Source organism: Tauraco erythrolophus, unplaced genomic scaffold (genome assembly GCF_009769465.1).
Source record: "Tauraco erythrolophus isolate bTauEry1 unplaced genomic scaffold, bTauEry1.pri scaffold_101_arrow_ctg1, whole genome shotgun sequence".
Taxonomy (NCBI): Eukaryota; Metazoa; Chordata; class Aves; order Musophagiformes; family Musophagidae; genus Tauraco; species Tauraco erythrolophus.
The window spans coordinates 1-53,399 of NW_028238563.1; the positions used below are offsets into that span (position 1 = coordinate 1).

The 53,399-nt window shown below is 61.0% G+C and overlaps 5 protein-coding genes across 12 annotated transcripts; 3 read left to right on the forward strand and 2 right to left on the reverse strand.

Moving 5' to 3' along the window:
* Positions 1-4: 4 nt before the first annotated feature.
* Positions 5-4,755, forward strand: QTRT1 (queuine tRNA-ribosyltransferase catalytic subunit 1; the record flags this gene model as incomplete). Its single annotated transcript, XM_086630491.1, has 8 exons — positions 5-116; positions 196-274; positions 1,128-1,246; positions 2,844-2,982; positions 3,081-3,156; positions 3,249-3,358; positions 3,442-3,526; positions 4,603-4,755. Coding segments are annotated over 8 exons (873 nt in total), but the record flags the coding sequence as incomplete, so codon positions are not given.
* Positions 4,756-7,737: 2,982 nt separating this feature from the next.
* On the forward strand, positions 7,738-8,733 carry LOC147526100 (beta-1,3-galactosyltransferase 2-like). Its single transcript, XM_086630489.1, has one exon. It carries the CDS (start codon positions 7,738-7,740, stop codon positions 8,731-8,733), a length of 996 nt encoding a protein of 331 aa, XP_086486615.1.
* Positions 8,734-10,709: 1,976 nt separating this feature from the next.
* ILF3 (interleukin enhancer binding factor 3) lies at positions 10,710-31,427 on the reverse strand. 4 transcript variants are annotated; one of them, XM_086630487.1, is made up of 20 exons: positions 31,408-31,427; positions 27,898-27,981; positions 27,594-27,820; positions 27,179-27,359; positions 26,180-26,327; positions 24,655-24,746; positions 24,113-24,208; positions 23,168-23,279; positions 22,627-22,724; positions 22,145-22,256; positions 21,923-22,033; positions 21,440-21,639; positions 20,888-21,058; positions 20,235-20,372; positions 19,745-19,921; positions 18,065-18,218; positions 17,865-17,918; positions 12,387-12,743; positions 11,486-11,611; positions 10,710-11,300 (listed from the first exon to the last, which is right to left on the reverse strand). In XM_086630487.1, the coding sequence occupies exons 2-20, from the start codon at positions 27,898-27,900 to the stop codon at positions 11,167-11,169; spliced, it is 2,691 nt and encodes an 896-aa protein (XP_086486613.1). In that variant the 5' UTR covers positions 27,901-27,981; positions 31,408-31,427; the 3' UTR covers positions 10,710-11,166. The 4 variants fall into 4 exon arrangements, with proteins under 4 accessions (XP_086486613.1, XP_086486612.1, XP_086486611.1 ...); XM_086630486.1 differs by having other exon boundaries at positions 11,495-11,611; positions 21,905-22,033; XM_086630485.1 differs by having other exon boundaries at positions 21,905-22,033.
* Positions 31,428-35,614: 4,187 nt separating this feature from the next.
* Positions 35,615-49,249, reverse strand: SLC44A2 (solute carrier family 44 member 2 (CTL2 blood group)). Of its 5 annotated transcripts, none has more exons than XM_086630494.1 (22): positions 49,192-49,249; positions 46,133-46,181; positions 45,974-46,047; positions 45,719-45,803; positions 45,298-45,382; positions 45,090-45,206; positions 44,935-44,995; positions 44,618-44,741; positions 44,081-44,164; positions 43,704-43,816; positions 43,383-43,514; positions 42,957-43,056; positions 42,756-42,848; positions 41,971-42,055; positions 41,409-41,671; positions 41,239-41,333; positions 40,471-40,574; positions 39,988-40,061; positions 39,722-39,792; positions 39,511-39,599; positions 39,063-39,147; positions 35,615-36,741 (listed from the first exon to the last, which is right to left on the reverse strand). In XM_086630494.1, exons 1-22 carry the CDS (start codon positions 49,235-49,237, stop codon positions 36,635-36,637), a joined length of 2,136 nt encoding a protein of 711 aa, XP_086486620.1. In that variant the 5' UTR covers positions 49,238-49,249; the 3' UTR covers positions 35,615-36,634. The 5 variants fall into 5 exon arrangements, with proteins under 5 accessions (XP_086486620.1, XP_086486621.1, XP_086486618.1 ...); XM_086630495.1 differs by lacking the exon at positions 49,192-49,249 and adding an exon at positions 47,496-47,569; XM_086630492.1 differs by lacking the exon at positions 35,615-36,741 and adding an exon at positions 38,521-38,677.
* A 980-nt stretch (positions 49,250-50,229) lies between these two features.
* AP1M2 (adaptor related protein complex 1 subunit mu 2) lies at positions 50,230-53,298 on the forward strand (the record flags this gene model as incomplete). Its single annotated transcript, XM_086630490.1, has 6 exons — positions 50,230-50,271; positions 50,504-50,663; positions 50,752-50,819; positions 50,906-51,036; positions 52,152-52,299; positions 53,172-53,298. Coding segments are annotated over exons 1-6 (676 nt in total), but the record flags the coding sequence as incomplete, so codon positions are not given.
* Positions 53,299-53,399: the final 101 nt, after the last annotated feature.

The window sequence follows — 53,399 nt, forward strand, 5'->3', positions numbered from 1 at the left end:
GTCGCTGGCGGCGCTGGCGGAGGTGACGGAGGAGGGGGTCCGCTTCCGCCCCCCCCACGGCGGCGCCGACATGCTGCTGAGCCCCGAGCGCTCCATGGAGATCCAGGACGCGCTGGGTGAGGGTGGGGGGGTCCCAAAATGGGGAGGGGGGGGGTGATTAGGAGACTCCCCCCCTCACATCACCCCCCCCCGCAGGCGCTGATATCGTGATGCAGTTGGACGACGTCGTGAGCAGCACCACGACGGGGCCGCGCGTGGCTGAGGCCATGCACAGGTGTGGGACCCCCCCGGGACCCCCGGGACCCCCCTGGGACCCCCCTCGGACCTCCCCCGGGACCCCCACCCCGGCACTGACACCCCCCCCACCTCCAGGTCCGATGGGGCTGCGCGTGGCCGGGGCCATGCACAGGTGCGGGACCCCCCGGGACCCCGCCAGGCCCCCGGAGACCCCCCCTGGGACCCCCCCCGGACCCCCCCGGGACCCCCACCCCGGCACTGACACCCCCCCCCCCTCCAGGTCCGACAGGGCTGCGCGTGGCCGAGGCCATGCACAGGTGCGAGACCCCCCCGGGACCCCCCCAGGACCCCCCTGGGACCACTCCAGACCACCCTTGAGACCCCCCCCCCGGGACCCCCCAGGCCCCTCTGGGACCCCCTCAGGACCCCCCCCAGACCTCCCCTGGAACCACCCTGGACCCCCCCAGGTGGGGATCTCCCTTCCCCAGGGAGGGGTCCTGGGGGTCCCCCAGACACCCCCGGACACCCCCGGGACCACCCCGGGACCCCCCGTACCCCCTACCCAGACATTCCCCTGGGAACCCCCCTGGGAACCCCTGGGACCCCCGCCCGGACCCCCCCAGGAACCCCCAGACACCCCCTGGACACCCTATCCTGGACCGCCCCAGGGACCCCCCCCCCCCCCGCCAGACCCCCCTGGACCCCCCCCGGACTTCCCCCACCCCCAGCCCCCCAGGGACCCCCCCAGATCCCCCACACACCCCCCTGGACCCCACCAGACGCCCCCCGAGACCCCTCCTGGGGACCCCCCTGAACCTCCCCAGATTCCCCCCACCCTGGACCCCCCCGGGACCCCCCCCGGCACTGACACCCCCCCCCCCCCCCCCCAGGTCCGTCCGTTGGCTCGACCGCTGCATCGCCGCCAGGCGGCACGGCCAGGGGCACGGGCACCTCTTCGCCATCGTCCAGGGGGGGCTGGACCCCGCCCTGCGCACCCGCTGCCTGCAGGGTACCCCCGGCCTTCCTCCCGCCCCTCATCATCATCCTCATCCCACTGCCCCCCCCCGGCCTTCCTCCCGCCCCTCATCATCATCCTCATCCCGCTGCCCCCCCTGGCCTTCCTCCCACCCCTCATCATCATCCTCATCCCACTCCCCCCCCCGGCCTTCCTCCCGCCCCTCATCATCATCCTCATCCCGCTGCCCCCCCCGGCCTTCCTCCCGCCCCTCATCATCATCCTCATCCCGCTGCCCCCCCCGGCCTTCCTCCCGCCCCTCATCATCATCCTCATCCTGCTCCCCTGCCCCGGCCTTCCTCCCGCCCCTCATCATCATCCTCATCCCGTCCCCCCCCCGGCCTTCCTCCCACTCCTCAGCCTCCTCCAACTTTCTCAGCTGCCACCCTCCTCATCCTCCTCATCTTCCTCCTGCTCCTCAGCCTCCACCTGCTCCCCACTCCCTGCCTTCCTCCCGCTCCCCTCCTTCCTCCCCCTCCTCATCCTCCCCCCCCTCCACCTTCCTCCCCCTCCTCAGCCTCCTCCTTCTCATCTTCCTCCCCCTCCCCACCTTCCTCTCCCTCCTCCTCCTCCTCTCCCTCCCCACCTTCCTCCCACTCCTCATCCTGCTCCTGCTCTTCATCCTCCTCCCCCTCCCCACCTTCCTTTCCTTCCTCATCCTCATCCTCCTCCCCCTTCTCCTCATTCTCCCCCTCCCCACTTTCCTCCCCCTCCTCATCCTCCTCCTACTCTTCATCTTCCTCCCCCCTGCTCATCCTCCTCCCCCTCCCCACCTTCCTCCCCCTCCTCATCCTCCTCCTGCTCTTCATCCTCCTCCCTCTCCTCATCTTCCTGCCCTTCCCCACCTTCCTCCCCTTCCTCCCCCTCCTCCCACTCCCCCCATTCCCCCCCCGCCCCCCGAGACCCCTGGGTGGGTGATGGTGGGTGGGGGGCAGTGGGTGGGGGTCGGGGGGTGGGGGTGCCACCCCCCGGGTCATTCAACCCCCCCCGGGGCACTTCACACCCCCCGGGGTGCTCCCCCCCCCATTCCCCCCCCCCACCCCCCGAGGCCCCTGGGTGGGTGATGGTGGGTGGGGGGCAGTGGGTGGGGGTCGGGGGGGTGGGGATGCCACCCCCCCCGGGTCATTCAACCCCCCCCGGGGCACTTCACACCCCCCGGGGTGCTCCCCCCCCCATTCCCCCCCCCCACCCCCCGAGGCCCCTGGGTGGGTGATGGTGGGTGGGGGGCAGTGGGTGGGGGTCGGGGGGGTGGGGGTGCCACCCCCCCCGGGTCATTCAACCCCCCTGGGGCACTTCACCCCCCCCCGGGGTGCTCCCCCCCCATTCCCCCCCCTCGCCCCCCGAGGCCCCTGGGTGGGTGATGGTGGGTGGGGGGCAGTGGGTGGGGGTCGGGGGGTGGGGGTGGGGGTGCCGCCCCCCCCCGGGTCACTCACCGCCCCCCCCCCGGGGTGCTCACCCCCCCCAGGGTGCTCCCCCCCCATTCCCCCCCCTCACCCCCCGAGACCCCTGGGTGGGTGGCGGTGGGTGGGGGGTCGGGGGGTCGGTGGGTGGGGGGTGGGGGGCACTGACCCCCCCCCGGGCGCCCCCCCAGCCATGACCCAGCGGGCCGTGCCCGGCTTCGCCATCGGGGGGCTGAGCGGGGGGGAGGCGAAGGACCGATTCTGGCGCATGGTGAAGCTCAGCACCGACCTGCTGCCGCGGGACAAGCCCCGCTACCTCATGGGCGTGGGGTAGGTGGGTTTTTTTTTGGGGGGGGGGGGGGCACTGCTGACCCCCCCCCCGAGCCCGCGGGGGGGCCAGGATATGGGGCTCACATCCCCCTCCCCAGTTACGCCACCGACCTGGTGGTCTGCGTCGCGCTGGGCTGTGACATGTTCGACTGCGTCTTCCCCACGCGGACGGCGGTAAGAGGGGCTGGGGGGTGGGTTTTTTTTTGGGGGGGGGGGCACACAAGACCCCCCCCCCCCCCCCAGCTATAACCCCCCCCTCCCTGCAGCGTTTCGGCTCGGCGCTGGTGCCGTGGGGTTCGCTGCAACTGAAGAACAAACAATTCGCCAAAGATTTCCGCCCCATCGACGCCGACTGCGGCTGCCCCACGTGCCGGCGGTGAGGATTTTTTTGGGGGGGGGGTTTAAAACGAGGGGGGAGGGGCTGACACCCCCTTATCCGTTTAAACCCCCCCCCCCCAGACACAGCCGCGCGTATCTGCACGCGCTGCTCCGCAGCGAGACGGCGGCTCTGCACCATCTCACCGTCCACAACATCGCCTACCAGGTGGGTTTTTTTTTGGGGGGGGGTGTCAAATTGGGTCTGGGGGGATCCTAAATGGGTCTGGGGGGGGTCCCAAGTGAGTCTGGGGGGGTCAAATTGGGTCTGGGGGTTGTCCCATGTGGATCTGAGGGGGTCTTAAATGGGTCTAGGGGGGTCCCAAGTGGGTCTGGTGGGGTCTCAAATGGGTCTGAGGGGTCTCAAATGGGTCTGGGGGGATCAAAGTGGATCGGGGAGGTCCTAATTGGGTCGGGGGGTCTCCAGTGGGTCTGGGGGGGCGTCCCAAGTGGGTCTGGGGGGGGTCTCAAATGGGTCTGGGGGGGTCCCAAGTGGGTCTGGGGGGGTCCTAACTGGGTCTGGGGGGGTCCCAAGTGAGTCTGGGGGGGTCACATTGGGTCTGGGGGATGTCCCATGTGGGTCTGAGGGGGTCCCAAATGGGTCTGGGGGGGTCTCAAGTGGGTCTGGGGGGATCAAAGTGGGTCTGGGGGGTTCCTAATTGGGTCTGGGGGGGTCTCAAATGGGTCTGGGGGTCCCAAGTGGGTGGGGGGGTCTCAAGTGGGTCTGGGGGTGTCTCAAGTGGGTCTGGGGCATCTCAAATGGGTCTGGGAAGTCCTAAATGGGTCTAGGGGGGTCCCAAGTGAGTCTGGGGGGTCACATTGGGTCTGGGGGATGTCCCATGTGGGTCTGAGGGGGTCCCAAATGGGTCTGGGGGGGTCTCAAGTGGGTCTGGGGGATCAAAGTGGGTCTGGGGGTCCCAAGTGGGTGGGGGGGTCTCAAGTGGGTCTGGGGGGGGTGTCAAATGGGTCTGGGGGGTCTTAAATGGGTCTGGGGGGTCCTAAATGGGTCTGGGTGGTCCTGAGTGAGTCTGGGGGGGTCAAAGTGGGTCTGGGGGGGGTCCTAACTGGGTCTGGGGGGTCTCAAATGGGTCTGGGGTTCCCAAGTGGGGGGGGGTTCTCAAGTGGGGCTGGGGGGTCTTAAATGGGTCTCGGGGGGTCTCAAGTGGGGCTGGGGGGTCTTAAATGGGTCTGGGGGATCCTAAATGGGTCTGGGGGGTCCCACCCTCCCCTTTAACCCCCCCCCAGCTCAATCTCATGAGCTCCATCCGGGAGAGCATCCTGGCCCAGCGCTTCCCCGAATTCGTCCGGGGCTTCCTCGACACCATGTACGGGGGGCGCGGGGGGGTCCCCACCTGGGTGGTGGAGGCTCTGGGTGCCGTCGGCATCACCCTGGACTGACGGAGACCCCCCCCCACCCTGCAACCCCCCCCCCCATCCGCGCCGCGGGTGGTTTTAGTCGTTCTGGTTTTATACTTTTTTTGTCTTTTTTTTTACTGGTTTGGTGTTTTTTTTGGGGGGGGGGTGGTTGAGGCTGCGTCTGAATAAAGTTTCTTGGGGGGGGCGGCGGGTTGTGTGGCTCTGAAGGGGTCTGGGGGGGTCCCAAATGGGTCTGGGGGGGTCTCAAGGGGGTCCGGAAAGTCCTAAATTGGTCGGGGGGGGGGTCCCAAATGGGTCTAGGGGGTCTTAAATGGGTCTGGGGGGTCCTAAATGGGTCTAGGGGTCTTAAATGGGTCTGGGGGGTCCTAAATGGGTCTGGGGGGTCTCAAATGGGTCTGGGGGTTCTAAATGGGTCTGGGGGGGTCTCAAGTGGGTCTGGGGGTCTCAAATGGGTCTGGGGGGTCCTAAATGGGTCTGGGGGTCTCAAATGGGTCTGGGGGGTCCTAAATGGGTCTGGGGGGGTCTCAAGTGGGTCTGGGGGTCTCAAATGGGTCTGGGGGGTCCTAAATGGGTCTGGGGGTCTTAAATGGGTCTGGGGGGTCCTAAATGGGTGTGAGGGTTCCCAAGTGGGTCTGGGGGTGTCAGAGTGGGTCTGGGGGGGGGGTCCTAATTGGGTCTGAGAAGTCTCAAATGGGTCTGGGGTTCCCAAGTGGGTGGGGGGGTCTCAAGTGGATCTAGGGGAGACCTAAATGGGTCGGGGGGGGGGGGGGGTCCTAAGTGGGTCTGGGGGGGCTGTCAGCCCACGGCAGGGGCTCGGTGCCAGGGTAGGGTGAGACGGGGGGCAGGGGGGGTGTCTGGGGGTGCAGGGGGGGTCCGGGAACGCAGATGGGGCTCAGGGGACGCTCGGGGGTCCCAGGAGGGGATGGGGGGGGGGCGATGGGGGTCTGGGGGTGGGTGGGGGCACCGGGCCCACCCCCCCACCACCACCCCATGGCGAAGGTGGCCGAGGCTGCACCCGCTTCCGGCCAGTTCCGCAGCCACCGGCCGCTCCGGTCCCACTGGCAACGCCCACGGCCAGACCCAGGGGCGGGTGAGGGCTCCTGGGGACACTGGGAGAGACTGGGAGCAGCGCCTGGGGTGAGCTGGGAGCCACTGGGAACCGCACCTGGAGGGAATTGGGAGCCACTGGGAGAGGCTGGGAGACACTGGGAGACACTGGGAGCAGCACCTGGAGTGAACTGGGAGCAATTGGGAGTGACTGGGAGCAACTGGGAGCAGCACCGAGAGTGACTGGGAGCAACTGGGAGCAGCACCTGGAGTGAGCTGGGAGTGACTGGGAGCAACGGGGATTCACTGGAAGCAGCAGCACTTGGGGTGGACTGGGAAGGGCTGGGAGCAAGTGGGATCTGCTGGGAGCAATTGGGGTGGGCTGGGATCCACTGGGAGCAGCACCTGGGATAGACTGGGGAAGGACTGGGATCCACTGGGAAGGGCTGGGAGCTGCAGTGAGAGGAGCTGGGGGAGAAATGGGGAGAAGGGGGGCAGAGGGAGCAGTGCCCAGGAAAACTGGGATGAACTGGGATGAACTGGGCAGAGCCAGCGAGGGGCGAACGGTTTTGGGTGCCAAGGGAGCAGCTGGGTGGGCGCCGAGCGAGCGGCTGGGTGGGCACCAAGTGGTTTTTGGGTGCCAAGTGGTTTTGGGTGCCAAGCGAGTGGCCAGGTGGGTGCTGAGCAAGCGGGTGGGTGGGTGCCAAGCGGTTTTTGGGTGCCAAGCGAGTGGTTGGGTGGGTGCCAAGCAGTTTTTGGGTGCCAAGTGAGCAGCTGGGTGGGTGGGTGGGTGCCAAGTGAACAGTTTTTGGGTGCCAAGTGAGTGGCCAGATGGGTGCTGAGTGAACGGCTGGTGGGTGCCAAGCAAGCGGCTGGGTGGGTGAGTGGGCACCAAGAGGTTTTTGGGTGCCAAGCGAGTGGCTGGTGGGTGCTGAGTGAGTGGCTGGGTGGGTGGGTGCCAGCCAAGCAGTTTTTGGGTGCCAAGCGAGTGGCTGGTGGGTGCCAAGCAGTTTTTGGGCGCTGAGCGAGTGGCTGCTGGGTGCCAAGCAGTTTTTGGGTGCCAAGAGAGTGGCTGGTGGGTGCCAAGCAGTTTTTGGGTGCCAAGCAAGCGGATGGGTGGGTGGGTGGGCGCCAAGTGGTTTTGGGTGCCAAGTGAACAGTTTCTGGGTGCCAAGTGAGTGGCCAGGTGGGTGCTGAGAGGGTGGTTTTTGGGTGCCGAGCGAGCGGCTAGGGGGTAGATGGGTGCCAAGCAGTTTTTGGGTGCCAAGAGAGTGGCTGGTGGGTGCCAAGCAGTTTTTGGGTGCCAAGCAAGCAGCTGGGTGGGTGGGTGGGTGCCAAGTGGTTTTGGGTGCCAAGTGAAAAGTTTTTGGGTGCCAAGTGAGTGGCTGGTGGGTGTCGAGTGAGCGGCTGGGTGGGTGGGTGCCAAGCCGTTTTTGGGTGCCAAGTGAATGGCCAGGTGGGCACTGAGCAAGTGGCTGGGTGAGTGGGTGGGCACCAAGCGTTTTTTGGGTGCCAAGTGGTTTTGGGTGTCAAGTGAACAGTTCTTGGGTGCCAAGTGCACGTTTTTGGGTGCCAAGTGGTTTTGGGTGTCAAGTGAACAGTTCTTGGGTGCCAAGTGCACGTTTTTGGGTGCCAAGTGAATGGCCAGGTGGGTGCTGAGCAAGTGGCTGGGTGGGTGGGTGGGCACCAAGCGTTTTTTGGGTGCCAAGTGCACAGTTTTTGGGTGCCAAGTGAGCGGCCAGGTGGGTGCTGAGAGGGCAGTTTTCGGGTGCTGAGCGAGCGGCTGGGTGGGCGCCAAGCAGTTTTTGGGCGCCGAGCGAGTGGCTGGTGGGTGCCAAGCGGTTTTCGGGTGCCAAGCGAGTGGCCAGGTGGGCACCGAGCGAGCGGCTGGGTGGGTGGATGGGTACCAAGCGTGGCTCAGAGGTGCCACATCTCCCCCAGGTCGCAGCCGGAGCCATGAAGTGCGCCCCGCGCCGGCGCCTGCTGCTGCCACCCATCCTGCTGGCGCTGGCGCTGCTGGCGCTGCGGCACTTCACCGAGGCCCCCGGTGCCACCACCGCCCAGCAGCGCCCACCCGGGGTGGCAACGCCCCGCCGCAACGCCACGTCCCCCCCGCGGCACCCGCTGCGGCCCCCCTACCCCCACCCCTACCGCTTCCTCCTCAACCAGCCCCACAAGTGCCGCCACCGGGCGCCCTTCCTGGTGCTGCTGGTGGCGACGGAGCCGGCGGACTTCGCCGGCAGAGACGCCATCCGGCGAACGTGGGGCAACGAGAGCGCGGTGCCAGGGGTCTCCGTCCTCCGGCTCTTCCTCCTCGGCGTCCACCCGGCGTTCGGGCGCGAGCTGCAGCGGGCGCTGGAGGAGGAGAACCTCCTGCACCACGACCTCCTCCAGCAGGACTTCGCCGACACCTACAACAACCTGACGCTGAAGACGCTGATGGGGGTGGAGTGGGTGAGCCGGCACTGCCCCGGCGCCGGCTACGTGGTGAAGGCCGACGCCGACGTCTTCCTCAACTTGGACTACCTGGTCCGCCGCTTCCTGCTGCCCCCCAAGAAGAACTTCGTGACGGGGCACGTCTACCGCAACACGGGGCCGCTGCGCGGCAAAGGCTACAAGTGGTACGTGCCCCCCGAGGTCTACCCCAACGCCACGTACCCGCCGTACTGCGCCGGACCCGCCTACGTCTTCTCCGGGGATTTAGCCGGCAAAATCTACGGCGTCGCCCAAACTTTGCCCATCATCAACATGGAGGATTCCTTCGTGGGCATCTGCCTGCAGGCGCTGGGCGTCGGCGTCACCGACAGCCCGCGCGGCGTCTTCAACATGTACCGCCTCGAGTACGACAAGTGCCGCTTCTCCCGGTTGGTGATGGTGCACCATTACCGGCACCGGGAGCTGCTCCGGCTCTGGCCCCACTTCCAGGGGGCAAACGTGACGTGTCCCGGGTAGCCGCCACGCCGGGCACCGCGGCGGGCACTAACGCCGGGACCCGCCGCCTTCACCGACCTTCCGGTCATCTCCGGCTCTCGAGCAGCCGCTCGGGGCCGTCTCCAAACCTCAGGGACCCCCCACTCCGCCGGCACCGGCGCCACCGGTGCCGGTTTTTCCCCTGCGTTGAGCCACCAGCCGGTGCCGAGGGCTTTGCCCGCGGGACCGGTGACTCCGCTTTATCACTTTATTTAATCTTATTATTATAATTAACATGATTATTGATTTTTTTTGGCACCGAGCCTGCCGGGCTCGGCCGTTGGGGACCTGCCGGCGGTAAAGCCGCGCCCGCAATAAAGTTATAACTGATGGTTGTAATAAAAGGGCTGGAAGCAGCCGGATCGAGCCTGTAACTGCCTCTTTTCCCGGTGCCGGCACCGTGCCGCGGCTGCCCTTCGGCAAGAACCCCCCACCGTCCCCCCCCGTCCGGGAAGGAGCCGCCGTCACCAAAACACCGGCTCCCGCCAGGCTTTGGCTGCTGGTTTGGAGGAAAAAAAGCACCGTTGGGGCGTTAAGGGGTTGCACCGGGGTCCGGCTGTGCCGCCGGCGCGGCAAGAAGCAGAAACGCCGGCGCAGGCTGCGTTCACCTTACGCCAAATCGCACGCGGCAGAGCGGCACCGGGGCGATAACCGACAAGGCTCCGGCGCGTTTCGGTGCCGTTTCGTAGCTCGGACACCGGTTGCCCTGCGGGGCTTCGGTGCGCGCCGTAACCCGGCAGCTGCCAGTGCCGGAATATTTGGGTGTGGGAGCACCGGAGCAAATGTTTGGGGGCAGGAGCCTGGCAAACACCGCTCCCCTTTCCCTGGAAAGGCGAGTCAACGTTGGCATTCTTGGTGTATTGTTACGGTTTGGAGGAGTGCCAGAAGCGGCGCAGCCGGGAAGCCAGTGAAGAACCACCAGGATTATCGACACCAGGAAGTCCTCGCCGGCGCTTGCCGTAAAATACCACCTAAACCCCAAACCCTCACCGCGTCGGTTCAAGGGTCCTTCCCTCCAACACCCCACCCCGCGCCGAAAATCCGGCGCTTCTGCCCGACGAGGCGCTGCGGCGCGGGACGGCGCGCAGCCCCCTGGCGCGGTGAGCCGCCGCCGCGCTCCGATCGCCGGCAAAGGCGCCGGTTCCGGCCTCCCGAGGCTCGAGGCGGCCTGGAAATCCGTCAAATCCCCCGGAGTGGGGGGGGTTTAGCCTCAAAATCCAGAGTTTTGGGTGATAAAAGCGGAAAATATTCTGGAATTTGGGGGGTTTTAGGGGAGGGGGGAGGCTGCGGCGCCGGCACGTGCCGCCCAACGCAGCATCCGGAGCCCGAGGCGGCCTGGAAATCCATCAAATCCCGCCGGGGGGGGGTTTAGCCTCAAAATCCAGAGTTTTGGGTGATAAAAGCGGAAAATATTCTGGAATTTGGGGGGTTTTAGGGGAGGGGGGAGGCTGCGGCGCCGGCGCGCGCCGCCCAACGAGGCATCCGGAGCCCGAGGCAGCCTGGAAATCCATCAAATCCCCCCGGGGCGGGGGGTTTAGCCTCAAAATCCAGAGTTTTGGGTGATAAAAGCGGAAAATATTCTGGAATTTGGGGGGTTTTAGGGGAGGGGGGAGGCTGCGGCGCCGGCGCGCGCCGCCCAACGAGGCATCCGGAGCCCGAGGGGGCCTGGAAATCCATCAAATCCCCCCGGGGGGGGGGGTTTAGCCTCAAAATCCAGAGTTTTGGGTGATAAAAGCGGAAAATATTCTGGAATTTGGGGGGTTTTAGGGGAGGGGGGAGGCTGCGGCGCCGGCGTGCGCCGCCCAACGAGGCATCCGGAGCCCGAGGCGTCGAGTTTCGTGTTTATTCGTCTACATTCAGCGAACTCCGGCGGCGCTGCCCGCGGCATCCGGGCAGGCGACCCCCGCTCTTTTCCCACCGCTTTTTGGAAAATAAAATTTTCACTTATAAAACCGAAAACACTAAAGCCTTAAAATACAGAAAAAGCTCCTCGAACTCACTTCACGAAAGCATCAACAAGGATGACGGAGCCCTTCCCCATCCAAAGCGTCCGCGTTCCCACGGCAACTTGGGAAGAGGGAAAGGGGACCGGAATCGTCTCAACTCCCCCCAAAAAAAAAAAACCCCAAAAAATTCCCAAAAAATAAGAATATTCCTATTTAGACAAAGTCGTAATGGCAACTAACAACCCATTAAATACGGAGATGCCCAAAATACAGCTAGTTATGGAATTACAGGTACTCAACCAGTAGTGACTGGGATCACAAAGAGCACTGGAACATGGAAACGGGGCGGGATGGAGGGGGCTGGGGGGATAGGACAAGGGGGGGGTTCCGTGTTTACCGTGATGCCGTAAAACCGACCACCGGGAGGCGGGAGGTGGGGAAGCTCCGCGCCGGCGGGGAAGGGGCGGCTTTATCTGTACTGGTAGTTCATGCTGTGGTCGTTTCTGCCGTAACCGCCTTGGGAAGCCTGGTAGGAACTGGGAGGGCCGCTGTAATTCTGCCCGGAACCGGGAGAGTTGTAGTTGGATTGAGAGGAATATCCACCTGTGGAAGGAAGTTTGGGGGGAAAAATGGGAAAGAAGCTCCATTACCACCGCGGGGATGAAACTGGGGGGGTTTGGCACAATCCAGGGGGTTTTACTGCCATCCCTGCCGCGGTACCGTGGCGGGTGGGTGGAAAAATGGGGAAACTATGGAAAAATATCCCGAGGGAAGCGTGGCGTACTGACCTTGCTTACCTTGGTACGAGGACCCTCCGCCCCCAGAGCCTCCCCCATAGCCCCCGTGCGAGCCGGCGTTGTAGGAGGTGCCTCCCGAGTAGTTGTTTCCTCCGCGGCCGCTGTTGCCACCGTAACCTGGAAGGGAGAACGCGGTGAGCGCCGCGGTGCCGGGAGCCGGCGGAAAAGGAGGGTTATTATTCCAGGGGTGAGGTGAGGCAAAGCTTTGCCTCTTCCCGGATTCCTCGGGATGCTGGGAGGGTCCCGGAGGGGTCGGGGCTGGGGGTGGCGGTGGGATCTCCGACCGGCGGCAGAGGCAAAGATTCCATCGCAAAATGGTAACCGGAGGGAGAGCGGGCGATGCCGGCGTCTCCTCGGGGAGGAGTTGGGATGGATCCCGGCGGGTTTCCCGGCTGCTCCGTGATCTCATCCAATTAAATCCACGTTTTAAGCCCCCTCCTCCCAAGTTCACAGACCTCCCCGGATGGTTTGGGGGCAGAAAGGCTGTTTTACGGGACGGCTCCACCGGGATCCGGTTGCTCGGAGCCCCGTCCGACCCCACCTCCGGCATTCCCGGGGATTGGGCAGCACCCACCTTGCCGGGCAACCGGGGCCGGCGTAAGGAATTTCCTCCTTGGAGCTGCTGGGAATCGCCCCTTTTTGGTTAAAACCACAATCAGGCCATTCCCTACATCCCAGCGCTTGGAAAAAATCCATCCCCACTTTGCCATCGGCACTGACGGGGTCTCACGGTGACCCGGTCGGAATTCCGTGCCGCCGGCTCATCCCGTTGCCATAGACCCAACTAAAAGTCACCCCATGGCGCAGAACCCGGCACCTACACACTGACCATTCCCCGTTTTCCACCGTTTTCCACGTTTTCCCCCCCAAATCCGGCACGCTCCGCACTCACTGAATTTGCTCTCGTAGCTGTAATCGGAGCCGCCGCCGCCGGGCGAGTTGTAGGAGTTGGAGTAGGAGGAGTAGTTGCCACCCTGGCCGTGGTTGTAGCCCTTCTGCTTGCCCTGCGGCGGGCCGTAGTTGCCGTACTGGTTCTGGTTGTAGGACTGCTGCTGCTGGCCCTGGTGGGACTGGTATCCCGATCCGTAGGATGGTTTCTGCTGCCCTCCGTGCTGCTGCTTCTTCCCGCCGTGTTTGGGAGGAACCGGCGAGTTGTAGTTATCGCCGCCCTGGTAGTAGGAACCGTAACCGGAGCTGCCGCCGCCGCCGCCGCCGGAGTTGGAGTGGCCGCCGTTGCTGTAGAACTGGCCTGAACGGGGAGAAAAAGAGTCAGCCTGGAGGAGTGGGAATGTTTTTTGGGAAAAGGTGGGGGGGGGGGGGGGGGTGAGCGCACACGGCGCCGTCGGAAGGGTTACGGCTCGGAGGAGGCGGTTTTACCGTCGCCGCCGCCGCGGTTTGGGAGCGGTTCGCTCTCGGGATGGGGAAAAGAGTAAAAAAAACCACGGAGATGAGGCCGAGGGGGGAAGCCAGGGAAGGGTGGAATGTGTCGTGACGTCATCATGACGTCATCGTGACGTCATCTGGGCCCCCCCCCGCAGGTTTAATCCAGGACGGAGCTCCGGGCTGCGACGGAGTCTTCAATCCATGTTACAAAATCCAACGGTTTTCACTCCGGAGGTTTAAAATCCGACGGCGGGTCGGCCCTCGGCGCCTCCGGAACGAGGGAAGAGGCTCGTTCCCGGAACGCGGAACGACACCGGCACCCCACGGCACGCTGGAGCCAATCCCGTACGGCGAGTGAGCGGCGTCGATCCGGCGGAAATGAGAGTTTATCACTTTTTACCCCCGAATTCCGGTGCTCCATGTGGGATCTAAAAACCTTTACAGGGATGGAACGGCTCCGGAGAGCCGCGGCCGCGCGCGGATGAGCCGGTCGGCGTTTGATTTTATTTTTCCAGAGTGTTATCAGACTCCTTGTGTTAAAAACTTGAATTTTCAAGGAATAAAAGTCTTTCCTGGCGTCCGTAGCGGCGTGTACGCTCCGGGAATGGAGCTGCACCTCTAGAAGAGGGAAAGATGCACCAGAACCTCCTCCAAAATGGGAGAGGTGGGGGAAAATCCAGTTAAAAAGGAGACAAAGGGGAGAATCTCGTATCCCTTGTTTCCACAGTTCCATGGAAAACTGCCGGGACGGCTCCCGGGGAAGGCGAATCCCATCTCGGCTCCTAAATCCAGGGGGTGGGGGAGGATGTTGTAAAAAGCCGCCGGCTCTTCCCGGCGCCTCGTTTTTCGTTTTCCCATCGTTTCCTTGATTCTCATCCACGCTCCGGCTCTCCACGGAAAACATCTTCCCCTCTCCGGCGGAAAATCAAGGATTTCGTTGTGCAGAAACGAGGTTTTAACACCAATTTCTCTCCAGCCCGGAACGCCGTACGGAGAATATTTCGGCAGAGCAGGAGCCGCCACGATCCGTCACCTCTGGATGATGGATCCAAATTCCAAATCCAAATTCCCCGGATTTGGCTCGAGCGCGTCGGGAAGGAGCGCGGGGGCTTCTCCGGAGCGGCGTAGATTCCAGCTGCAGACTGGAAACGGGTCTCTCCGGAGTCGGTATTTCTGGAATTCCCATTTCCCGGCACCATTTTGCGTTGCACGAGGAAGTTTTCACGCTCTTTGACACCGGATCGTTCTCCACTCGCCCCAAATCCAAGCCAAGGAATAAAAACATCACTCTCCAACACGGATTCACTTAAAAACCGGCATTTTTCCCACCTCGTTCAGGTCCCTTCTCTAAAAAAAAAATCATTACCTCGAACAATCCCTTTCCAAAAAAACCAGGACATGGATTATTATTATTTTTTAAGTATCCACTAAACATCTCCGGCTTTTTTTTTCATGGTGCTCCATAATCAGAGGGTTTTTTGGGTTGATTTCTTCCCGGTCCGTTCGTTTAACCACCGGAGTTCGCTCCGGCCTCACGAGTAACAAACCAAATACAGAGTTTTTTGGGAAAAAAAAAAAAACAAACTGTAGCAAGAACAAAGGACCAGAAACTTGGAACTCAGAGACTCAGGACTTGACTGAAATTGTGGAATTGAAGCTCAGAGATTGAAGTCTTGGCTGAAATTGTGGAATTGGAGCTCAAAGACTCAGGTCTTGGCCAAAATTGTGGAATTGGAGCTCAGAGATTGAGGTCTTGGCCAAAATTGTGGAATTGGAGCTCAGAGATTGAGGTCTTGGCTGAAATTGTGGAATTGGAGCTCAGAGACTCAGGACTTGACCAAAATTGTGGAATTAGAGCTCAGAGACTCAGGTCTTGACCGAAATTGTGGAATTGGAGCTCAAAGACTTAGGTCTTGGCCAAAATTGTGGAATTGGAGCTCAGAGATTGAGGTCTTGGCTGAAATTGTGGAATTGGAGCTCAGAGACTCAGGTCTTGGCTGAAATTGTGGAATTGGAGCTCAAAGACTCACAACTTGATCGAAATCGTGGAATTGGAGCTCAGAGATTCAGGTCTTGACCAAAATTGTGGAATTGGAGCTCAGAGACTCAGGTCTTGGCTGAAATTGTGGAATTGGAGCTCAAAGACTCACAACTTGATCGAAATCGTGGAATTGGAGCTCAGAGACTCAGGTCTTGACCAAAATTGTGGAATTGGAGCTCAAAGACTCAGGTCTTGACCAAAATTGTGGAATTGGAGCTCAGAGATTGAGGTCTTGGCTGAAATTGCGGAACTGGAGCTCAAAGACTCAGGTCTTGGCCAAAATTGTGGAATTGGAGCTCAGAGATTGAGGTCTTGGCCAAAATTGTGGAATTGGAGCTCAGAGATTGAGGTCTTGGCTGAAATTGTGGAATTGGAGCTCAGAGACTCAGGACTTGACCAAAATTGTGGAATTAGAGCTCAGAGACTCAGGTCTTGACCGAAATTGTGGAATTGGAGCTCAAAGACTTAGGTCTTGGCCAAAATTGTGGAATTGGAGCTCAGAGACTCAGGTCTTGGCTGAAATTGTGGAATTGGAGCTCAAAGACTCACAACTTGATCGAAATCGTGGAATTGGAGCTCAGAGATTCAGGTCTTGACCAAAATTGTGGAATTGGAGCTCAGAGACTCAGGTCTTGGCTGAAATTGTGGAATTGGAGCTCAAAGACTCACAACTTGATCGAAATCGTGGAATTGGAGCTCAGAGATTCAGGTCTTGACCAAAATTGTGGAATTGGAGCTCAGAGACTCAGGTCTTGGCTGAAATTATGGAATTTCCTTCAATTCCCCATTCTGGTGAAATTTAATTCTCCGGACAACGACGTACTTCTAGGGCGCCGTGCGGGATGTTTCATTTTTCCAGCGTGGCTGCTCGGCCGTCAGGTCGGATGAGGCTTGGAGCGACGTGGTGTGGTGGAGGGTGTCCCTGCCCATGGCAGGGGGGTGGAACTGGGTGGTCTTTGAGGCCCCTCCCAACCCAAACCATTCCACGATTCCATGTGTTTTAGGCCCTTTATTCTTGGCTGGAGAAAGTCCATTCCCACCCCTTTCCGCGCGTTTTCAGCCGCCACCAACGCGCCGCCCTAATTCCTGGATATTTATTGGATCAGCACCGGCCGCGCGGTTACACCACCTTTGGAACGACACCAACCACACACAAAAAAAATAAAATACAAGGAAAAAAAAGTCACGTCCCTCCGCGTCAAACCCGCTCCGCGCGTTACAAAGGAACGTGGGATTAAAATTTCCGCGGACACGGCAACGTTTCGCACGCGTCCGGCGTCGGGCTGTGCCAGGAGGGCGGAAAGTTTTCCGGACCCGGTGCCGGACCGCCGGGGTTTCATTAAAAGGCTCGACCCGCGCGCGAAACCGGCTGTAAATTAAGACAAAAGTGGGTTAAAAACGCTTCGGCTCCTTAAAAACAAAGCAATGCTTTCCATAAAAAAAAAAAAAAAAGCAAAAATCGGGTTCTTTTCGCCTTCGCGCCGAGCGCACCGGAAAAAAAAAACCAAAAACACCAAAAAAACGTCTCGGATTAATCGTTTCCCCCCCCGTCGTGGACATCGATACGACCAAGTTCAACGGCAAAGGACAATAAAAAGTGCCAAGTCCTGCAGGATAAGAGAGTTTCGGCCAAGCCGCGGTGAAAAGCCACTGTTGAGAACCCCAGTGAAGCACAGGGACACAGCACGGACACTTTGGATTTTTGGAGTTGGAGGAAATTGGAGTGAAAAGCCGTATTTTTTGGGTGTGGGCAAGAGTTTGAGACGATCTAGGAAGCCCCAAAATCATGATAGCCGTAGGAGTCTGTGAAAAAGTCACCTACAGAAGGGGGAGACAGAGCAGAGAAGAAAAAAATTAGAATTCCTTGGAAGAGGGCAGAAGGCGCCGCATGTGAGAGTCACGTTTTAGATTTCTCTGCTCCTGTCGCCCCCCAAAGAAGGCTCCTTCTCCAGACCAACCGCCGGGTGTTTTCGGGGAAAAAAATCACATTCCAAAGTGTGGCCGAGAGCTTCACGTGGCTTAAAGCAGAGAAATTTAAAATATTTTAGAGGAGACGTGAAGTCACCTGGATGCGCGTTTTAACTTTCTAAATGTGGACATGAGCCGTTTTGCCATTAATTCTCATTAAAAAAATTAAAAAGGAGAAGCCCCTAAGAACGTTGGGAGCTCTAGAACGTGCCAGGTACCCATGGAGGAACTGGGAGCTCTAGAACGTGCCAGGTACCAACAGAGGGATGTTGGGAGCTCTAGAACGTGCCAGGTACCAATGGAGGAATGTTGGGAGCTCTAGAACATGCCAGGTACCAATGGAGGAACTGGGAGCTCTAGAAAACACAACAGGGACCAACAGAGGAATGTTGGGAGCTCTAGAACGTGCCAGGTACCAATGGAGGAACTGGGAGCTCTAGAACGTGCCAGGTACCAACGGAGGAATGTTGGGAGCTCTAGAACGTGCCAGGTACCAATGGAGGAACTGGGAGCTCTAGAAAACACAACAGGGACCAACAGAGGAATGTTGGGAGCTCTAGAACGTGCCAGGTACCAACGGAGGAATGTTGGGAGCTCTAGAACGTGCCAGGTACCAACGGAGGAATGTTGGGAGCTCTAGAACGTGCCAGGTACCAACAGAGGGATGTTGGGAGCTCTAGAACGTGCCAGGTACCAACAGAGGAATGCTGGGAGCTCTAGAATGTGCCAGGTACCAACAGAGGGATGTTGGGAGCTCTAGAACGTGCCAGGTACCAATGGAGGAACTGGGAGCTCTAGAACGTGCCAGGTACCAACAGAGGGATGTTGGGAGCTCTAGAACACTCCAGGTACCAAAGGAGGAACATTGGGAGCTCTAGAACCCTTCAGAGTGGCTTCTGCAGGAGTGTGTGACCCGGTCCGAGTTCCACACCCTCAACGGATCCACGTGTTTGGAAATTTAAGATGAAAAACACTTACTGTAGCCGGCTGTGGCGGAATTTCCTCCGTAGCCGTAGCTTCCGTACCCAGCGCCTGGATGAGAAGGAAAACGTTTCAATAAAAAAAAAAGGAAATGGAAGCGCACGAAGACCTCGTGCCACCGCCTCAACGATGGAGCGCCGGGCTTTGGTCGCGTTTGGCATGGAAAGAGTCGGGCCGAGGCGCCGGGATGGTCTCACCTGCGTTCATGTAGCCCCCGTGGTTGCCACCGAATCCGCCCCGGCCTCTCCCTCGGCCTCGGATGTTGCCGCCTCTTCCGCGACCGCGCATGTTGGGCGGAGGCGGCACCTCGTTGTGCATCGGGCCGCCCATTCCGAAACCCGGGTTGTGCTGCTGAAGGAGAGAGAGGCAGATGTGTTTATCCGACCGCCTCCCAGAGGAAAACGTTGGGAGCTCTAGAACGTGCCAGGTACCAAAGGAGGAATGTTGGAAGCTCTAGAACATGCCAGGTACCAAAGGAGGAACACTGGGAGCTCTAGAACATGCCAGGTACCAAAGGAGGAACATTGGGAGCTCTAGAACTGCCAGGTACCAAAGGAACCAGGTTGAGAGCTCTAGAAGCTCCAGGTACCAAAGGTGGAACATTGGGAGCTCTAGAACGTGCCAGGTATCAAAGGAGAAAAGTTGGGAGCTCTAGAACACTCCAGGTACTAAAGGAGGAACATTGGGAGCTCTAGAACATTCCAGGTATCAAAGGAGAAAAGTTGGGAGCTCTAGAACATGCCAGGTACCAAAGGAGGAACCTTGGGAGCTCTAGAACATGCCAGGTACCAGGAGATACCTAGAGTTGGGAGCTCTAGAAGGTGCCAGGTATCAAAGGAGGAACACTGGGAGCTCTAGAACGTGCCAGGTACCAGGAGGAACACTGGGAGCTCCAGAACGCTCCAGGTACCAAAAAAATAATATTGGGAGCTCTAGAACAGGTACCAAAGGAACCAGGTTGGAAGCTCTAGAATGCTCCAGGTACCAAAGGAGGAACATTGGGAACTCTAGAACATTCCAGGTATCAAAGGAGGAATGTTGGGAGCTCTAGAACATGCCAGGTACCAAAGGAGGAACCTTGGGAGCTCTAGAACATGCCAGGTATCCAAAAAAAAGAACGTTGAGAGCTCTAGAACTTCCAGGTACCACAAGAGGAATGTTGGGAGCTCTAGAATGCTCCAGGTACCAAAGGAGGAACACTGGGAGCTCTAGAACGCGCCAGGTACCAGGAGGTACCTAGAGTTGGGAGCTCTAGAACGTGCCAGGTACCAAAAGAGGAACACTGGGAGCTCCAGGTACCAGGAGGAACATTGGGAGCTCCAGAATGCTCCAGGTACCAAAAAAAGAATATTGGGAGCTCTAGAACAGGTACCAAAGGAACCAGGTTGGAAGCTCTAGAATGCTCCAGGTACCAAAGGAGGAACTTTGGGAACTCTACAAATACCTCCAGGTATCAAAGGAGGACATGTCAGGTACCCAAGGAACCAGGCTGGGAGCTCTAGAATGCTCCAGGTACCAAAGGAGGAACCTTGGGAGCTCTGGAACGCTCCAGGTACCACAGGAGGAAGTGGTACGTGCTCCTTGGATGCTCTGGAATGTGCCAGGTACGTGTTGGAAGCTCCAGAACACGTGCCTCCAGAGGAAGAGGACACCAAGGCAAAAGCACCGGGGCTGTGAACCGAACGAGGGGTCATCTCTAGAAAACAGAGGATGTTTTCTGCAAAACTTGACGGTATTTCTGCTTCCAAGCCCAACGGCCGTCGGCAGATTCCGGTTTCTCTCCGCACCTCAACTTACTTCCCCTCCCAAAAAGAGATGAAAACCGTAGAGCCGGAGACAACGGTACCGCGGAGCCGTGGAATCGCGGATTTACTCACTTTCACCGCGAACTTGGGGCCCCCCCTCGCCGGCACGGGGGGTCTCTTCTTCTTGTTCTGCTCGATGGCAACCGGAGCGTCCGGGAACAGCTTCTCCAGCGCCGCCAGGGCCGCGTAGGCTTTTGCCACCTTTTTATTCGAACCGGCTCCTTGGAATTTCTGCCCGTCAACCTCCACCTTTGAAAGGGATCGGAATCGTCAGCGTAAGCGGGAAGGGCAGGAAGAGAAGCTGTCGTTTGGTAAAATTAACCATTTTTGACGTTTTTTTTCCCTAACTTCCAGAAGTTGGAAGCGTCGGAGGACAGGTTGGACGAGGTTTTGAGCAACCTGACCTAGTGACAACACATCCCCACCCTCCAGATCATCCTAAAACGTCCCTTCCGACCCAAACCGCTCCGAGATTCCGTGATTTTAAATCCTCACAAAGGCTACGAAGTTACGGATCTCCGAGGTGGGATAACGGCCGACGGAGGAGCAGGAGCCACCTCACCTCCATGACGAAGCGCTTGTCGTGGCTGCCGCCCGTCTCCGAAATCAGTTCGTATTTCAGCCCGCGCCGCTTCTCGTTCAGCTCCATCACGGGATTCTTGCCGTGCTTCGTCAGGATTGGTCCCTGCTGTTTCACGTTCTGGAGGGAGAGGAGCGGCGATGAAGAAAAGGGAAAAAAAAAAAAAAAGAAAAACCCCCAATGGATCCAAAGCTGCTTCCAAAACACAGACTTTGCAAAATATCATGGAAAAGAGGGATTTGGAGTAAGTTTCCCTGAGGTTTTTCCTCTTAAATGGTGTCGTTCCGGGAACTGAACCGTACGGGACGGCGTTACGGCGACCCGATGCTCGGAGGCGCTTCCAACCACGTCCTCCATCATCCCAAAGAACCGGGAGCATCCCAAAGACCCGGGAGCATCCCAAAGACCCGGGAGCATCCCAAAGACCCGGGAGCATCCCAAAGACCCGGGAGCATCCCAAAGACCCGGGAGCATCCCAAAGACCCGGGAGCATCCCAAAGACCCAGGAGCATCCCAAAGACCCAGGAGCATCCCAAAGAACCAGGAGCATCCCAAAGAACCAGGAGCATCCCAAAGAATCGGGAGCATCCCGAAGAACCGGGAGCATCCCGCTTCCCCCTCTCCGACCCGCTCACCTCTGGGGTTTGATCCGAAGGGGGAGAAGCAGCCGTGGGCGTCGAGACCGTTTCTACGACGGGCGGAGGAGCGACGACGACGGGTTTCTGTTCCGTCTCCTCCGCGGATTCGTCCCCTTTCCCGGATTCTTTGCCCTCGGCTCCCGTGGGCAAACCCATATCCTGCAACACCTGTGGTGAGGAGAGGCGGAGAGGGGATTATGAGCAGCACGGACCCCAAGAGCCGTCGGCTCTCGTGTGCCCGACGCGTTTCGGGGTAAATACTCCAGAAAACTGCTCCAGAATCCCGTTATTAATTCCATTCCCCAAATCCCACAGGCGCTCTGAGACCCACGAGGTGTGGAATCCTCCGCCCTGAGGCTTCGCGCGCAACGGACTACGCCGTCCCGGTGTTTTAACTTCTCCCCTCTCCATCCCAAAGGGATTTTACAACATGAATTCCACGGTGACGGTCCCGATTGTGTCATTCCCACCGATCCGGTGGCCCTTTCCAGCCCGGAGCGGTCGGCGACCAAACCGCCTCCTACGGAGCGCGCTCCGGCAGCTCGTTACCTTCACTGCCACGTGCAATTTGGCCGTTTTTTTGGAAGGTCCCGACGCCTCAAACGTGCTGCCGTCGATTTCCACGGACATGGTGAAGATGGGAGCGTGAACGGGACCAGTCTGAGACACCAGTTTGTACTGGAGGCCGGGTTTGAGCTGGTTTAGTTTCATCAGCGCGTTCATGGCCTGGGGAGGCTCAAGTTTTTCCTCTGAACGGAGAAAGGAAAAAAACGGGAACGGCGAGTTTGCGGAGGTTTGTTGCCTCTTTGGAAGAAGCACAACTGATTCCAGACACGTTCTCATCTGCGTTTTCCTCCTCGTGAGAGTTGAAGTTATCCCAAGGAAAAAAAAATCTTACAGACTTTTCCTTTTGGATTTTCCCCCCAAATTCACGTTCCCTGTAACTCCTGTCTCCGGTGTCACCCCGGACCCGCCGCGGCCCCAGAACAGCCCTCGGGCGCCGTCGGTACCTACCTCTCGTTAACTCAATACCTTTTTTCTGAATCTTCTTTTTCTTTTTGCTGGGAGATTTCTCCTCTCCGTCCTCCTCCATGGGTCGCTTCATCGGGGTGACGGCGTACGTCGTACTGGGAGGAATCTGGACTGTAACAACCGGAATAAAACAACCCTGAGTATTCCAGTTTCCAGCAAAAAAAAACCTCGGAAACGTGCTCCGGGGTGGTGGGTTGGTCGATTCCCGCTCCGAGCACGTACCGGTGTAGTCCACGGGGTTCTCGTTCTTTGGTTTCTTGGGCATTTTGGAAGGCAGAGGGTCCATCCCCAAGACTTTGTGCAGTTGGCCGAACGCGGCGAGCCTCAGAGCGTGCTGGAAAAACCAAAACCCGCGTTACCGGGAAGCGCGGGCGGCTCCACCGATCTCCGCTCCCTGCCAACACTCTACCCACCCCTACACAGAAATCCTCATCCGTTTAAACGGGACTCTCTGAGTGAATATTTGTGGAATTTCGGCCCGGAATTACGGGCCCGGGGTGACGAGTCACTATTTAAAACCTGCCACTTCGCTTGTGGTTGGCCGAGCTACCAAATCCTCCTGGCTGCGGGACCCCTGGGTATGGCTGGCATTAACCAAGAGAACGCCGACCTCCGCAGGGACTAGACTACCGGGAACCCCAAACGGGAGCTCGGAGGCGGTGGAACTGGGGAAGTTTTGGGAACATCTGTAGGCAAAACTATACCTGAGCACTCTGTGTGATATCTTCCCTTTGTTGTCTGTCTAGATGCCCAATAGCATCAGTGGCTTCTTTTTCACAAGGATCATAAATACCAGAACCATCTGAAGGCAGGAAACAAGGAAGATATGCAGAGAATTATCCTGGTGTTTGCTAAAGACACTAGACTAAGTATTCCCTTGGCATCAATCAACACTCATCCCTCGGAGAACACGGACGGACACGACGTCCAACATTCTGAGACTGGTCTGGGCTAATTTACCCGCACGATTGGCGGCGAAGCTGCTCGCCACCGCTCGGGGAACCAATTTGACGCTCGATAGAAACTGGTGGCTCTCTAAGGGGGGGTAGGGGGCGTAGCTTGGAACACACGTGTCCCTACGGAACGGCCGAGGTACCGCGGTACCCGCCTGCGCCGGGGGGCCGTGCCGAGCGCCGAAGCCTGGGCCGCCCGCGACGTCTAGGACCAGGGAAGGTACCCGCGCCCTCCGAGCCTCAACCGCATCTCGGCTCCGCTTTGAAATGGAAATGCAGAGAGGCACCTAACCTGGCATGACGATTCCGGAGGCGAGGCATTCCAGAACCCTCCGCAGAGCCTCGCCGGCACCCATGGGTCTGTTGGCGGTGCCGATGGACTTCTCGCACAGCAGCTCCAGAGGCTGAGAAGACAGTTGGGAAGGGTGAGGGAGGCGAAGGCAGGAGGGTGCGCGCAGCGGCGAGAGGCTGATTCGAATCCACAAACGATTATTAAACGGTGGAAATTGTTAATCACAGAATCGTGGAATGGTTTGGGTTGGAAGGGACCTTCAAGATGATCCAGTTCCAACTCCCGACATCTTATGTAATCCTGGAATGGTTTGGGTTGGAAGGGACCTTCAAGATGATCCAGTTCCAACCCCCCTGCCATGGGCAGGGACATCTTATGGAATCCTGGAACAGTTTGGGTTGGAAGGGACCTTCAAGATCACTCAGTTCCAACCCTGCCATGGTCAGGGACATCTTACAGGATCATGGAATGGTTTTAGTTAGAAGGAACCTCAAAAATCATCCAGTTCCAATCCCCCTGCCATGGGCAGGGACATCTTCAAGAATCATAGAATGGTTTGGGTTGGGAGGAACTTCAAAGACCATCCAGTTACAACCCCCCTGCCATGGGCAGGGACATCTTATGGAATGATGGAATGGTTTGGGTTGGAAGGGACCTTCAAGATCATCTCATTCCAACCCCCCTGCCATGGGCAGGGACATCTTATGGAATCATGGAACAGTTTGGGTTGGAAGGGACCTCAAAGATCATCCCATTCCCACTCCCCTGCCACGGTATAATCGATAACGCGGCTCGCACCGCATACGTTGAACACACAGAAACTTTGCTGGTGCTGCACAAAACGCCGATTTACGGCACGGAACGCGCGCGGAGCGGAGACTGCCCCACACTGGCGCGGAGCAGTGGCACCAAACCCCCCCAGACCCCCCCCCACTGGTGAATTACCCATCCTCTCAGCGGCGCCCACGTCGGAACCCGCGTGCACAGATCCCGCAGCACTCGGATCACGATGACGCACGACTTCAGCCCGTTGGCCCTGGCCTGGAGCACGGATCGGAAGCGAGACAAGCGTTCAAGAAAAACCCCAAAACTCCTCAAAAAAACCGCAGATACTTTTTTTTGTTGTTGTTTTGTTTTGTTTTTTTTTTTTTGCTGTGCTGCTTTGCGAAGGGCAAACGGCGTTCGGCGTCGCCACCGTGTGACTCGGAGCAACGACCGCGGCGCACGAAGGCGACGGTGCTCCTCGCGCAAAGCAGCAGCTACGCCTTTATTCCTTAAAAAAAAAAAAACAACAAAAAAAACCAAAAAAAAAAGCCTTTTCCAAACGTTTAACTCCCTTAAGTGCTGCTTTACCAACTGCGCCCTCAGGTCAGCACGTCCGACGGTAAATATTTTTTTAACGCAAAAGAAAAAATCAGCCCCTTAATAGTTTATTTCTCTTTTTTTTTTTTGCTACTTAAAGACAAATATAAGAACAAAATGCAAACCTGGAACCACTTGGCGTGCCGCAGTGACGCCAAGGCAGCAAGGCATTTCTGCCTGTCCAGAACGTCCGGGGAGTCGGTGACTGAGAGCGTTTCTAGTCGTGGATGGAATAAGAAGACAAGGCACAGTTTGACCAAGGGGGTTCTGCCAGGCGGAGCCGGGGGACGAGGCAGCTTCCTAACGGGGCAGCGGAGGCTCCCGAAGGATCCTGATCTAGATCCTGGACCCGGAGTGGTGGGTCTGCAGTGCCTGGTGGCCTGGTTTATCCGTTAAAACCGCAGGCACCGGGGTGGTGGTGGTGGTGGTGGTGGTGGGGAGGGGGTGTTTAATTAACAAGGATGGAGCGGAGTCTGTTCCGGGGCGTGAAACTCCGTGGGAAAGGACAGAAATCCATCACGGCTCCGGTAATGGGTGAGCGAAGGGAAATTTGGAAGGGAAAAACTCAACTCTAACGTCGAGCTTCGGCGGAGGAGCCGGAGGGGGAAGAGCTTTGCGAGGATGGGGGGAACCCCCTCCGCCCGAAAGGCTCGGCTGCCCCGGCCCCAGCCCGTGCCATGGAGTGTCCTGTTGGTCAAAGGTCCAGCGTCCCTAAAATCGACAAACTAGAAGGCTCGGCAGGCCAGGTGAGGTTATCCAAAAACCACAGACAGTCAGGAGAGCACAATTTCCCAGTCTGTGCTGCAGCAAAATTGAGGATACGGTGCTTTGGGGGAAAAACACCCAAAAAAAAAAAAGCACAAGTTTCCCAAGATCAGGGTTTTAGATAAGGCTACGGCACGGAGCGAGCGCCGGGAACCGGCCGGCCGACACGGAACCCAGCGCGGCGAGGCGATTCCGGCGCAAAAAAAAAACGGTATAAAATTTGAATTCTTTTGAGTGTTCTGCAAATTCTTATTCCAAAGGGAACGTGGGAGCGAATGGAGGAGTTAACTTTATCCAAAACTCTGCATGGCTTTCTGGAATCCCGAATTTTCCAGCTGATGAAACAGCCGACGGAGGAGGCCCCGAGCACCCGTCACTCTTGCTGCAACACAAACCCTGCGGAACATCCCATTTCAGGAACATGCAACGAGAAGCCTTCCAGATTTTTCTTTTTCTTTTTTCCTTTTTTTTTTTTTTTTTCCCCTAAATCAATCTGCTTCATATTTTCGTGTCGCCGTGCGGGTCACGCACACGGCTCGGTACAACACGAGATTAACACGACGAGATTAGTGAACTAACAGTGGAAGGAAAAACTAAAATTGAGGATAAAAAAAAAAAAAAGAAGGAAAAAAAAAACCAAAAAACCCCAAGGATTTAAAAAATAAAATAATAAAAAAAACCAAACAAGAGCAAAATGCCATCTGAACGCTGCTCCTCAGTTTCGGAAGCTCATTCCGAATAAATTGTCAATCTCAAGAGGAATTTGGAATTTTGAATTTGCACAAAAACCACGGGATGAAACGGAAGAGCACGTTGGGACGGCGGATTAGCACCGGGAACGTCGGGGTCTCCAGCCGCCTGGCGGCCGTTTCCGGACTCCCCTACCTCCAGCTGACTGTTTCTCCATCTCCTCCCTGACCACGGGCGACGTCAGGTGGATGGTCAGCGCCAGCGGCGGCTCCTTCGTGTTCTTGATGACGATGGCGGCGTCACCCACCGACTGGATTATTTCGTATTTGTCTTCCGTGATGGCCTGAAACAGAATTTCCCCGCTCAGGAATCATCCAAATTCACTTCCCAGCGACTCGCAACAACCTTTTCCAACCAAAACCAAAACCACCCGAGGTCCATGAAACTCCAGCTCATGAAGAGAAGCTCTTTTAAGAACACAACAAACATCCCCCAGCAGCAGGAGGACACGGAGCTGCTGGAGCGGGGCTGGAGGAGGCCACGGAGATGATGGGAGGGCTGGAGCACCTCTGCTCTGGAGACAGGCTGGGAGAGTTGGGGTGTTCAGCCTGGAGAAGAGAAGGCTCCGGGGAGACCTTCCAGCACCTCCCAGTGCCTAAAGGGGCTCCAAGAAAGCTGGAGAGGGGCTTTGGACACGGGCGTGGAGTAACAGGACACGGGGTGATGGCTTTGAACTGGAAGAGGGGAGATTTCCATGGGATCTGAGGGAGAAATTCTTCCCTCTGAGGGTGCTGAGGCACTGGCACAGGTTGCCCAGAGAAGCTGTGGCTGCCCCATCCCTGGCAGTGTTCCAGGCCAGGTTGGATGGGGCTTGGAGCAACCTGGTGTGGTGGAGGGTGTCCCTGCCCATGGCAGGGGGGTAGAACTGGATGGTCTGGAAGGTCCCTCCCAACCCAACCCATTCCATGATTCCACAAGATGTCCCTGCCCATGGCAGGGGGTTGGAACTGGATGATCTTTGAGGTCCCTCCCAACCCAAACCATTCTGGAATTCCATGATTTTAAGAAGGGAATTCTGGCTGTTACTTTCCCAAGACAGAAGGAGAGCATGGAAAAACCCATCATTGGGAACTTTTTACCCATCTAAAATAATCCACTTCGCTTTTCCACCGAACACGGAAAGGTTCTACTCACGGCGAGCTGCACTCCGAGGTTGTCGGCGACCTTCTCCAGGAGATCCGCGGTGGGTTTGTCCTTGCACAGCAGCACCAGCTCCAGGTCCAAGTCGCCCTTGAGCAGTAGCCCCTTGGCCACCAGCCCCACGCGCATCACTCCGCGCAGGGTCCTCGTCAGCTGCTCCGCCGCCTTCTGGTCCCTGCGGAGACGCGGGAGACGGTCACGGTGGTGCCGGAACCGGGACGGATACATCCAGAAGGACTAAACGCGCCCCACCACTCCCCCGCTGAAGGATTTGGGACACCTGGATGGGAAAAGGCGCTTCGACGCCGCGTTAGTTACCTCCTCTTAATTCCAAACAATTTTTCCACCCGGATTTTTGGTGATTTAAGTAAGAAGGCGCCGTGATTTCCGACACCGCGACGTTCCTTACCCTCCTTCCTTGTTTTCCTCGTCGGCCGCCGTCTCCATGGACTCCGTTTCCGGCTGCTCTCCGCCGACTTTCTCTTGCTCGTCGATCCAGTCGGACACGGCTTTGAGCGCTCGCTCCGTGTGGGACACCATGTTCTGCACGGCCTCCAGCTCCTCCTGCGTCGGGTACACGGCCGAGTGCTTGGCCATAACATGGCGGTCGTCGTTCACAAAAATACGCATCGGGCGCTGGAAAAATTTTGGGAAAAACGGTTTAGCCGGAGCCGAAACGCAGGGAATTCTCCCGCCAAAGTCCAAAACTTTACCATTTTTGCTTCCCAACGTTCCGACGGCGCCTGTTTAGATCCTTCCACCACGAAGGCTGCGGCAGCACCGCGCTCTTCCGTAACCTGAAAGCAACGGAAAACCGGTCAGCGGCGCTCCGACCCCGCGGCCGGACCGAAACCGGAGACGGGACGGACACAAACTCGTTAGTGAGCACCAAATCCCGCTCCCGGTGACTTTCTATCCGTAAGACTGGATCCAAGGCGGGTTTGTCGGCGTCCGAACCGCGCCGGCTGCCTTCCTCGGGGGCGCCGCGCTCGTTAACCGCCCAACCGAGCGCTAAGGCCATCCTCCTGGCTCCTTGTTTTCCCTTATTTCCCATTAAATCTGCAGTTTTCCAAAGCTCCGGCGCCTGTTTCCGACACGAAGCTCGCCGGAAGCGATGCGCTCCCCGAGACGCAGCCGCACCGGCAAGATTAAGCCAAAAAACTCATTTAATTCCACGAGTTACGGAATCGGGTTGCCAAGCGAGGGGACAGCCTTCATTCCCGCCGCTCCGAAGCAAGGATTTGTAAAAACCGCGCCGCTTTTCACCCGGAATTCGCTTTACAATCCCGCTTTTCATCAGGAACACAGTCCAGGAGTTGAATTAGGAACGAGACGGGTCCCGGCGCCGCGTCGAGTCTCTCCACTGACTTTATCGGGAAGAAACGGCGCGAACTCGCAGCGGCAAATCCGGTTTTGAAGCAATTCCCAAAATCTCAACGGATTAAGCCGAAATCACGACCAAGAAGCCGTTTCCGAAGGGAACTAACCCATTCCGACAGCCCGAGCCCTGTCGGCTCCTTTTGTTCCTCGGATTTAGCCGAGGGGCCGTCGGACTGACCGACGTTCCGTGGGAGAGGGCAGCTTCCCAAGAGCGCCTTCGGATGCGAGCGGGTTTCTGGGAAGAACTTCAAAACGCCCTCTCGCACCCCTGGGATCGACTCTTCAGCATCGGGAACGTCGCTGGCCACGCGGCCGACTTCGGAATCAGCCATTGGGCGATTCATGGTCATTAATTTCACCAAATATCGGGAATAAAACTCTGGATTGGCCTCGAACCGGCACTGCGCGGCGGCGGTCCCGCTCCCGCAAACACCTGGTGCTTCCCAGAAACTCCTCAGCACCCGAGGATGAGGAAGGTCACCGGCACCCACGTCCACCGGCTGTTCCGCTGCGCTCTTCCGACCCAGCACCCACCAAAACCGCCGCGCAACCACGGATTTCAGGAACTCCGCTGAACACCAGTGGCACCTCCGTGATCCCGTTATTCCCAACTAAATCCCGCTCCTCTGGGACTCTTTCCGTTCTGAACAGGTTCCGCTAAAAACAAAACCAGACTGACGCTTCCTTTTGCCCTTTTCCACTGGAACCTTCCCCGAACCGGCCCGTTCCCCGCCGGGAATCGCTACCGACAGCTCCCAAATCCCATAATTTCCTAAGCTGCGAGTAAGTCCGACCAATCCTAAGGACAAACTCCGCGGCGCCGATGTTTTACAAACAAAGCTCAGCCTCGCGACCCCAGGAAGAATTTTTTTAGGATAAAACAGGGAAAGCTCATTTCTCCCAGCTGCTGGCGCGGCGCGGACTCGGTATTTTACGGCACAAGAGTTGGAATTTCCCTCTGATTCCAACCCTGCAAATATTTAGGCACAGGAGGAGTTTGGTGTTGTCCCAAATCTGGATCTAATTGTTAATTAAACCCAGATGTCAGTGTCCGGGGAGAATTATTCCCGTTACCTGTGGGATCTCATGAGGCACCTTCCCATGGGAGTCAGCCTCCTGGAACACTCCTCCTCCGGATGGGACCCCCAAGAACTCACACACTCCACACAGAGTTATTTTTTCCCGAATTTCCCTTAATTTCCTCCAAGCACAGGTAAGAAACGAGTCGGAACGACCTACGGAAGCGCGTTCCGACGGTCAGAAAACGCTCCAACAGCCCGAGAAACCAGAGCCTCGTCTCCTGAGATTCCCAACGACGGAGGTTATCGCTTCTTCCGGAAAACCATCGAGGTTGGGTTCTAGGGAGAACCCCGGAGCCGACGCTGCGGCATCACCGGATTCGCACCTCTTGGGGAAAAGAACCACAGAATCGGTTAAAACCCACGAACGCGCTCCATAACGCCCGATTCCCGACGTCGCTCCGGATGCTGACGGCCCTTCAAATTTGAGAAGAAGGGAGAAACTTTGGAATTCTCCCCATGTTTTATACCTTGCCTGCTCCGCTCTCCCTGTCCTACCGTTTCCACCACCGGCTCCGTTTCACCAACAAACTTCCCACCCGACGGAAGGCGCAGCCTCTCCGAAAAAAACGTTTCTCGGGGGGTGGAAGAGGAAAAAAAACATCCAGAAAAAAGGCAAAAGGTTGAAACTTCTGCCCCGGAGCGGGGGAAAGCTCCAAGGCACGCGGAGAAGCCGCCATCTCCGATGTAACGGGGGAATTTCTGGGGTTTAATCCGCGTTTTCCGCCGATGGTACCGGAGTGGGATCCTCGGCGGAGCCCGACGCCTCCGCTTTTGTTTGCCGGAGCTCCGTGGGGTCTCGGGACACGGATGGGGTCCGGCGCCACGGTGCTGGCAAACAAAAGCTGCGGGGTCTCACCGAGCGACTCGGGGAGAAGGTTTGGGGGTCAGTGGGGTGGGTTTTTTTGGCTTTTTTTAGCTTTTTCTGGCTTTTTTTTAGCTGAACCATGCAGAAAACGAGCGGCTACGGATAACGGGATGGGCGGGAACGACGGGAAGTGCGAGGGAGAGCCTGGAAAAGCCCCTGGAGAGGGAAGTTTCGGACAGGAGGGGGGGGGGTTGGCCCCCAGGGCCTTTAAATCGCACCAAAGGCGATGTTCCCCCCTCCCGTGCCCCCCCAACGCCGGGCCCCGCGGAGCTGCTTCCCGCGGCCGGAGGGGGTGGCCGAGAAGGGGCCCAGCCCCCCTCCCCGTCCCCCCCAACCCCCCCCCGTCCCCACGCGTGTGCGCGGGAAACCCACCGCCACGGCGGGGGGGGGGGGGGGGAAGGGGCGGCCGCTGCCGCCATTTCGCCGTTTGCAGAAAGAACAAAGCGGCGGCGGCGGGAAACGAAGGGGGGGGGGGGGGGGAGGGCACAGCGCGACCCCCCCTCACGGCGCGACCCCCCCCCTTATCCCACCGCGAGGGGCGGCTGGAATGGGGAGGGGGTTGGGGGGGGGGGGGGGGGGGAAGCGCAGCCCCCCCCTCACTCACCCCGCCGGCCGCCCGCCGCCATTTTGTCTCCACAGCACAATGGGCCGAGCGGGAGGGCGGGAAAGAGCCGGGGGGTGGCTTGAGGAGGGAGGGGGGGCCGGGTCTCCGCCGGCGCGGCCCGCGGCCGTACCCCCCCCACCCCCCCCCGCCGGGCCTACCCGCCCTCCTCCGCGGCCCGGCCGCCCGGCACCGCCCCCCCCCCCCCCCCCCGCCACACACACACACACACACCCCGGCCCCCCCCCCCTCCTCCCCCCCGGCACCTCAGCCCCGGCGGCAGCGCGGTTCTTACCGGCGGGGGGGCCCGTTCGTCCGCCGGGGCCCGGGGCTGGGCCGCGGCGCGGGGCGCGGTGCGGTGCGGCGCGAGACTGCAGCGCGGGGGGCGGGGCCGCCGCCGGCGGGGGGCGCGCGGCCGCGCGCGCGGGAGGGGAGGGGGGGAGAGAAGGGGGGGAGGGGGGGGGGGAAGAGAGGGGTCACGTGGAGCGCGGCGGGGGGGGGGGGGGTGGGGGCAGCCAATGGGGGAGGGCGGCGGGAGGTGACGTGTCGGGGAGGGAGGGGCCGCGGGGGGCGGCGCTGCGCAGGCGCGCGGAGGGGGCGGAGCCGCGGGGGGGGGGCGGCCTCTGGGGGCCACAGGCCTGAGGGGGCTGGTGGCCAGGGGGCGCTGGTGGCCTCTGGGGGCTGGTGGCCTGTGGAGACTGGTGGCCAGTGGGGACCACGGGCCTGAAGGGACCAGTAGCCTGTGAGGACCAGTGGCCTCTGGGGGCTGGTGGCCTGGAGGGACTGGCCTGTGGGGATCGGTGGCCTCTGGGGGCTGGTGGCCAGAGAGGACCACGGGCCTGAGGGGACCAGTAGCCTGTGAGGGCTGGTGGCCTGAAGGACCAGCTTGGAGGGGGCTGGTGGCCTGAGGGGGCTGGTGGCCAGACAGGACCAGTGGCCTCTGGGGACTGATGGCCTGGAGGGACTGGCCAGTGGGGACCAGTGGCCTCTGGGGGCTGGTGGCCTGTGGAGACTGGTGGCCAGAGGGGACCACGGGCCTGAAGGGACCAGTAGCCTGTGAGGACCAGTGGCCTCTGGGGGCTGGTGGCCTGTGGAGACTGGTGGCCAGAGGGGACCACGGGCCTGAAGGGACCAGTAGCCTGTGAGGACCAGTGGCCTCTGGGGGCTGGTGGCCTGTGGAGACTGGTGGCCAGAGGGGACCACGGGCCTGAAGGGATCAGTAGCCTGTGAGGACCAGTGGCCTCTGGGGGCTGGTGGCCTGTGGAGACTGGTGGCCAGAGGGGACCACGGGCCTGAAGGGACCAGTAGCCTGTGAGGACCAGTGGCCTCTGGGGGCTGGTGGCCTGTGGAGACTGGTGGCCAGAGGGGACCACGGGCCTGAAGGGATCAGTAGCCTGTGAGGACCAGTGGCCTCTGGGGGCTGGTGGCCTGTGGAGACTGGTGGCCAGAGGGGACCACGGGCCTGAAGGGACCAGTAGCCTGTGAGGACCAGTGGCCTCTGGGGGCTGGTGGCCTGTGGAGACTGGTGGCCAGAGGGGACCACAGGCCTGAAGGGACCAGTAGCCTGTGAGGACCAGTGGCCTCTGGGGGCTGGTGGCCTGTGGAGACTGGTGGCCAGAGGGGACCACGGGCCTGAAGGGACCAGTAGCCTGTGAGGACCAGTGGCCTCTGGGGGCTGGTGGCCTGTGGAGACTGGTGGCCAGAGGGGACCACGGGCCTGAAGGGACCAGTAGCCTGTGAGGACCAGTGGCCTCTGGGGGCTGGTGGCCTGTGGAGACTGGTGGCCAGAGGGGACCACGGGCCTGAAGGGACCAGTAGCCTGTGAGGACCAGTGGCCTCTGGGGGCTGGTGGCCTGGAGGGACTGGCCTGTGGGGATCGGTGGCCTATGGGGGCTGGTGGCCAGAGAGGACCACGGGCCTGAGGGGACCAGTAGCCTGTGAGGGCTGGTGGCCTGAAGGACCAGCTTGGAGGGGGCTGGTGGCCTGAGGGGGCTGGTGGCCAGACAGGACCAGTGGCCTCTGGGAACTGATGGCCTGGAGGGACTGGCTAGTGGGGACCAGTGGCCTCTGGGGGCTGGTGGCCAGTGGGGACCGGTGGCCTCTGGGGGCTGGTGGCCAGAGAGGACCGGTGGCCTCTGGGGCTGGTGGCCAGAGGGGGCTGGTAGCCTCTAGAGGCCGGTGGCCAGAGGGGACCATGGGCCCGAGGGGACCAGTAGCCTGTGAGGGCTGGTGGCCAGAGAGGACCAGTTTGGAGGGGGCTGGTGGCCCAAGGGGACCACAGCCCAGAGGGGACCAGTGGCCTGAGGGGGCTGGTGGCCAGACAGGACCAGTGGCCTCTGGGGGCTGGTGGCCTGAGGGGGCTGGTGGCCAGACAGGATCAGTGGCCTCTGGGGGCCGGTGGCCAGAGGGGACCACGGGCCTGAGGGGACCAGTGGCCTGTGAGGGCTGGTGGCCTGAGGGACCAGCTTGGAGGGGGCTGGTGGCCCGAGGGGACCAGTGGCCTGAGAAGGCTGGTGGCCCGAGGAGACCACAGGCCTGTGGGGACCAGTGGCCTGAGTGGGCTGGTGGCCTGAGGGGACTGGTGGCCTCTGGGGGCTGGTGACCTGAGGGGACCACAGGCCAGAGGGGACCAGTGGCCTTTGGGGGCTGGTGGCCTGAGGGAACCAGCTTAGGGAGGGGCTGGTGGCCCAAGGGGACCAGCCTGGTGGGGGGGCTGGTGGCCTGAGGAGACCAGTAACCTGGAGGGCTGGTGGCCAGAGGGGACCACGGCCCAGAGGGGACTGGTGGCCTGTGGGGGCCAGCGGCCTGAGGAGACTGGTGGCCTGAGGAGCCCACAGGCCTGGGGGCAACCAGTGGCCCAAGGGGACCAGTGGCCTGAGGAGCACATGGGGCACCTGGGGGTGCCCACCCTGGTGGCCCAAAGCCTCGGAGGGGGCTCCGTGCCCCGGCCACCCCTCAGCCCCCGCCATGGCGGCAGCCGGCGCCTTCTCCTGCCGGGACGGAGCGGTGGAACCATCTTGGAGCTCCGGAGCGTTGGAACCATCTTGGAGCTCCGGAGCGTTGGATGAGCCCGCGGTGGCGGCAGCCGGCGCCGTCTCCCGAGCGGATCCCCCCCCCCCCGACCCCGACCCCCTCGGCGAAGCGCCGCAGGGAATTCGGCAAAGGCTTCGCCGCGCCGCCGGAACACCGTGACGCCAGATCCAAACAGGCACTTTTATTTGCGGATGTGATGCCGACACGGGAACGCGCGCGGACGGTGCATCCTTGAGGAGCCCCGGGATGCAGGAGGAGCGGTTAATGCCTTGGAAATACATAAAAAAAAAAAAAGGAATTTTTTTGGTAGAATATCAGAAAAAAGCGCGGTTATTCCTAAAGCCGGACAGATTAACGCCGTCGGATACACAGCTTGACGCGGGAGCCGCGCTCCAAGTCGGAGTGAAGCCTTTCCAGGCACGAAAATCCCATCTGACAGCTGCCCTCGCCCATTTTTCCCAAAAAAAATCTCATTTTCCTGGAAGATTTGCCCCTCTGCCTTCCGAAACTCTTGGCCAGCGCCGCGCCGAGTCGTTTTCGGCTCCGAAAAGCCGACTGCTGCTTCGGCTTACTGGGAATACGGGATCCCCAATTCTGCTCCCGGAATACGGTGCATACGGAACGCAGCCGGAGAGGGCGTTTTGCCAAATTCCTTATTTCCACGTTTCTATCCCCAGACTTCGAAAATCTCCACCGGATATCAACTTTTTGGGCAAAAATAAAGAGAATTCCTGCCGGTTCGGACATTTCCTCGACCAAAGCGTCCCGGTGTAAAAAGAGAAGAGCTAAAAGTCGCGGAGCGAGAGGGAATTCCCCCCACACCCCAACATTCCAAGCAGGAATCGCCCCAAACCGCCTCCGGGTGAGGAAGAGGAAGAAATTCAAATAATTCCGGACCTGCGGAAAACATTTTCCCGTAGATCCAGCTGTAAATGAATATATTCTCCTAATTATTCCCTCAATTATTCCCACTGATCCTCTATCCCAAACTGAGAGGATTTTCCTCTTTTTGGCTTCACCTTCATCTTCTCCACTTTTTTTTTTTTGCCAGGTAAATATTTCAAAATATGTCTGGAAAAATAGTGCTGGAAAAGATGGAAATAAAGGGCTGTACAGAACGGAAACACGGAGTGAAAAAAAAAAAAAAAAACCACAAAAAACCCCAAAATATACAAAACCCCCAAACCGTTTCGTAGCTCGGATCGAAAATATTCCTTGTACCTTCCAAAAATCCTACGGGATTTTTAAATCCTGGCTAAAGGTTATGGAGAAATACCTCCCAAAAAAAAAAAGGAAAACAGCACGAACCAAACGTTGGCGATAAGGAGGGACCCCCACGCGCCGGGAGCTGCCGAAATCCTCCGCCGGAGCCTCGGCGCGGCTGTTTTTAAACAAAATCCAGGAGAAAAAGCGGAATTTGTGGAGCCTCCCGCCACTCCAAGGACGTTCCTGCAGCCTTGAGCGTCCGGGGAGGTGCTTTAATGCCGTTAAATCTTGGATTTGGGTTTAATAGTGGTGGTTTAGGGATTTTTAACCCCCAATAATGTATTTTTTTTTTTTTAAATTCCTCTTTTTCTCCTGACAGGAGCTGCCAAACGGCCGGAGCTTTCCCGTAAAATTAAATCCAGCACTCGGCTGCGAGTCCGGGCGCCGCGGCGGGATGTCAGGTGACCTGTTTGTCCTTCGTTTGCCCAAAATTACTGAATATTAACCTAAAAAAAGACAAATCTCTGAACGTTCCTCCTCCGGTGGCGTCTTCCTACACCGGGCGACACGTTTTGGTCGGCATTTAGCGATTTTGCTGTAAATCCTTAATTTTTTTACATATATAATGCAGGAATTTTGGGGGGGGAGGAAGCAGTAGAAGCCATCGGAGATGCCGGAGTGTCCGTCCGTCTGTCCGGGGGTTGTACCCGGACACAAAGGGAACCCCCAGGTTAACCCCCACCCTTCCCCCTCCGTGGGAACGCCAACAACTAATTGGCACATTCCTAAAGGAATTAATTGCCGGAACGAGCTCAGCACCGCCCCAAAGTGGGTCCCCGGAAGGCGGGGAGGGAATCGGGGCGATTCCCGCCTGTTTTGGCTCTCCGGGGAGGAACCGGCTGCAATAAAAGATTTGGGGAGGGGGAAATAAAAAATAAAAAAAAAACACATCGAGGAGCTGCTTAAACCCATCAGCGCCGGTCGCCGGTCGCCGCAGCGCCCGGATTTTTCCGAGCGCTGAGGGACGGCCGAACACCGCTGAGCCGAAGGAAACGCCGTCTTTTTTTTACCGGTATCAAATAAAATCCCTAAATCCCAGTTTTGGTGTCCGTGGACACCCCGGGAAGAGACATTCCCTCTCTTTAGCCAACCTCCCCCCCACCACCACCACTTTCTGCTGCCGCGGTAAAGGAGAGAGCGGCGCGGGTTCGTTAACCGGATTTCCAGGTGGCACAAACGATGCCGAGCGCCGGCGCGGGATCCTGCGGCAGCGGGAAGCGGCTCTAAGCGTCCGGTTGGCCTTTGTTCTTCTTCTTCAGGAGTTTTTTCAGGTCGGTCGACATAAAATACGGTTTTTCGGCCGAACCGTCGTTGCGCTCCAGGTCTTCCACTGCAAAGAGAACCCCCTCCCCACGCGGCGGTGGGGGAGGGACAGACAGACAGGTTGGCGTGGCCGGAGTCACCGGAGTCACCACACGGCGGCGAGAGGTGACCGGAGCCGCCGTCCCGCTCGTCTAATTAATATTTTGGAGAGAAATATTTGGAGGAAATGGTGTTTCCTCCCCGTGTCGCGGCCGAACGCCGCCGGTTACGCACCGCCGCGGTCGCGCCGCTACCGTTGTACCGGGAGCGCTTTGCTCCGGCAACGGGCTGCTGTTATTTAGAGAAAAACAAAAAAAAAAAAAAAACCAAAAAAAAAAGCAGATTTTGGGTGTTACGGCGTAACGGTTCGGTGCGTTCCCCGACGCGCCGCTCGGCCTCTCGCCCTTCAAATTCCGACGAGAAGCGGGAGGAAAATCACCGCCACCGATAAAAAGAGCCACACCGAAACCAAACCAAGCCGCGGAGCGTTTCGAGAGGGATTCCGGAATTTCTCTGGGATGAAAACACGAGCGGGAACACTACGGCTTTGTCCCGAGAGGACGCGGCGCAGAAGATGGGGCTCTGTGTCTGCCGGAGGGTTTGTAACCGGAGATTTGGCCGCGACTACCAGACCGGCGTTTTTTTTTTTTACATCTTTTCTTTCCAATCTTGATGGATTCTGGACTACGGAGAGGAGAAAAGCTGGGGAGATCCGGGGGCTGTGACCCTCCCCAGCTGCCTCCCGCTCAAACGTCTCATTTTTTTGGGATCTGACTTCTCCAGCCATAGAAACGCCGCAACACGTCCCCGGTGTAACGCCCGCCAGCGCGACGCGCTCCTTCCCCGCGGCGCTCCGGCCCCTCCGGACACCACCTTCCCTTGACGGACCCCCGGTGGTTCCGAGTCGCCGGAGCCGACCTGGGGACTCACCTTCCTTCCCGCAACTGCCTCTACGCCTCCGCCTACGGTCCGCGTTAGCGCGGAAAGTCGTTACCAGCTCCGGCTCTGCCGGAGGTAGAGGAGCCCGGACCGGGCAGAAGCCAAACCATCAACTCATCCCACTGGAGGAGGGAAAGCAGCGCCCATCCGGCAGCTCCCAGGATGGGATCATGGAATCCCACCGCCTCCCCGGAGCGATTAAACCACCAAGAGAAACCGTTCCGAACCGGAGACGCCGCCGGTAAAACCCCCGCTGGGTTTTAACCGCTCGCCACCGCCGACGGCTCTGTTGGGCTTCCCTAAACCGGCGGGTGCGAGGACGCGGAGAAAAGGCCGAGCTCCGCGTCGCGAAGGCACAGGCTTAAAAGCCAAAACATCTCCAAATCTCCCAAAGGAGTCGTTTCAAGCGCGCCGACGCGGTTGTGCGTAGGAAGAGTGGGTGAGGAGAGAGGCTCGTCGCTCTTTGCCGGCGGTAGGACAAAGACACCGCGGAGAATCCGGTTTTTGGGCCGTCGGACCCTCTTGGCTCATCCCAAAAACCCACCGTCCCGCACCACGAGGTCCCTCCTTTTCGCAGCGGGCGGTTAAGAGCAAAGATCCCGGCTTCAACGCCAAACACAACTATCCATCGGCACCTGCCCGCGTCCAGCCGGCTCCCGGCCGCTCGCCGGAGCGGAGCGCGCCTCACCGGAGACGCAGGACCTCACGTTAACTCTAAGTTCGTTCTCTCCTTACAGGAATATTCGTTAGCGGGCGGGAAGGTAGATTTGATGCACCGAAGAGTCACCACCCCCTCTACCCTCGAGGTTTGGAAGAACATCCAGGGGAAGGATTTGCGCCGTGGCTGCCACGGGGAGAATGCCGAGAGCGTCCCGCGGCCCCGGCACGTGGCCCCCCCGGCCCTTAGCCTTGGCTATCGGCGCTTTTGGAAGGTTCTAGGTTCCCCTTCAGCAGGATCTCGCTCAGCTCGGGGGACATGTAGTAAGGCCTCTCGGGAGATCCATCGTTCCTCTCCAGATCTTCACCTTTCCCCCGGGAAGAAGCGGCCGGGACGGGGAAGAGTGAGAAAGAACGGAGAAGCCGGGGAGAGGCAGGCGGAGATGAAGGATGGAGAACATGTGAAGACAGAGACGAGGAGGGAGAGGGGAAGGGAAGAAGAAAAAAAAAACAAAAAAAAAAGGAAGAAAAAAGGAAAATCGAAGTTAGTCGCAGTTAGATTCCGCCGAAACCAAAGCACCAAAACAGCAGGACCAGCAGGAGAGCCGAGGACAGGCTGCTGGCAGGCAGGGGGGAAGCAGATGCTGGTAGGAACGCCGGTAGGAATTAGGGGAGGAAAAAGCAGGAGAAAACCACCCGGAGAAAACCACGCGGCTGCCGCCAACTCCTGCGCGGCGCGAGCCGGCCACTTACAGAAGCAGAGGAAGAGGGTGTCCACGCACATGCCGTAGACGCTGAGGAACCCGTGGGCGATGAGGTAGGAGCCCACGATCACCGTCTGGAAGAGAAAACCGCGCGGTCACGCCGCGACCCGGCGCCCGCCGAGAGTGCCGAGCCCCGGGAGGAGGAGGAAACCTGCTGAATCCCGAATTCCCCGGGGAAAAGGGGGAGAAGGGAACAGGGCAGGAGTGTTCATGCCAGCCCGGTGCAGGACAAAAGGACGGAGGCTGAGACACCTCTTCGTGGCAGCCGAAACAAAGGGCTTGTGTCAACGGGGACGGAGAAAACATTCCCAACAAAGAAAGCCTTCAGAAGCAGCGGGCGGAGGGGTGTTTTTAAGGAATTCGCCTTCAGGGTCTCCTCCCGTCGCTTCTAAATTCATGGAAAAAAACAAAAAAAAAAAAAGGAGAAAGAGGCTCACCAGAATAGGGACCCAGTAGTAATTCAGGGACGGCGCCGTGTCCTGGACCAGCTTTATCCGATGGGTGAAGAAAAAGAAGGCGAGGATTCCTGGAAAAGCGAGGGATGGAAATGAAATCGCTGCGGGATGCTGGGTAGAAGAGAGGCAGCAAATGGGGCAGGAGGGAAGGAGACGGAAAACGGGATGGAAACTTCCATCCGCCGGTGCTTACCGACGCTTCCCACGATGAGGAGTTTACCGAGGAAGAGGAGGAAATCCGTGACTTTATCTAAAACGGCCACCCTGGAAACAAGAGGGAGATGAGCAGCTGCTCCCCGCTCCAAATTCCGAAGGAATTTGTGGGAATTCGTTGCAAACGCAGCACAAAACGCCGCGGAAGCCCGGAAAGGAGGCGGGCCGATCTTCGGCAGCGGGAAGGACTTGGAAATCACCGCGTCTGCTGGGGGGGCCCGGCCCTGGCGCCCACCACCGTCTCACCTGATGATGTTCCTCATCAGCAGGAAGAACGCGTTCCTGGCCGAGGTGCAGAAGTTGGTGCCGTAGACGGCGATCTAGAAGGGGAATCCCGGAAAAAAAAGGGGCAGAGAAGAGAGAAACGGAGCGGCGCTGAATCCATCGCGAAGAAGAGGGCGCGATTAATCCCGTCTTTGAGTAAAACTTGGATAAATCCCACCCTGGAAGTGTTTCTTCATCCACTGACAGGTCGGACACCGCGGACACCGAGAGCTGAATCCCCACCGCGCCCCGGCTCTTTCCGAGAAGGTCCCTCCCGGAGTCAACGCGACACAAAGCTCAAGGCTTCCCAGCGCCACGGCCGGGAAACGCCGGAAAACTCCGTTCTCCCACGCCGCCGGGAGCCGCGGTTCTCCACAGCCACCCAAAGAAACCTCCGAGAGCGCCGAGACCCCCATCCCCGCACCGGAGCCACGACCTTTTGGGTGCCAACGCCAGGAGACCCACCATGATGTAGGCGTTCCGGTTGAGGAATTTGATGAATTTTTCCAGGCACCAGAAGCAGCACTTGAGGCAGCCCAGGAGGAACTTGGCGAACTTGTTCTCTGCGACTGGAGAGGGAGAGGGTGAGCGGCCAAAACGAGAGATTTCGGACAGAAGGTCCCCAACCAGACATCCCACTGCCCCGTCACAGCCTCCCCCTCCGCGTTTTCAGGGCCGATACCGGGATGAGCCTCGACTGCTCTTCCCACGTTTCTGCTCCCTGTTTATGTTTCATCATCAATAGTATCGTAGGGACGGACACAGAATTCCCCCGCGCCCGGAAATCATAGAATCACAGAATCCCAGAATGGTTTGGGTTGGGAGGGACCTTCAAGACCATCCAGTTCCAACCCCCCTGCCATGGGCACAGACATCTTATGGAATCATGGAATGGTTTGGGTTGGAAGGGACCTCAAAGACCATCCAGTTCCACCCCCCTGCCATGGGCAGGGACACCCTCCACTGCACCAGGTTGCTCCAAGCCCCATCCAACCTGGCCTGGAACACTGCCAGGGATGGGGCAGCCACAGCTTCTCTGGGCAACCTGTCCCAGTGCCTCAGCACCCTCAGAGGGAAGAATTTCTCCCTCAGATCCCATCAAAATCTCCCCTCTTCCAGTTATAATTTCAGTTTAATACTGAAACAATTCCCCTGGATGTTAGCCATGTGCTCCGGCGCCACGGAACACAGAAGCCTCCAACCTCCTTCATCTACTCGTTCGCCGTTCGGTACCTTTCAACCTGTGGTCCAGATACTCCAGAATGACCCTGATGACTTGGACGATGGCGAGGATGAGGGAGCCGAAGGCGAGCGAGCCGGTGTGGTACCTGGGAAAGATCGCTCCGGTTAAAAGCGGACAACCTCAAGAAGCTTCACGAGTCATCCTCGAAGAGGGGACGTACCGGAGCGCGCGGCTGAAGGCGGAGAAGAGGGGGAAGGCGGGCATGTCGTCGGGTTTCTTGAAGGCCCAGTAGTAGGAGGCGAAGGCGCCGGCCAGCGTCACCTGGCCCAGCGCGATGACGAAGTTGATGAGCCAGAAGAACATGAAGACGTTGAAGAACTGGAGGACCACGAGGTAGCGGTGGTACGCCGTCTCGCCCCCGTAGAACGCGAAGAGGCACTGGGCGTCGGGGCACTGCTGGGCGACGTCGCTCGTGTTGAAGGTCTGGAGAGGACGAGGAGATGCTGGCACGCCGCGGCGGCCGGAGACGCCGACCGGCGGCGTCTTCCGCTCCACCCAAAGTGCCCTCCGCTTTCGGGAGGCCTTTGTTATCCCGCTGAATTTCTCGGGAGCGTTTGCCCGGGACAGAAAGTCGGCTTTGCGCACCCAACAAGGAAAACACCGGCGCGACGGGAAAGGCGGAACCTCGCTGGGCTCCCATCACCACCGGGGTTATGTTCCCCGGGACAAACAAACCTTATCCCTGACAGATTACGCGGAGCGGAGTTTCCCGACGTCCTCACCTCCGGTTGGCAGGTCTGCCCGGAATACTGGCACTCCGACTCGTTAAACACCTTATAGACGGCCTCGCCGGAGGTGGAGAGGAAACTGCGGAGCACCGGTTAAGGAAATGCCGTTTTGCGAACCCCGGCCCCGAATCCTGACGTGGTTTCGCCCTCGCCAACCCCCCCAGTCGCTTTTCTACGTTAAGTTTAACTTAATGGCTTTGAACTGGAAGAGGGGAGATTTCCATGGGATCTGAGGGAGAAATTCTTCCCTCTGAGGGTGCTGAGGCACTGGGACAGGTTGCCCAGAGAAGCTGTGGCTGCCCCATCCCTGGCAGTGTTCCAGGCCAGGTTGGATGGGGCTTTGGGCAACCTGGTGTGGTGGAGGGTGTCCCTGCCCATGGCAGGGGGGTGGAACTGGATGGTCTTTGAGGTCCCTCCCAACCCAAACCATTCCATGATTCCATAAGATGTCCGTGCCCATGACAGGGGGTTGGAACTGGATGGTCTGGAAGGTGTCTCCCAATCCAAAACATTCTGGGGATTCTAGAAGATGTTCCTGGCCATGGCAGGGAGGTTGGAACTGGATGGCTGGAAGGTCCTTCCGAACCCAACCCATTCTGGGATTCCATGATTAAAACATAATCGGAGAGACTCAGGGCAACAGTTTTGCCAACGGATGTGTCACTAATCCTGTGAGATGTTCAACGCCCTGGAAGACCTTTGGTTTCTGGGCAGGTGCCTTCCCCAGGAGCAGAGGCACAGGGAAGAGGAAGAGGAGGAAGAAGAGGAAGAAAGGATACACGGCGGTGCTGGCCCAGTAGGCGATGCAGAGACACAGCAGGAAGAAGGTGCACAAGGGGAACAGCAGTGACATCATGATGTGACTGATGGCCCTGCCGAGAAAACGGTTACGACCCGGTGAAAACCCTCGCGGCGACAGGAGGAAGGAGCTCGGCGGGTGACGACGGTCACCTCTGCCCGCGGACAGGGCACGCCCGGACCTGCTGGCCTCCTTGATGAGCGCGATGGCGATGAGGATCCTCTTGCGGAGGAAGATGAGCAGGAGGATGATCACCAGCTCCACCACGCACAGGATGATCACTGCGAGGAGGAGGAGGAGGAGGAGGGGAGCAACGGGTAGCGCGACGGCACCCAACAGCCTTCCCAAGGAAATCCATCCCGGCACCTGACGCTCCTCAAGGGACATCCGGCACCGCGGTTCCCGTGGAAACACATCCCAGCCGCGAGCTCAGCCCCGTAGCAGAGGTGGCATCAAGCGCAGCCGCCCTCCTTGGCCCACGAAGAGGCCGAGAAGACCCCAACCCTCCACCCTCTCCCCTTCCCAAGCCCTGTCCCTCAACGGCACCGGGGCCAGGCCGCATCCGCCGCGTCCCGGAGCCGCATCCATGACGAGGACGGAGACTCACTGAAGGCCAACCACGTCTGCCGCAGGTGGAGGTAGACGCGGAGGTCCGTCTGAAAGCCCAGGTCCACCAAGGAGATGTCGGAACCCGCCTCCCCTTTTAGTCTTGCGTATTCCAGGTAACAGTGGAAGATTCCTGCGGTGAAAAGCGGAAAAGGATCGGTTTGGCACCGAAAAGCGAAGACCGAGACACCGGCGGCCGCTGCTCAGCCCCACCGGTGCCGACGTTCCGGTAGGAGACACCGGGAACGCCGCCGCCGCGGGCGAACGTCCTTCTTGAGACAGGGAAAGGAAAACGGGGAGAGGGTCCCGACCGCGTGCTCACCGTAACCCAGCACCAGCACCACCATCACGATCATCACCCACACCATGATCCCGGCCAGGAAGCGGAGCAGGACGATGAAGATGAGGCTGGCCACCATGGCGATGACGAGGCCTCTGCGGGAGGAAGGCGGCGCCGCGTCAGAACGCGCCGGCCGGCTCGTCCTGGCGAGCCTTAAAAACCGGGATCGCCGGCGGCGGAGGGGACGGAGCCTGAGCGGGCTCCGCGGAAAGCCGCTGCGAAACCTCTCGTTTTATTCAGAAATCACGTCAAAAAGTAAATAAAATCATCGGCAATTCGTCAGCTTCGCCCCGGTTCGGCGCGCGGCACCGCGCCGCCGGCACGGCGGAGCATCGGTCCGGCCGCGCCGCGCCGCTCACATTATGATCCAGTACCAGGAGACCGTGTAGTCCTCAAAGATCTTCATGGCCAGCTGTCGCGCTTCCAGCACCACGTTCGCTTTTCTGCAACGCCAGGAAATAACACGGCGGTGAGGCCGGAGCCGGCGCACGAGCCGGCGAGCAGCCGCTGCCTCAACGGCCCCTTGGCCTCCCCCGGCAAACCGCGCTCCACCAAATTCCCCGAAAACACGAGAGGCGACGCTCCGGCGCTCTTTTCCTCCGAGCTGACCCCGCCGCTTCCCCCTCATCCCACCCCGCTTCCAACATGAGTTTTGGGGCCGGATTTCTCGGAAACGCCGGAGCGGGGCTCTGCGCCGCGCGAGATAAACCGGTAAACGCCCACGGTGGAGAAGCGCCGGCAGATAACACCGAACGTTTTCGGGGTGAAGCCGTAATAACGCGGCGGCTCGTTAAGAGGGCTCCCCTCCGGTCGTGGCGTCGCCGTTATCACCGCCAGCGCTCGCTCTCGGCGTCGCCCCGGCAATGGCGAACCGCGGCGCCCGCCCGGAGACTCACTTGGCCCCTTCCAGCAGCTCGGTGACGTTCCGGTATTGGCCATAACCGTCGTTGTAGGTGGTCGTGTTGCCCACCGTGACGACGCCGTTCTTGACCTGGATGGCCGGAAAGCACCGCTGCGCCACTGGGTTGGGACGGGGAGGAAGGGGGGGAGAACTCAGAAATGCCAAACAGGAACCTCTGACCCCCCCCCAAAAAAAAATGCCACGACAACCACACGCTTGCCCCGAGCGCCCCCGGAAACCAGCGGGCTCGTTAATCGGCACGCGGCGGCTCGTTAATCGGCACGCGGCGGCTCGTTAGCCCTCCAGACGTACGTGGGGTGCTGGGGATAATCACGGCCGGACACTCCTTGTCCTTCAGCACCTGGAGGGGAGCCTGGGTAGGGACAGATGTGCCAGATGTTAACGCTTCCCATGGGAATCGCCGTGCCGGGGGAACGCCGGCATCACCAGTGTTCCTTCCGGCTCACCTTCTGCACGTCTGTGAACTCCGGGACGCAGAACTGCCGGTAGTATTCCATGTCGGTGCTGGAGGTGTAGGCGCTCAGGTACGTCAGGAACCGGTCCGGGCATTCGGCGACGCAGATCTGGACGGGAGGAGAGGATGTGGGAAGGGGTGAGCCGGAGCAGCGGGACGTCGGAGAGCCGTGCGCGGCGTGCCGGTGCCGGGATGGGTACCTGCGTGGTCGGGCACTGAAAATTCAGGAGCACCAGCGGGCTGGCACACTTCACGATGTCGAAGTAGAAGAGGAAAGGTTTCTCCCTGCAAAAAAAAAAAAAACAGGAAAACAACCCAAAAAGCCCAGTTTGGCGAACCGCCTGCCCTGGGAGAGGCGACGGGACGCAGCCGCATCCCCGCGCCCAGGGGACGGGGCACCACGCGGCACGGAGGGGCCCAAAAACCCCCCAAACCTCCCCAAATCCCGGAGCCTCCGTGGTTTTCTGCACCCCCCGGCAGCGGGCAGGGTCCGTGCCGCTCCCCGCGGCCGGAGGAGAGCGGGCAGTGCCGGTGACCCGGCCTGGCGCCGCGGCGTGAGACACCCCGTGAGGTTATGGTCTCTCCGGCAACGCCGGGGTGCCGACGGAGCGGGATACGTACGCGTTGGAGGTTCCCTGCTGCCCGCAGAACTGCCCGCGGCTGTCGGTGGGGTAGATCACCTTCCGGGGGTCTCCGTGGGTCCAGGCTGCGCCGGAGGGGAGACGGAACGCGGCTGCGGTTACCCCGCGGCGACCCTCCCGTCCCCAGCCGGATGAGCAGAGGGACACGACACCCCTCGGCACGGGGGGTTTTGCCAAAAACGTAACCGACGCGCCAAAACCCGGCGGAGCCGCAGAGCCCACCGCCGGTACGTACCCACGACGCCCACCACCACGTAGCCCACGATGGCGACGACGAGGAGGACGCAGCAGATGATGTCGGTGCAGCCCCTGAAGAGGAAGAGGAGCGTCGGGAGCCGCCGGATGCGCCGCGGCGCCGCCGAAACCGCCGCCGAAACCGCCGGGCTTGTCTTACCTGTCGTAGATGGGACCTTTGAACGTCGGGTCATATTTCTGCGGCGTCCCTGCGGAGACGGAAGAAAACGGGAAAATCATTCAGGGGGAGGGCTGGGATGGGAGGAAGGAGCTCCTCATCCTCCTCTCCCCGCCAGACGCCAGGAGGGAAGCGGAGGGAGCGCAGCGCTTTTGCCAAAAACTTCGGGATAAGCCGAATCCGGAGGAAAACAATCTCCAGACGCCGTTTCCCTCCCGTCGGTGCCTCCGCCTTCCAGGCGTGGAAACAATTATTCCCCCAGAGAACCCGTTTCCGCGTGGTTCTCTCCAAAAAAAAACGCTGCTGGGAGCCTGCCCGAGATCCCCGAAATCCCTCGGAAGCACCGAAGCGCCGCGGAGGCAGAGCGGGGTGGGAGCGGCGATGGCCGGAGCGGGGGGACCCGGGGGGTTTCGGGTGCCGCGGAGCAGGATGGGCTGCCGGTGCCGTGGGCTCACCGGAGGGACCCCACCTCGGTGCCACGGCGGTGCCCGGCCCATCCGGCGCGATCCTTTTTCCCCATATTTATTTTTAGGGTGGGAATTCCGCCAGCACAGGCTGGGCGGCCGTGGGAGCCGCCAGTGCCGGTGCCACGGCTGCTTTGGGGCATCTTTGGGGTGGGGGGGGAGCAGCGCCGCGGCAGGGACACGGTTTCTTTTGGGTATTTTTGGCAAGGGGGGGGGCTCCGGGGACCTGCTCCGCCGCGGAGTGCCGCGCTCCCGGCCCTGGCCCATCCCTAATCTCCACGGAGCAACCGAGCACCCGCCGGCGGCACAGCCCAGCCCTACCCAAGAACCTGCACCCCAAAACACCGGCACGGTGGGGGGGGGCAGCAAGGAACGATTGAAGCCCAGGGACCCCCCCCCCCAAAAAACAACCCGAAGGCACAACCAGCGCCAGTGACCAACCACCACTGCAGGAACCTGTTTGTCCCAGTCGTTAAGCATTAACCACCGGCGCCAGCGACGCCGTCGCGCTGGTTATGCCGGTGCGCGGCGAGGGCGGCCCCCCCCAGCACCGCGGCCCCCCACGGCGGTGGGGGGCGGAAAAGCAACGCGGCGAAGCCACGGCTGCTTTTGGTTTTGTTTCGTTTCGCCTTTTCTTTCCAGTTTTGGTTTGTTTTTGTTTTTTCCTCCTTTATCTGCTCGAGTTTCACTTCCTCCGCGGCGAGCGGCTGCCAACGGTGACCCCCACCGCGGCGAGCGGCTGCGATAGTGACCCCCACCGCGGCGAGCGGCTGCCGACGGTGACCCCGACCCACACCGTGTGGCTACCGACCCCCACGGAACGTTGCGCCGCGGCAGCCCCCACCGGACCCCCACCGCGACGGTGGGTGCCGAAGCCTTACCGTGTTTGCCGTAGTAGTTCTCCCGGTGGCCCCCCATGCCGGCGAGCGCCTGCGCCTCAGCCCCCAGCAGACTCGCGGTGGCCCCTGCACCACGGCCCGCGCCGAACGCGCCGCCCTGGGCGTGCCGGCACCCGCCTCCGGTTAAACACACCGAAAAACCACCCTCCGGTGCGCAGCCACGGCTTTAAAGGTGCAGCCGCTTCGCTCCGGCCGCTGTTCCGGCCTCGCAAAACACCGATGGCGGCACCGGCTTCCCCAAAACCACCGCGGGGCCCGGCAGGCACCAACGTGGCGCGGTGGTCTCCGGCAACAGGGAGCAGTCCGGGCTTGGCAAACCAAGCACCGGTGCAAAGGTTGGGAGCGGGCACAGGCTGGCGGTAAAAGTCACCGGTGTCAACCGGGAAATGGCATGAGGTTGGTGACGCCGGTGTCAGTGCCCCCATTCCCGGTGACGCCGAACCACCCGTCCCCACCCCGCGGTTATATTTAGGTGATAAATAAATAACCGGGCAGCCGCGCCGGCTCCGGTCAGGAATAGCACTCTGCCGCCCGGCGCGGTCGCGGCTCGGAGGAGCGCGGTCGGACGGCACCGCCGGCGCTCATAGGCTGCCGGTGATGTCAGGGCGGCCACGGTTCACACCCGCCGAAGCGAAGCGGCTCGGGAACAAAAGCCGAGGCCGGGGAGCGCTGGGCGGGACCCCCCACCCGGGAAAACCGGGGGGGGACGCGGTGTGTGTGTCCCCCGGCCCCATATAATGGGGGGGATCCGGTGGCCGGCTGTGCCACGGTCCCACCGGGAAGGGGACACGGTGCTGGCTCCGGCGTCGCCCTCCTCGGGGCCAGAGCGGCCCCCCCCTGGGTTTGGGGGCTACCAGGAGCCCCCCCGCCATGGTCGCTTCTCCGGCTGCTCCGAAGGGTCCGGCACCAACGCGCGGTGAAGCCGAGGGATGCTCCGTCCCCCCCGGCACAGCCCGGAGCCGCGTGGCCCCCCCAGCCCCAGTCAAACCCCCCCATGCACGAGCCGAGCCCCTGCCCCTCTGGGCTGGGGGGTGCTGGGACCCCCAGGTGGGGCACAGCGTCTGCTTCGGGTGGGGGGTCCCCAAACCTGGAGGGTGCCCAAACCCTGGGGGGGGGGGGGGGGGGTCTCAAAACTGGGAGGGTCCAATCCTTGGGGGGGTCCCCAAGCCCAGGGGTCCCAAAACGGGGGGGGCCAATCCCTGGGGGGGTCCCCAAGCCCGGAGGTCCCAAAATTGGGGGGTCCAAAACTAGGAGTCCCCAAGCCCGAGAATCCCCAAGCCCAGGGGTCTCTGTGCTCAGGGGTCCGCAAACCCTGGGGGTCCCCATGCTTAGGGGTCCCCAAACCCTGGGGGTCTCCATCCTGGGGGTCCCCCAAGCCCGAGGGTCCCAAAACCTTGGGGGTCCCCAACCTGGGGGTCCCCAAAACTGGGGGTCCCCTCCCTCAGGGGTCCCTAAACCCTGGGGGTCCCCATCCTGGGGGCCCCCCAAGCCCGAGGGTCCCCCAACCACTGGGAGTGCCCAAACCCGGGGGGCCCCCAAGCCCCGGGGGGGTCCCCAAACCCCCCACCCCGGGACCCCCAAGCCCCCGGGGGACCCCTTGCAGGCTGGGGGGGAGCGGGGGGGCCGCGGGGACCCCCGGAGGCGGGGATGGGGGGGTTGGGGTCGCCGTTCCCGGTACCGTAAGCGCCGTCCGGGTCCTTCCCGCCCGCGGCCCGGTCCTCCATGGCGGGGCGGAGGCTCCGAGCGGCTCCGGGCGGCTCCTCCCGCCGCCGCCGCCGCCGTTAACGGTCCCCCCGGGGCTGCGGCTGCGGGCGGGGCTGCCCCGGGGCACCGTTATGGCCCCGCCCCCGCGATGGGCCCGCCCCGGGATTGGCCCCGCCCCCGACTGAGCCCCGCCCAGTGATTGGCTCCGCCCTCGACTGAGCCCCGCCCAGGGATTGGCTCCGCCCCCGACTGAGCCCCGCCCCGTCGATTGGCCCCGCCCCTGCGATTGGCTCCGCCCCCAAGTGGGCCCCGCCCCGTTGCAGCGGGCTCGGCCCGCGGCTGCGGGGGGTGCAGGGACCCCCCCGGGCGGGGGATCGGGGGGTCCCGGGGTCCCGGGGCTGGGGGGGGCTGAGGGTGCAGGGACCCCCCCCGGGGCTGGGGGGGGCTGAGGGTGCAGGGACCCCCCCCGGGGGGAGGATTGGGTGTCCCTGGGCGTGCAGGGACCCCCCCCAGGGTGGGGTGAGAGCCGCAGGCACCCAGGGGTGCCCAGACCCCCCGGGTGGGGGGGGGGGGGGGCCCGGGCTGTTGCAGGGACACCCCCCACCCCAGGCCAGGGTGGGGGGGGTCCCCTGGGTGGGGGGTCCCCCTTCGGTGGGGGGGGTCCCGTGGGTGGGAGGAGTCCCTTCGGTGGGGGGTCCCCTGGGTGGGGGGGGGGGGGGGTCCCCTCGGTGGGGGGTCCCCTGGGTGGGGGTGGTCTTCAGGGTGGGGGGGTCCCAACCCACCCCCCATGAGCCCCCTGGGCTGGGCCGGTGGTGGCCGTGCCCCCCTCTCTGGGGTCCATTGTGTGTCCGTGTCCCCCCCCCCAACTTTTTGTGACTCTGGGTGGGTCTGGCCCCCCCCCCATGGCCCCCCCCTCGCCCCCCCCCCCCTTTAAGGCCCTCTGGGCGCAGCCGCTCACCTGGCGCAGGTGACGGTGACGGCGCCGGTGACGCGGCGCTGCCGGGGCCCCGCCATGGCCGCCTCCGCCCTCTTCATCCTGGACCTCAAGGGCAAGGTGAGACCCCCCCCCCCAACTCCCCAACCCCCCCCAAATAAAAAAACACCCCCCCGAGGGGACCCACTGTCCCCCCACCACCCACCGAAGGTCACCCAAGGTCAACGGCGGCGCTTGGCTGTGACCCCCGTGACCCCGGGGACGGATTTGAGGTGGGGGGGGGGTGTGGGTGAATGGGGGGGTGTGGGTGAATGGGGGGGGGTCTTTCTGACCCCCCCGCGCCCCCCCCCAGCCGCTGATCAGCCGCAACTACAAGGGGGACGTGGGGCTGGGGGAGATCGAGCACTTCCCGGCGCTGCTGCTGCGGCGCGAGGAAGAGGAGGGGGCCCCGTCCCCCCTCCTGCCCCACGGCCACGTCCACTTCCTCTGGATCAAACATGCCAACCTCTACCGTATCCTTACGGAATTTCGAGGGGGGGGACACCCCCAAAATGCCGCCCACCCCCCTTTTTACTTGCCTTAACGCCCCCTCCCAAAAAGTGGTGGCCACCACCAAGAAGAACGGCAACGCCTCGATGGTCTTCTCCTTCCTCTACAAGGTGGTGGAGGTGAGGCGGGGGGGCTCCAGGGGGTCCCCCCCGATTTGGGGGGGTGGGGGGGGGCCCCACATGTGTGTGTGTGTCCCCCCCAAAAGGTGTTCTGCGAGTATTTCAAGGAGCTGGAGGAGGAGAGCGTCCGCGACAACTTCGTCATCGTCTACGAGCTCCTGGATGAGCTGATGGACTTCGGCTTCCCCCAGACCACCGACAGCAAGATCCTGCAGGAGTGAGGGGGGGGCCGGGGGGGCGCGGGGACCCCCCTGAGGGTTGGGGGGGTCTGAGGGTGGAGGGACCCCCCCAGGGTGGGGGGTCTGGGGGTGCAGAGACCCCCCCCAGGGTGAGGATTGGGGTGTCTGGGGGTGCAGGAACCCCCCTGAGGGTTGGGGGGGTCTGAGGGTGCAGGAGCCCCCCCAGGGTGGGGGGTCTGGGGGTGCAGGGACCCCCCCCCCGGGGTGAGGATTGGGGAATCTGGGGGTGCAGGAACCCCCCTGAGGGTTGGGGGGGTCTGAGGGTGCAGGGACCCCCCCAGGGTGGGGGGTCTGGGGGTGCAGAGACCCCCCCCCCGGGGTGAGGATTGGGGAATCTGGGGGTGCAGGAACCCCCCTGAGGGTTGGGGGCTCTGGGGGTGCAGAGACCCCCCCGGGGTGAGGACTGGGGTGTCTGGGGGTGCAGGGACACCCCCAGGGTGGGGGATCAGGGGTGCAGGGACCCCCCTGAGGGTTGGGGGGGTCTGAGGGTGGAGGGACCCCCCCAGGGTGGGGGGCCTGGGGGTGCAGAGACCCCCCCCAGGGTGAGGATTGGGGGGTCTGGGGGTGCAGGGACCCCCTGAGGGTTGGGGGACTCTGGGGGTGCAGAGACCCCCGCGGGGTGAGGATTGGGGGGTCTGGGGGTGCAGGGACCCCCCTGAGGGTTGGGGGGGTCTGAGGGTGCAGGGAACCCCCAGGGTGGGGAGCCTGGGGGTGCAGGGACCCCCCCCGGGGTGAGGATTGGGGGGTCTGGGGGTACAGGAACCCCCCTGAAGGTTGGGGGGTCTGAGGGTGCAGAGACCCCCCCAGGGTGAGGATTGGGGGGCCTGGGGGTGCAGGGACCACCCTGGGGTGAGGATTGAGGGGTCTGGGGGTGCAGGGACCCCCCCACGGTGGGGGATCCAGCGGGTCCGGGGGTGTAGGGACCCCCCCGAGGGTTGGGGGGCCTGGGGGTGCAGAGACACCCCCCCCAAGAGTGGGATGAGAGCCGCAGGCACCTATGGGCGCCCAGACCCCCCCGGGTGGGGTGGGGGGTCCAGGCTGCTGCAGTCGCCATGAGGGGACCCCCCCCCCTCACCCCCCCTCACCCCCCCAGGTACATCACGCAGGAGGGCAATAAGCTGGAGACGGGCAAGTCGCGCGTGCCCACCACGGTCACCAACGCCGTGTCCTGGCGCTCCGAGGGCATCAAGTACAAGAAGAACGAGGTCTTCATCGACGTCATCGAGGCGGTGAACCTGCTGGTGAGGGGGGGCCGGGGGGGGGGGGGTCGGGGTGGGGGGGAGGTCCTCGGGGGGGTGGGGGAGCGGTGGTGGTGGTGGGACACCAAGGGTGGGATTGGGGATGGGGCCAGGGATAGGGATGAGGGTGAGGATGGGGATGGGGATGAGGATGAAGATGGTGGTGGGACACCAAGGGTCGGATTGGGGATGGAGCCAGGGATAGAGATGAGGATGAGGATGAGGATGAGGATGAGGATGAGGATGAGGATGAGGATGAGGATGAGACCAGGGATGGAACTGGGGACAGGGCCAGTGGTGGAGATGAGGATGAGGATGAGGATGAGGATGAGGATGAGGATGAGGATGAGGATGAGGATGAGGATGAGGATGAGACCAGGGATGGAACTGGGGACAGGGCCAGTGGTGGGGATGAGGATGAGGATGAGGATGAGGATGAGGATGGAGGATGAGGATGAGGATGAGGATGAGGATGGAGGATGAGGATGGAGGATGAGGATGGAGGATGAGGATGAGGATGGAGGATGAGGATGGTGGTGGGACAGCAGGGGCAGGATTGGGGATGGGGCCGGTGGTGGGGATGAGGACAGGGATGGTGATGAGGATGAAGACGGTGATGGGATTGGTGATGAGGATGAGGATGGGAATGGTGGTGGGACCAGTGATGGGACTGGGGACGGGGCTGGTGGTGAGGATGGAGATAGTGATGAGGATGGTAATAGAGATGAGGCTGAAGATGAGGATGGGATTGGTGATGGTGGTGGGACCAGGGATGGCACTGGGGCTGGGGCCAGTGATGGCGATGAGGACAGGGATGGTGATGAGGACGAAGATGAGGCTGAAGATGGTGACACGGGCAATGCCGGCGCCCGCAGGTGAGCGCCAACGGCAGCGTGCTGCTGAGCGAGGTGGTGGGCACCATCAAGCTGAAGGTCTTCCTCTCGGGGATGCCCGAGCTGCGCCTGGGCTTGAACGACCGCGTCCTCTTCGAGCTGACGGGCCGTGAGTGCCGGGGGGGGGCCGGGGGGGCACCCCGGGGTGCTGAGGGGGGGCCGGGGGGGCACCCCAGGGTACGGGGTGCTGGGGGTGCCTGGCCAGGGGGG

What these genes read in the sequence shown, in the direction of transcription:
- ILF3 (XM_086630485.1), bottom strand. An exon ending in ACCTCGGAGTGCAGCTCGCC is followed by an intron (nt 26,328 to 27,178) that starts GTGAGTAGAACC and finishes ATTCTGTTTCAG; the next exon opens with GCCATCACGGAAGACAAATA. An exon ending in GGAGAAACAGTCAGCTGGAG is followed by an intron (nt 24,747 to 26,179) that starts GTAGGGGAGTCC and finishes ATCCACGACTAG; the next exon opens with AAACGCTCTCAGTCACCGAC.
- LOC147526100 (XM_086630489.1), top strand. Translation starts at nt 7,738, where the DNA reads ATGAAGTGCGCCCCGCGCCGGCGCCTGCTGCTGCCACCCATCCTGCTG.
- SLC44A2 (XM_086630492.1), bottom strand. Translation starts at nt 49,237, where the DNA reads ATGGAGGACCGGGCCGCGGGCGGGAAGGACCCGGACGGCGCTTACG. An exon ending in TACTGGGCCAGCACCGCCGT is followed by an intron (nt 42,056 to 42,755) that starts GTATCCTTTCTT and finishes GGTGCTCCGCAG; the next exon opens with TTTCCTCTCCACCTCCGGCG. An exon ending in TCTGGACCACAGGTTGAAAG is followed by an intron (nt 40,575 to 41,238) that starts GTACCGAACGGC and finishes CTCCCTCTCCAG; the next exon opens with TCGCAGAGAACAAGTTCGCC.